The 56010-nt window shown below is 45.9% G+C and overlaps 1 protein-coding gene across 1 annotated transcript; it reads left to right on the top strand.

Moving 5' to 3' along the window:
* The first annotated feature begins 18916 nt into the window (after nt 1–18916).
* Nucleotides 18917–40692, top strand: LOC123182920 (uncharacterized). Its single transcript, XM_044595603.1, has 6 exons — nt 18917–19029; nt 28096–28270; nt 28390–28639; nt 29518–29740; nt 30307–30427; nt 38945–40692. Exons 2-6 carry the CDS (start codon nt 28121–28123, stop codon nt 40457–40459), a joined length of 2259 nt encoding a protein of 752 aa, XP_044451538.1. The 5' UTR covers nt 18917–19029; nt 28096–28120; the 3' UTR covers nt 40460–40692.
* Nucleotides 40693–56010: the final 15318 nt, after the last annotated feature.

Raw genomic sequence — 56010 nt, 5'->3', positions numbered from 1 at the left:
AGCTCATTAGAGCCAATAACCCTGATTTTATTTGTATATCTGAGACCAAGAAAGAAGAGTTTACTCTTCTTCGAATTGAAGCCTTTTACCCTAGATCTGCTTTCCAATGGAAATGGCTTCCTGCAACTAACACTGCGGGAGGGATCTTGGTTGGGTGCAAGGTGGATATATTTGAGTTAATTCAGTGTGATTTACTCAACTTCAGCGTCTCTTGTTTGGTTAAAAACAAACAAGATCACTCCATTTGGAGACTGGCTGTAGTATATGGCACTGCATATGATCAGTTCAAGATGAATTTCATTAATGAACTTCACTCCTTATTAACTAACTGGTCAGGGCCGACCCTAGTTGGAGGTGACTTCAATTTAATTAGAGAGGCTAGTGATAAAAATACTGGTGTTATCAATCAACACTGGGATGATCTGTTTAATGACTGGATCAATAGTTTTGGCTTGCTAGAGCTTAAGATCAATGGAAGGAAGTTCACTTGGGGTAATAACCAGGACAATTTAGTGCTGGCTACCTTAGATAGAGTTTTCATGACCACTGACTGGGCCTCTGCTTTCCCTGGTGTGAACCTCAAAGCACTGCCTAGGCTAGGGAGTGATCATACTCCTCAGATTATTAATACCTGTGCTTTCCATATCCCCAGAGACAAGCATTTCAGGTTTGAGAAGTGGTGCTTGGAAGTAGATGGTTTTAGAGATATTGTGATGAAAGCTTGGACTGCCAAATGCCCTTATAAAAAGGCCATAGATGTCTGGCAGTTCAAGATTAGAAACTCCAGGAAAGCCATTAAAGGTTGGATGGCCAATTATGAGGCAGAGCAAAACAGGAACAAGCAAACCTTGGTGGCTGAGTATAATTGCCTAGATATTTTTTCTGAATCCAACCCTCCTTCCCCTAATACTAACAGGAGAATGAAAAAAATGTTGGGGAACGTAGCAGAAATTCAAAAATTTCCTACGTGTCACCAAGATCAATCTATGGAGTCATCTAGCAACGAGGGAGGAGTTGATCTACATACCCTTGTAGATCGCGCGCGGAAGCGTTCAAGAGAACGGGGTTGATGGAGTCGTACTCGTCGTGATTCAAGTCACCGATGATCCTAGCGCCGAACGGACGGCACCTCCGCGTTCAACACACGTACGGAACGGAGACGTCTCCCATGCCTTGATCCAGCAAGGAGGAGGGAGAGGTTGATGGAGATCCAGCAGCACGACGGCGTGGTGGAAGTAGCGGGATTCCAACAGGGCTTCGCTAAGCGCTGCGGGAGGAGGAGATGTGTCACGGGAGGGAGAGGGAGGCGCCAGGCCTTAGATTGGTTTGCTCCTCCTTTTCCCCACTATATATAGGGCCAAGGGAGAGGGGGAGGCGCAGCCCTTGCCCCTTCCTCCAAGGAAGGGTGCGGCCAAGGGTGGGGAGGAGTCCATCCTCCCCAAGGCACCTCGGAGGTGCCTTCCCCTTTAGGACTCTCCCCTTTTTCTCTCTCTTGGCGCATGGGCCTCTTGGGGCTGGTGCCCTTGGCCCATATAGGCCAAGGCACACCCCTACAGCCCATGTGGCCCCCCGGGGCAGGTGGCCCCACCCGGTGGACCCCCGGGACCCTTCCGGTGGTCCCGGTACAATACCGATGACCCCGAAACTTGTCCCGATGGCCGAAATAGCACTTCCTATATATAATTCTTTACCTCCGGACCATTCCGGAACTCCTCGTGACGTCCGGGATCTCATCCGGGACTCCGAACAACATTCGGGTTACCGCATACTAATATCTCTATAACCCTAGCGTCACCGAACCTTAAGTGTGTAGACCCTACGGGTTCGGGAGACATGCAGACATGACCGAGACGTTCTCCGGTCAATAACCAACAGCGGGATCTGGATACCCATGATGGCTCCCACATGTTCCACGATGATCTCATCGGATGAACCACGATGTCAAGGACTTAATCAATCCCGTATACAATTCCCTTTGTCTATCGGTATGTTACTTGCCCGAGATTCGATCGTCGGTATCCAATACCTTGTTCAATCTCGTTACCGGCAAGTCTCTTTACTCGTTCCGTAACACATCATCCCGTGATCAACTCCTTGGTCACATTGCGCATATGATGATGTCCTACCGAGTGGGCCCAGAGATACCTCTCCGCTTACACGGAGTGACAAATCCCAGTCTCGATTCGTGCCAACCCAACAGACACTTTCGGAGATACCTGTAATGCACCTTTATAGTCACCCAGTTACGTTGTGACGTTTGATACACCCAAAGCATTCCTACGGTATCCGGGAGTTGCACAATCTCATGGTCTAAGGAAATGATACTTGACATTAGAAAAGCTTTAGCATACGAACTACACGATCTTGTGCTATGCTTAGGATTGGGTCTTGTCCATCACATCATTCTCCTAATGATGTGATCCCGTTATCAACGACATCCAATGTCCATGGTCAGGAAACCGTAACCATCTATTGATCAACGAGCTAGTCAACTAGAGGCTTACTAGGGACATGGTGTTGTCTATGTATCCACACATGTATCTGAGTTTCCTATCAATACAATTATAGCATGGATAATAAACGATTATCATGAACAAGGAAATATAATAATAATCAATTTATTATTGCCTCTAGGGCATATTTCCAACAGTCTCCCACTTGCACTAGAGTCAATAATCTAGTTCACATCGCCATGTGATTAACACTCACAGGTCACATCGCCATGTGACTAACACCCAAAGAGTTTACTAGAGTCAATAATCTAGTTCACATCACTATGTGATTAACACTCAATGAGTTTTAGGTTTGATCATGTTGCTTGTGAGAGAGGTTTTAGTCAACGGGTCTGAACCTTTCAGATCCGTGTGTGCTTTACAAATCTCTATGTCATCTCCTAGATGTAGCTACCACGTTCTATTTGGAGCTAATCCAAATAACTGTTCTGCTTGGAGCTATTCTAAATTGTTGCTCCATTATATGCATCCGGTATCTCTACTCAGAGCTATCCGGATAGGTGTTAAGCTTGCATCGACGTAACCCTTGACGACGAACTCTTTTACCACCTCCATAATCGAGAAAATTCCTTAGTCCACTAGTTACTAAGGATAACTTTGACCGCTGTCCTGTGATCCATTCTTGGATCACTCTTGTACCCCTTGACTGACTCATGGCAAGGCACACTTCAGGTGCGGTACACAGCATAGCATACTGTAGAGCCTACGTCTTAAGCATAGGGGACGACCTTCGTCCTTTCTCTCTATTCTGCCGTGGTCGAGCTTTAAGTCTTAACTTCATACCTTATAACTCAGGCAAGAACTCCTTCTTTGACTGATCCATCTTGAACACCTTCAAGATCATGTCAAGGTATGTGCTCATTTGAAAGTACCATTAAGCGTTTTGATCTATCCTTATAGATCTTGATGCTCAATGTTCAAGTAGCTTAATCCAGGCTTTCCATTGAAAAACACTTTCCAAATAACCCTATATGCTTTCCAGAAATTCTACGTCATTTCTGATCAACAATATGTCAACAACATATACTCATCAGAAATTCTATAGTGCTCCCACTCACTTCTTTGGAAATACAAGTTTCTCATAAACTTTGTATACACCCAAAATCTTTGATCATCTCATCAAAGCATACATTCCAACTCCGAGATGCTTACTCCAGTCCTCAGAAGGATTGCTGGAGCTTTGCATACTTATTAGCATCTTTCAGGATTGACAAAACCTTCCGGTTGTATCACATACAACCTTTCCTCAAGAAAATCGTCGAGGAAACAATGTTTTGACATCCTATCTGCAAGATTTCATAAATAATGCAGTAATCGCTAATATAATTCCAACAGACTCTTAGCATCGCTACGAGTGAGAAAGTCTCACCGTAGTCAACTCCTTGAACTTGTCGGAAAACATCTTAACGACAAGTCGAGCTTTCTTAATGGTGACATTTACCATCATTGTCCGTCTTCCTTTTAAAATCCATCTACACTCAACAGCCTTACGACCATCAAGTAGTTCTTCCAAAGTCTACACTTTGTTTTCATACATGGATCCTCTCTCGGATTATATGGCCTCGAGCCATTTATCGGAATCCAGGCCCACCATCGCTTCTCCATAGCTCGTAGGTTCATTGTTGTCTAGCAACATGACTTCCAAGACAGGATTACGTACCACTCTGAAGTAGTACGCATCCTTGTCATCCCACGAGGTTTGGGAGTGACTTGATCCGAAGTCTCATGATCAATATCATAAGCTTCCACTTCAATTGGTGTAGGTGCCACAGGAACAACTCTTTGTGCCCTGCTATACACTAGTTGAAGTGACGGTTCAATAACCTCATCAAGTCTCCACCATCCTCCCACTCAATTCTTTCGAGAGAAACTTTTCCTCGAGAAAGGACCCGATTCTAGAAACAATCCCTTATTGCTTTCGGATCTGAGACAGGAGGTATACCCAACTGTTTTGGGTGTCCTATGAAGATGCATTTATCCGCTTTGGGTTCGAGCTTATCAGCCTGAAACTTTTTCACATAAGCGTCGCAGCCCCAAACTTTTAAGAAATGACAGCTTAGGTTTCTCTAAACCATAGTTCATACGGTGTCATCTCATCGGAATTACGTGGTGCCCTATTTAAAGTGAATGTGGTTGTCTCTAATGCCTAACCCATAAACTATTGTGGTAATTCGATAAGAGACATCATGGTATGCATCATATCCAATAGGGTGCAGTTATGATGTTCGGACACACCATCACACTATGGTGTTCCAGGCTGTATTAGTTGTGAAACAATTTCCACAATGTCTTAATTCTGTGCCAAACTCGTAATTCAGATATTCATCTCTATGATCATATCATAGATATTTTATCCTCTTGTCACGACGATCTTTCAACTTCACCCTGAAATTACTTGAACCTTTCAATAATTCAGACTCGTGATTCATCAAGTAAATATACTCAACATCTACTCAAATCATCTGTGAAGTAAGAACATAACGATATCCACTACATGCCTCAGCACTCATTGGACTGCACACATCAAAATGTATTACTTCCAACAAGTTGCTTTCTAGTTCCATTTTACTGAAACCGAGGCTTTCAGTCATCTTGCCCATGTGGTATGATTTGCATGTCTCAAGTGATTCAAAATCAAGTGAGTCCAAACGGTCCATTTGCATGGAGTTCTTCATGCATATACACCAATAGACATGGTTCGCATGTCTCAAACTTTTCAAAAACGAGTGAGCCCAAAGATCCATCAACATGGAGCTTCTTCATGCGTTTTATACCGATATGACTTACGTGGCAGTGCCACAAGTAGGTGGTACTATCATTACTATCTTTTGGCATGAACATGTGTATCACTACGATCGAGATTCAATAAACCATTCATTTTAGGTGTAAGACCATTGAAGGTATTATTCAAATAAACAGAGTAACCATTATTCTCCTTAAATGAATAACCGTATTGCGATAGACATAATCCAATCATGTCTATGCTCAACGCAAACACCAATCTCGATGGTAGAAGGAGCGTACGATATTTGATCATATCAACATTGGAAACACTTCCAACACATATCGTCAGCTCACCTTTAGCTAGTCTCCGTTTATTCCGTAGCTTTTATTTCGAGTTACTAACACTTAGCAACCGAACCGGTATCTAATACCCTGGTGCTACTAGGAGTACTAGTAAAGTACACATCAACACAATGTATATCCAATATACTTCTATCGACCTTGCCAGCCTTCTAATCTACCAAGTATCTAGGGTAATTCTGCTCCAGTGGCTGTTCCCCTTATTACAGAAGCACTTAGTCTCGGGTTTGGGTTCAACCTTGGGTTTCTTCACTAGAGCAGCAGCTGAATTGCCGTTTCATGAAGTATCCCTTCGTGCCCTTGCCCTTCTTGAAACTAGTGGTTTCACAACCATCAACAATTGATGCTCCTTCTTGATTTCTACTTTTGTGGTGTCAAACATCACGAATATCTCAAGGATCATCATATATGTCCCTGATATATTATAGTTCATCACGAAGCTCTAGCAGCTTGGTGGTAATGACTTCGGAGAAACATCACTATTTCATCTGGAAGATCAACTCCCACTCGATTCAAATGATTGTTGTACTCAGACAATCTGAGCACAAGCTCAACAATTGAGCTTTTCTCCTTAGTTTGCAGGCTAAGAAAATCGTCGGAGGTCTTATACCTCTTGACGTGGGCACGAGCCTGAAATCCCAATTTCAGCCCTCAAAACATCTCATATGTTTCGCGACGTTTCAAAAACATCTTTGGTGCCTCAACTCTAAACCGTTTAACTGAACTATCACGTAGTTATCAAAACGTGTATGTCAGATGTTCGCAACATCCACAGACAACGTTCGAGGTTCAGCACACTGAGCGGTGCATTAAGGACATAAGCCTTCTAAGAAGCAATGAGGACAATCCTCAGTTTACGGACCTAGTCCGCATAATTGCTACTATCAACTTTCAACTAATTTTTCTCTAGGAACATATCTAAACAGTAGAACTAAAGCGTGAGCTACGACATAATTTGCAAAATCCTTTTGACTATGTTCAGGATAATTAAGTTCATCTTATGAACTCCCACTTAGATAGACATCCCTCTAGTCATCTAAGTGATTACATGATCCAAGTCGACCAAGCCGTGTCCGATTAACACGTGAGACGGACTAGTCATCGTCGGTGAACATCTCCATGTTGATCGTATCTTCCATACGACTCGTGTTCGACCTTTCGGTCTCTGTGTTTCGAGGCCATGTCTTCACATGCTAGGCTCGTCAAGTTAACCCTAAGTGTTTTTGCATGTGTAAATCTTGCTTACACCCGTTGTATGTGAACGAAAGGATCTATCACACCCGATTAACACGTGATGCTTCGAAGCGACGAACTATAGCAACGGTGCACAGTTAGGGGAGAACACTTCTTGAAATTGTTGTAAGGGATCATCTTATTTACTACCGTCGTTCTAAGCAAATAAGATGTATAAACATGATAAACATCATATGCAATCAAATAATAGTGACATGATATGGCCAATATCATATAGCTCCTTTGATCTCCATCTTGGGGCTCCATGATCATCTATTACAAGAACATGATCAATCTCATACATTACATATATCATTTACCACATCCTTTTGGCCATATCACATCACATAGCATACCCTGCAAAAACAAGTTAGACGTCCTCTAATTGTTGTTTGCATGTTTTACGTGGCTGCTATGGGTTTCTAGCAAGAACGGTTCTTACCTACGCAAAGACCACAACGTGATATGCCAATTGTTATTTACCCTTCATAAGGACCCTTTTCATTGAATCCGATCCGACTAAAGTGGGAGAGACAGACACCCGCTAGCCACCTTATGCAACTAGTGCATGTTTGTCGGTGGAACCGGTCTCACGTAAGAGTACGTGTAAGGTTGGTCTAGGCCGCTTCATCCCACGATGCCGCCGAATCAAGATAAGACTAGTAACGGCAAGCATATTGAACAAAATCAACGCCCACAACTACTTTGTGTTCTACTCGTGCATAGAATCTACGCAATAGACCTAGCTCATGATGCCACTGTTGGGGAACGTAGCAGAAATTCAAAATTTTCCTACGTGTCACCAAGATCAATCTATGGAGTCATCTAGCAACGAGGGAGGAGTTGATCTACATACCCTTGTAGATCGCGCGCGGAAGCGTTCAAGAGAACGGGGTTGATGGAGTCGTACTCGTCGTGATTCAAATCACCGATGATCCTAGCGCCGAACGGACGGCACCTCCGCGTTCAACACACGTACGAAACGGAGACGTCTCCCACGCCTTGATCCAGCAAGGAGGAGGGAGAGGTTGATGGAGATCCAGCAGCACGACGGCGTGGTGGAAGTAGCGGGATTCCAACAGGGCTTCGCTAAGCGCTGCGGGAGGAGGAAGATGTGTCACGGGAGGGAGAGGGAGGCGCCAGGCCTTAGATTGGTTTGCTCCTCCTTTTTACCCACTATATATAGGGCCAAGGGAGAGGGGGAGGCGCAGCCCTTGCCCCTTCCTCCAAGGAAGGGTGCAGCCAAGGGTGGGGAGGAGTCCATCCTCCCCAAGGCACCTCGGAGGTGCCTTCCCCTTGTAGGACTCTCCCCTTTTTTTCTCTCTTGGCGCATGGGCCTCTTGGGGCTGGTGCCCTTGGCCCATATAGGCCAAGGCACAACCCTTACAGCCCATGTGGCCCCCCGGGGCAGGTGGCCCCACCTGGTGGGCCCCCGGGACCCTTCCGGTGGTCCCGGTACAATACCGATGACCCCGAAACTTGTCCCGATGGCCGAAACAGCACTTCCTATATATAATTCTTTACCTCCGGACCATTCCGGAACTCCTCGTGACGTCCGGGATCTCATCCGGGACTCCGAACAACATTTGGGTTACTGCATACTAATATCTCCATAACCCTAGCGTCACCGAACCTTAAGTGTGTAGACCCTACGGGTTCGGGAGACATGCAGACATGACCGAGACGTTCTCCGGTCAATAACCAACAGCGGGATCTGGATACCCATGATGGCTCCCACATGTTCCACGATGATCTCATCGGATGAACCACGATGTCAAGGACTTAATCAATCCCGTATACAATTCCCTTTGTCTATCGGTATGTTACTTGCCCGAGATTCGATCGTCGGTATCCATATACCTTGTTCAATCTCGTTACCGGCAAGTCTCTTTACTCGTTCCGTAACACATCATCCCGTGATCAACTCTTTGGTCACATTGCGCATATGATGATGTCCTACCAAGTGGGCCCAGAGATACCTCTCCGCTTACACGGAGTGACAAATCCCAGTCTCGATTCGTGCCAACCCAACAGACACTTTCGGAGATACCTGTAATGCACCTTTATAGTCACCCAGTTACGTTGTGACGTTTGATACACCCAAAGCATTCCTACGGTATCCGGGAGTTGCACAATCTCATGGTCTAAGGAAATGATACTTGACATTAGAAAAGCTTTAGCATACGAACTACACGATCTAGTGCTATGCTTAGGATTGGGTCTTGTCCATCACGTCATTCTCCTAATGATGTGATCCCGTTATCAACGACATCCAATGTCCATGGTCAGGAAACCGTAACCATCTATTGATCAACGAGCTAGTCAACTAGAGGCTTACTAGGGACATGGTGTTGTCTATGTATCCACACATGTATCTGAGTTTCCTATCAATACAATTATAGCATGGATAATAAACGATTATCATGAACAAGGAAATATAATAATAATCAATTTATTATTGCCTCTAGGGCATATTTCCAACAAAAAATTGCAGGGGACCTAGAAGATATCTGGAGAAAAGAAGAAATTAAGGACAGACAGCGATCCAGGGAGAGAGACATTCTGGAAGGGGACTTAAATGCTGGATATTTCAAAGCTGTAGCTAATCAGAAAAGGAGAAAGAAGCAGATCATGGCGCTGGAAGGTAATGAAGGTATTGTAACTGATCCTGATGGTATTATGAATATTGCTGTGAACTTCTACAAAACTCTATTTGGTTTCCAAGATAAAATTAACATCAACCTGAAAAATGATTTTTGGGAAGATGGAGAGAGGGTGACTGATGCACATAATTGCATTTTGGATACTCCCTTCTCAGAAAAAGAGATAAAGGATGCTGTCTTTGGCTCATATGCTGAAGGAGCCCCTGGGCCAGATGGCTTTCCTTTTTTGTTTTATCAACAATTTTGGGACCTTATTAAAGGTGACTTATTTGCTTTATTTAATGATTGTGAGAAAGGTGAGCTAGACTTATATAGACTCAATTTCTCCCTACTTACTTTAGTTCCTAAAGAGGCTGATGCCACTAAGATGGAGAAATTTAGGCCTCTTGCTATGATAAATTGCAGTTTTAAGATCTTTGCTAAGTGTGCCACCAATAAATTTGGCCCCATCTGCAAAGACTTAATTTCTATGAACCAAACATCCTTTATAAAAGGCAGATATATAGCTGAGAGCATTATTGCAGCCCATGAAATTATTCATTCTGTTCACTCCAGCAAGCAGTCTGGTTTTGTGTTTAAATTAGACTACGAGAAAGCATATGACATGATCAACAGAGAATTCCTGGTAGACATGATGTATAAGAGGGGTTTTAGTACTAATTGGATGAGGAAAGTTAAATCCCTCTTATACAAAGGTTCTGTTGGGGTTACTATTAATAATAAAAATAGTTATTTCTTTATTGCTGGCAAAGGAGTGAGGCAAGGGGACCCATATTCCCCTCTGCTTTTCAACCTAGTAGCCGATGTTTTTACTAGAATTCTTGTAAAAGCCTCCAGAAATGATATCCTGGAAGGTCTTTTCCCTAGTTCCAATCCTGCTGGCGTCATTAGTATGCAATACGCGGATGACACCTTACTTTTCCTCAGCAATAATAAATCCCATGTGAGAATTCTTAAGTGGTTACTTTCCTGCTTTGAACATCTATTTGGTATGCGGATCAATTTTCACAAATGTGACCTAGTTCCCATTAATATTAATGAGGATGATGCCAATATATTTGCGCAAATACTTGGTTGCAAATTGAGTGAGTTCCCTATTAAATATTTAGGTGCCCCTCTTCATCACAGAAAGCTTAAGAAAAGTGAGCTTCAGCCTACTATTGATAAGATTATCAAGAGAGGAGTTGGATGGAGGGGGAGACTTCTGTCTTCTGGAAAGAGACTCACTTTAGTGAAGACTTGCCTATCCACTATCCCTAGCTATCTTATGAGGATTATCAAATTCCCAAAATGGGCCATTAATCTAATAAATTCTCAACTAGCTCACTGCTTTTGGGACGATTATGAGGGTCATTTTAAATACCATCTTGCTGCCTGGGGGAATGTAACTCTATAAAAGCAGCATGGGGGTCTGGGCATCCCTAATATTGCCGATATGAATTTATGTCTTTTAGCCTCTTGGATCATGAGATATTTCCTGGACGAGGGCAAAATTTGGAAACAAATTATTGATGCTAAGTATAGGACTCACATCCCTAATATTTTTACTTGTCCTGAAAATGGTGCTTCCCCATTTTGGAAAGGGATCCTGCGGGCTGCTAAAGCTGCCAATGTAGGTTATTCCTGGATAGTGGGGAATGGCAAGAGTACTAGATTTTGGGAAGATCAGTGGATGGGGCATACTACCCTAGCTACCCAGTATTGGGATCTATACTCTATTGCCAATGACCATAATGTTTCTATTAGCGAGGTCTGGGATGGCACCAATCTAAAAATTACTTTTAGAAGGTGTTTCACCCATAAGCTCCTAGCAGATTGGGATGATTTGTTCAGCCGCGTAGCTCATATCAACTTAAACGACGTTGAAGATACCGTTCGCTGGAATTTTGAAGCCAAAGGTGTCTACACTGTTAAATCTTTCTACAACCTTATTAATTTTAGGGGAATTGATCCGGGTAACCTTACAGTTATTTGGAAAATTAATATTCGCCTTAGGATCCAGATTTTTCTATGGCTTGTGCCCAAAAACAAGCTTTTAACGAGAGACAACCTGCAAAAGAGACAACATGTAGATGATGCTACCTGTCTTTTTTGTGGAGAATCTGAATCTATCGAACATTTATTCTTTGGCTGCTTTGTTGCGATAGAGGATTTTTGACATATCTAATAAGCAAGCTGGAATGTCCATTGAGAGCATGCTAGCTTGGTGGTTTAATCACAAAAATCTCTCAGTGGACTGTTTATTACATTTTGCTGCCCTTTGGGCTATGTGGAAACATCCGCAATGACATTTGTTTCAAACGTGTTCCCTGACTTGGGATGCAGGTGTTGTGGAGGAAAACTGCTGCTATACTAAGCAGTTGGATGGTCCGGTGCTCTGGCACTGTAAAAGAAAGAGGGATGCACTTGGTGAGAAATCTGGAGCGGGAAGCGCGTGCACCCCCCCTCCTGATGTGGCCAAACCCTGGCTAGGACTCCTGAAGTGCTCGGAGCTGCTGTTCGATTGCAACAATGTCTAAGATCTGGGGCGCGTCCCCCCAGTTTTTCTCCCTCTCCCTTCGAGATGTTAGTTCTTTTATGTTTGCTGGAGCTTAGCTCTCTATTCTGGTAGTTGTTTTCTGGCACTTTATCTGTGGAGGCTGGAACTTCTATCTTGCCGGGGCAGCGTGTGTTGCTGATTATCCCCCCCCCCCCGCGTGCTTGTAACAGAATGCCTGAATGCTGTGGTTTCATTTGGTAATACAAGTGGAGCCGGGGCCGAGAGCCCTTTTTCTCTAAAAAAACAAATATGAGCACAGCTAGAGTATCCCGCTCTTCGATTTCACCGACCCCTTGAATCCGAACCTATCTGGGATGCAGGGTTCGGTTCTGTTTGCGAGTTGGGACTGTAGGTGATGAAACAATGAACATGTACATATGTTGCCAATATTCAGTAGTGAACGGCACCCACATACATGTAGTTGAAATTTCTGAACTATGCTAGTATGCTTTACAGAAAAAAAAGGAAAATCTGAATCTGGATTTAAGACATCGAATCCTCAATCTGGTTTTTGCTTGCAATTGCAGGTGAGGAAAAACATATAAAAAAAGAACAGTGAAAAAAGTAAATATGAACACACTTTGCAAATCGATGAAGTTATTTCTTTACAGCCAAATTGAATTGCGGAATTCAAAGTAAAAGCAATAGTATTGGAGATTTCAGTCCAAAGTCCAAGCCCTCCCACAATGGAATTACTCACTCCACAAATTAAATCACGATGTGCTGATCGCTAAATATATAAGCAAAAACAAACAAGACACAAATCACAAATCATAAATGTTTCCCTTTTCATCAATCTTTCTCTTCATCAGTAGCCAGGCGGATGCTCTTCTAGAACTTCGTTGTCCTTTGGTTGTTCGACTCTTTCGTAGAAAAGAATGTAGGCCTGGCGAAGTAGTCTCGCGTTCTGAAAAACACGCCCTCGCGTCGCCCTCCTCTGGCGACACGGGGGGCGATCTCTCCAGCGCCGCCGCCGGGTCTCCTCCCTCCCCTTTCCCGTCTCGCCGCCGCCGACGAAGCCCCGGCGTGCACCAGTGAGGGCGGCGGCGGGGCGTCTCCCTAGGCAACCTCCACCTTCTCTTCCCCTCCTCGTTGGGGCACGGTGGCGCGCACCAGATCTGCGAGGCCTGGCGGCGGGGAACGGCAGTGGTCCACGGTGGGCGACGGGCTGGGCTCGGCGGCAGCATGGATGCCCAGGCGTGCGATGGGGAGGAGGCGGTGTCGGCCAGGGCTAGCGTGCCAGATCTGGGCGCCGCGAGCCTGCGAGCTGCTATCGTGCTCGTCCTCGTTGAGGGTGGTGCAGCACCCGCTGCTTGTGACGGGTGTGGCAGTGGTGGATGGGGCTCCCAGTGGTCTCCCGGTGGTGGCGTCGATCCATGTGGTGGCGGGGTTGGCGGGCGGAGGTGTGGCCGGTGGTTGCGTGTTCCAGCGGACCTACGGCTTGGTCCCCGCGAGCGGCACGGGTTTGGGCAGCTGCCCGGCATGGTGGCTGCTCTAGTCGTGGGCTATGGCGGCGGCGGGAGGTATGGTGGCCTCCCTGCTGCTTGGTGTCTACATGGCAGCTCGGCGGTTCCGGCTGTGGCAGCGGTTGGCTTCTCCGCTGGGGTCGGCTCGTATGCAGGTGGACTGTTTCGGTCTTTGACCCCTCTCCTCGGCGTCCGGGCGCTACTTTTGTCGAAGGATGGGCTCTCCCTCAGTTGCGGTTCATCACTTGTCCCGCACCCAGCAGCAGGACCAGCCCGTCTCGCGTCCGGCAGCAGGACCGAGCTCGTCTCGCGCCCAACAGCAGGACCATGCTCGTCTCACGACCGGTTCCGCGGACAGGTTGATGGAGCCCAGTTTTGGCCGGCCTTTTGGGTCTCGGCACTAGAGGCCACCCAGGGGTGTGAAATAGCACACTCTCCTTTAAAATAGAATTTGATAAGTTTACAATTGAAACTGGTTTATATCGGATAAAGGTGGATAGGGAAAACCAAATAGAAAACGTTTGAAAACATCCGACTGATTTAACGAGGCATCAGCCACGCGCTGCGCCGTCTGATGACCCCATCACAATTTCCTTTGGTCGGGCGGTGTGATGCGTAGCATTCACACGGGATGCTTGTCTCTTTGCGTTCACATCAGCATGTGCTGAGAATTTTCAGCCCCTCAAGTGACAGGACCCCTAGCTAGCTAGTACTCCTTCCTTAAATTAATATAAGAGCATTTAGATTACTACTTTAATGATCTAAATGCTCTTACATTAATTTACAGAGGGAGTAGCTATTACCACTAAAAAGAAAGAAGTTAGTAGCTACTCGGTCTGATTGCAAGTGGCATCATTGTTACTATGCCATCTTTTTTCAGCTAATTTGTCTTACCCCCATTTGATTCATATCAATTTGTTGCTGAAATGGATGTTTCTAGCTGGATCGAAGGGAGTACGTTATTGTTGCGTCCACATCGTATAGCTAGCCGGTTTTGTGAGGGGGCGCCGTATGAAGGGCTGCTGTCATGATGTGAGGCGTACCACAAGCCGGTGTTATGGAAACATCACTAGGCGGATGTAGGGAGCCCCAACATGATGCGATGTTTGCTGCAATTCGATGCTACTGGGGTGTTACCATGCTGCGATGCGTTGTCGGTGCGCGACAATGCTGCGAATAACACCCCCAAAAAATTGGAAACTACGAATGAGGTTGTAGGATCTCTAATTGATCCTATAATCGGTCAAAGGAGTAAAAATTCACGTTTTCTTGTGCACCTTACCAAACCCTTATAATGGTTAGAGGAGGATAATTTTTACTCCACGATGGCCGCGACCCTTAAATATACCCGACTGTGCAGTAGTAGAGTAAAAATCCCCCACTCTCATTGGTCCACTTTATCCATTCCGTGGCCGCCCAAGCCCCATGGACTTGACCATTTTATTAATTTAATCCATGCCTGCATTTCCAATTCAATATTCTCTGTCATTATCAATGGCAGATCATATGCGAGATTCTGTAGCAACAGAGGAATCAAACCACGTTGTCCCCTCTCGCCTTATCTTTTTATCCTTGCCACTAATGAGCTTTCTTTCTCTATGCAGGTGGCCATGCATGATATCCAATCATTTGACCGGTATTTCTCTCGGACCAAAATGCCCTTCTCTCTCATGTTCGTTAATGACTTGTTAGTTTGTGGCCAGGCCACCTTCCAAGAAGCCACCACAATGAATCGAATCATTCAACATTTCTGCACTCAATTTGGTGAAACTCCACATTGGAGCAAATATGCTATTCTTTTAAGCAAATGAGTTGACATCAACACTCAAAATGCCATCAAGGACATCTTTCTTGTTCCTACTATAGATAAAAAATCCATTCACTTGGGTTGTCCTCTCATTGTTCAAGCCAAAACTAGGGCCTCTGCCTACAACTTTGTCACTGACAAATTCAAGGCAAAACTTGCTTGCTACAAAGCGAATAAACTCTCACACGCAGGAAGTTTCACCCTAATTAATTCTGTTTTTGCTTCAGTCCCCATTTATTATATCTCTAACATTCCTTTTTCCTAAAAGAATATTGTCAAAGCTCACTGCTATCATTATGAATTTTTGGTGGACAGGGATTAGACAAGAAACCAGTGCTAAATATCTTTGCCTTAGAGCCTGGAAGGACATATGCTCCCCTAAAAATGAAGGTGGACTAAGTATCAAGAACATGCAAGCCACTAAAAGAGCTATAATTAATCCTTTCTACTGCTTGTAGAATAATGGATGAACCCAACAGTCACATTTCCAAAGGCCTTCAATCTAAATATTTTCCTAATACTTCCTTTTGGAGAGCCAACCACAACGTTCCTAAATCTTCATTTTGGACAAGCATCCTCAAAGTTAGCCCTATTCTCATCAACAATTCTTTCTACCAACTTACCGAAGGGAAGATATCTCTTTGGAGGTCTCCTTGGTATAATGGCGGGGGCACAATCTAGATCATCTGATTATCCAAGATAACCATTTTCCTTATCCTGTAGCAATCAAAGACCTTTGGCCGCCAAATCAGAAACTTTGGAATACTAATCTTATTTGCAATCTTTTCGATCATGATACTGCCAGAGAGATAATCTGAACGCCCATTATCCAATTCGATGGAGAAGATGTTTTGTGTTGGAAACTAACTCAAACAGGAAAATTCAACTCCAAAAGTACTTATAAATTATGCCTACCAGTGATGCAACACAAAGGACAACCGCAACCAAGAGTCATTCCAGACAATACAAAAGCCCTTTTAAAGCAGATATGGAAGGCCAAAGACATTGCATCGAGGATCCAAACGTTTGCATGGAGGCTAATTAGGAAAGCGCTTCCAACACGTAAAAGAGGAGGTAAATATTCGAAGCATATAGATAAAGAATGCTCAAGATGCAATGCCGAAGAAGATGAACTGCATATCTTTTTTACTTATCCTTATGCTAGAGCAACTTGGTTTGCAAAACCATGGTACATTAGAATGGATGAATTTATTTTTAATTCCACTTCAATCATTACCATTACTTTAAACCTACTCAATTCAGACCATCCTCATGCAAGTTTAAGCAACATTTTCACGTTCATGTGGTGTCTTTGGAAAGCTAGAAATGAAAAGCTTTTCGAAAGGAAAGAAGGCTCTCCTGTACAAGTCTCTTTTGCAGCACAAGAAATTACAAATTCTTTTAAATTGGAAACATGTCATAACAATCTATGCAGGAATAAAATACGTATCTAGAACATAAAGGAGGAACTCAAGCAGGGAAACACAATTGATGCATCCAAGCTTTCAACACAATACACAATCTTCATAGATGCATCATGGAATCTACAGGAGATCCAAAATGGAAATTAAGGAGCACAGCAGGAATATGTGTCTACATTCAACTCAAGCAAGGTTACTTGAATCTTCAAGCAACCATTTCAGCTACAGGGATGACAGCTAATTCAGCCGTTCAAGCAAAAGCACAAGTTCTCAAGTTGGCAGCAAATCTCTTGGAATCACCGCACATTCACGAAGCCGCAGTGCTAACAGACAACCTCATCGTTGCAAAAGCTGCAGCAAAAATATCACCATTGAAGGAACCAGGGAATTGGCAGATAAAAAGCTATTTAGTAGACTTTTGTGCAATGACAGAGTGCAAGAACATTCAGGTCTACCATGTCAACAGAAATCGAAACAATATAGCGCATGGTGCTACGAGGTTAGCAATCACACAAAACATGTAGCTTCTCCTATCCATAGGTTTAGTTGCACTAATTCTGATCATGCTAGAGGGCATTGCCCCTGCTTCAGAGATTAATGCAGGGATTTGTAATTCTACATGTAAATTATTTCTCGGGATTAATGCAATAGTCTGGGCGCTTGGACCGCCGTTTCATTGTACAAAAAAAAAGATTGAAGTTTGTTGTTGATGCAAACAAGGCAAGGCTGCAGTTTTACTACTGGGTCCATAACAAAGTGTCGGTGGAACGCACGCACGAAGCAACCCGAGCTAACACATGGACCTGCCAATTAGTGCTTAGCCTAGCAGACCATTTTCGGTGTTTGAGTCATTTATTTGTTGTAGGAAGATTCTTGTCTTGCTTTTTCTTTTTCTCCTTTTATGTTGTATCTCTCCTTGTATTTGTACCGGTTCTCTTTTGAAAATATTCTCTTTCATGAAAAAAGTGCATGTTGTTTTTTTTTTTGAAAAAATGTTGAAAGTCTCATATTTAAAAAAATTGTTCACAGAAGTTTTAAAAATGTTTTGTATTTTGTAAAAAATGGTCTCAAATATTGTTTGGAAATTCACTTTTTTTTGTTTTAAGGGTTTTAAACTTCCCTACTGATTTCATTCTCGTTTGGAGAAAACCAGCTAGAAAACCACTACAATACGAATAAAATCAGTTGACTCACTACAGTACTAGCACCAACATGGGCCAGGGTTGTGCATGTCCTGTGCGTTTGGGCCACATTCTGTCGCAACGATGTGGACACGGAACCTGTCTACTCTCAAAGAAAAAAGAAAGATATGCTACTCAACGTACTCCCTCTGTAAAGATATATAAGAGCGTTTAGATCACTACGTAATAAATAAATAAATGTGGTACTCTATATCGCGGAATTTGACTACTATTGGCTACTTTTCACTCGCGCAATAAGTGTGCATTTCTTCCATTAAGCAGCTATACATACATGTTCCTGATATTCGGTTCTCTTGTGGTTCCTTGTGGCTGTTTCAAGACCCGATCGTACACCATAGCCAGATGTTTGGTTAATCTGACGAAACAGCGATGGAGTGCCAGCTTCAATGGCCTACATGCATGAGAGAGTATATATAGCGTTCTGTAAATTTCGGCAGGTGTTCATTCCTCTGTAGCACAAGCGGAGACGTCGCCCTGCTTCTCCTTTTTTCTCCTTTTCAGAGTAAGCTCAATTGTGTAATCTATTATGTATATATATATATTACTCCCTCTGTGTAGTGTCAAAAACGCTTTTATATTATGGGACCAAGGGAGTATGTAGGAGTATAATATAACTTGGATTCGTTGAGAGTTATATATTGGTGCCCACTGAGGCCGGGGCTGTCCTTTTCTTAAAAAACTGAGGCCACGATATAAAGTATGTGAAAGCACTAGCAGCGAAAGAAAGCTTCCATCCGAGGCGTGCTTTAGTTCAAGTGCTGTCTCGGTTTTCATGCTGATCTATGCAACTAAGTGCAGTGCACAAGGAGGAGACAGAATATGTGCATCTTTGTGGTGGACGTAGCTGTTGTTTCCAAAAGTGCGCCAACAAAAAACATACTACTTTTGATCTGGCCGGAAGACACCAACCACCTACGCACCGTTAGAGCTCAGGCCACGGTGATCCAGATCTCATCTCTCTCTCTCTCTCTCTCTCTCTCTCTCTCTCTCTCTCTCTCTCTCTCTCTCTCTCTCTCTCTCTCTCTCTCTCTCTCTCTCTCTTCATCGGTCTGCGATTCAGCTCTGAACGATTAGTTTTCACCGATCCAATCCATTGTCGCGGTACGTATAAATCTGTCTTTTCTGCTCTCCTAATTTCTTCATATGCATACATATTAATTCTTGGTTCCATTTTAATTAACTCGGACCGTGCTGCCTCCATCCTTCCTTCCTCTTTTGAGGTTCCTAGTAAAGTGGTGATCTTGTTCACGTGGTAATCTTCCCTCTTCCTGTCTTTCCGAGAGGCGAGAGTAGTACCATGTATGAGAGCTAGTCGTTCTTGAACTTGTAGGATGGAACTCTTCATCTGTCCCTAATCCTTTGTCTTCTGTCACGACTCACCGATCAGCCCCCCAATCCACCCTACCCACCCCAGTGCGTTTACGGCTTTGACTCAAAGACCAAGGCAAACCTGAGTCCTCGTTTGGTAATAAGGGATCCGAGGCGTGTGTTTATATTGTCCAGTTATCTAGGGATTTGGTGTCTCTTAGGGCTATCTCACCATATAGTATCATTCAACCATGTAATTTTGGTGTTATTATTTTATACATAAAGCGGGCGAGAGCCTGTTTCGAGGCGATCGCCGTCATTTCCCTGGGCATGGAAACCACGAATAAATTGCGCACCGGTTTTTCCTAAGTAGGAAATCACGGCCTCCTTGTGAGCTCAAACCCTTGCCTATGAGGCACAACACGTTGGGCAGGTAGTTTCGTTGGCTTGTAAAGACTAAGTAGTTTCCTTGGCGTTGTAACGAAGTTGTACATGGTAGTACGTACTATAGTTTCCTAGTACTAGATAGGAATGTGTGTTGTGCATGTTCATGGTAGTAACCATGATAGTGTCATTCCCAGGTCCTTTTTTTAAAGAAAAAACTTTCCATTAACCAACGGGTGCATCAAAGTCGCTAGCAGCCAAGTCTAAAACAAAACCTGGCATGTGATCCAACCAAACAGTGGATGACACAGCCGCATGATAACCATACTGCGCTAAAGAATGCACTACGGAATTACATACCCGTCGGGCAAAAAACAAATTCATAAGAATCAAAGTGAAGAATACAACTACTGGCTTCACGGAACAGGACTCCAAGCTCAGCACTATCGTAGTCACCAGAGTTGAGAGTTTGTACCAAGGACAGAGAATCAGATACTCCAGCACGATACGATGAACACCATCACTGCTCGCCTGCTCGCCCCCTCGATTGCAGCTAGACACGCCTCTGCTTCAGCCTGTAGAGCATTTTTGTCATTCCCAGGTCCTAAAAGGACATGTATCCTCCATTGTAAATCAAGCCAATACGAACCAGCAAGCAATCTTCAAACACTACTAGCACTAGCCGAGCAGCATCTCCAACGCATGTGTGTGCGTGAGTGTACACCTCTCTGTTGGTCCATCCTAGTGGAAAATATTTTTCTGATCCACTTCGTTCGATCCCGAGAGAGTTAGCTACTTGATAGTTGAGGCTGACAATTGGCACCAGAGCGTCATTTCAGCGGTCATATCCGACGAAGGGAGGGAGCGGCAACAACACCATGACGGCTCTGTCGACTTCAAGTCGCGGGTCGTGGCGAACGGTTCCAACTCGCCACCTCCGCTCGCTCAGCGACGATGCTCGGTGAGCCACGATCACAACCTAGTGCGGCGTCGCGGTGGTGGCGGAAATGAGGTTGTGCTAACGGATTGTACGCGAGGTCGTTTGAGGTGGCAAACCTGTGGTACCCAATGGAGGACGACACCATCTCCGGGAGGGAGGATAGGAATGCTGTGGCGTCGCTTGTCAACTCTACCCCGCTGGAGATGCATGGCATGCTCGCGGCGAAGGTGAGCACCACGGAGGCATGGGTGTCCATCAGGACCCATTACCTCGGCAGCAACTGCGGGTAGACTCCGAAAACATCACCTTCAAGGACGGCAAGCTTGTCCACGACTTCGCCATGAGTATCGACGGACTCACCAAGCAGCTCACATGATCGGTGACACAGTCAATACGAGTGGATCGTGTAGAAGACCCCGCGCGTCATCCCCACCCATTTTACACATGTAGTAATGTCTATCGAGACTCTGCTTGACCTATGTGCGCTCTCCATAGAGGAGCTCAGGGGCCGGTTGCGGGTGCTCGAGGACCGCCTCAATGGCAACCGCGAAAGCTCTGGCGGCGGACAACTTCTTCTCACGGAGGAGTGAGGCGAAAAAGTTCAGTTTCGTTGTGGCGGCGCCTCAAGCAGTGGCAACAACCCCGACAGATGCGGAGGCGCCGCGCAGCGTGGCAGCGGCAACCGCGGGCAGAAACCTGGACGGCCCCAACAGCAGGGCAGGCCAGCACGCAATCCTGCCAACAATGAAGACTGGGACAAGTGCCTGTAGTGCGGCATAAAGGGCCACTAGGCCCGTGATTGCCGCAAGAGAGTGCCTAATGAGGCGGCTGCAGCAGAGGCGAACCTCGTCGAGGCTGACAGAGACAATGGATCGGGAATGATGTAGGCATATGTCGAATCAATGCAATAGGTCTAGCGCCTCCGGTGACCACGGGGGCGGCAACTGTCGAGTCCATGTAGGAGGTACGGATCCCGTTAGCAAATCCATCCCTACTGTGGTAGGCGGCTCCCCGACAAAGTTGTTCTCGGGGTCTATCGATTAGGAGGCGATGAAGGCACAGGCGTGGGGAAGCCACGCCCCGGCAACCGCGGCCCCGACACGTCTGGTGGGCCATGTCCCGACCATGATGCTGGCGACCATCCAGTCTGTGCATGATTGCACGGTGACTCAGTTCGGCCACACCCTGTCAACAAAGTGTTTTGGGTCCATCGAATTTGCGGGAGATGGCTCCCCGATAACGTGAGTGTGTGTGATTACGTCTTTCTCGGTGAGGAGAGAGCCGTGGCCACACCTAAGCTTGGGTGACTACCGTAACGAGGGTTGGTTCCTTAACACCGGCGCCACGAACCACATATGGGTTCGGTCATCGCGTTGGCAGAGCTGAACCGTTTGATCATCGGGAAGGTACGGTTCACAGATGGCTCGACAGTTGACATCCACGGGCACGGGACCGTCCTCTTCCCCGACAACCGGGGTGACCACAGGGCGTTCAGGGACGTCTTCTTTATCCCGACACTCAAGAGCAACGTGGTGAGCCTCGGCTAACTCAACAAGTGCTGGTTCTGACATCAACATCCACCGCGGGGTACTTATCAAGGTAACCCGAGGACTAAATTGTCTCCACAAGTTATTATTTGGCCCTGTGCATGCTGTGTGCCTCACCGTGGACCATGTTTTCGACACTTAACATTGACATGCTCGACTTGGACACCAGCACTTCGACGGGCTGCGAAGCATGGCTCGTGGCGACCTCGTGTGCAAGCTACCGCACATCATACATGCCGATGAGCTGTGCGATGCATGTCTTGCCGAGAAGCAGTGGCGTCTGCCCTTCCCAAAGAAGGCAAGGTACCAGGCGAAGAAGCCCTTGGAGCTGGTTGATGTGTACCTCTAATGTCCGTCGACCTCGCAATCCTCCATAGCTCTCGCCTTGGTGCTCGCCTCCATGACAAGCTCTGGCTTTTGGTCAAGCATCTGGTGTGCACATGCCACGCCGCCACGGTGAGCCGGAGCTCGCCTTTGATGGGAGCTCCTATTCGGCGTCTTAGATGCCAGGAAAGCTCCCTGGTGCCCCCGCGCCGCCGCCGGTGGGCTGGCCCATGTACTCGATCGCATTTGAGACAAAAAGTGAAAAAAAAAACTTTATGATGGATTCAGAAAAGTTCATGGATTTTGACAAAAAATTCGTGAGTTTGAAAAAAACATCATCGAATTCAAAAAAGTTCATGAAATTTGAAAAAAGTTCATCGAATTTGAAAATTTCATCAGTTTCTTAAAAAGATGATTGAACTAAAAAAGTTCATCCATTTTATAAAAAGTTCACGAAATTTAAAAAATTGATGGAATTTGAAAACAAAGATCATCAATTTTGAAAAAAAGGTCCATCCATTTTGAAAAAAGCTCATCGATTTTGAAAAAAGTTCACAAATTTTAACGAAAAATTCATTGATACTAAAAAGAAGTTCACGAATTTGAAAATAAAAGTTCATCAATATTGAAAAAAAATTCATCAATTTTTGAAAAAGTCCACGAATTTGAATAAATTTTTTTATTTTTTAAACCAAATTGCAAAAATTGAAAAATTTCACGCATTTGCAAAAAAAAAAAAAAAGAAACTAGAAAAAGAAAAGAAAAAACAGAACAAACCATTCCAAAAAAATGAAACCAGTTTGGGAAGGTCCCCAAAACCGGGGGCTTCGCGAACTAGAGAAATAATAAGAGGAGACAAACGAAGTTAGTAGTCACATGTAGTGCGGTGTCCTATTGGTTGGCGTGCTCCCTGTGAAGCTTGAGGTCCCACGTTAGATTCCGTCACCGCCCACTCTCCTTTGCTCTTTTAACAGAGAAAATGGCCGGTTCACAAAACACATATTAACGGGCGCTTGAAGCGCCAAATAGGGAATGCCGCCTTCGACCCCCTGCACACGAAGACGCGACACATTGATGAGGGCCTAACTTCCGCTCTTGCGCCCACGAGCAAGACCTGACAACTCCCTGCACACGAAGACGCGACACATCGATGAGGGCCTATCTTCCGCTCTTGGTGTAGCGCGCCCACGGCAAAGACCTGACATGGATGATGGCGATGCACAACAACACGCCAGAGTCGCAGCCGCACCAAGACGGGTCATCGACAAGCTCACCATCGCGTGGTCGCCCATTAGCTCCCCGTTCTCCTCTCCTGCTGGATGGAGCTCGCCATTGCATATTCACACGCATGACATATGCGACGGCGACGAGCACCCATCCATCCATGGCACTTCATTTCTTCTTGCGTGCAAAGACAATTACTAGTCATCGGCTGCAAAGAACCAGCTTACTACGATCTTCAAATGTTTGCTCCATTTGATCAGTGGTGGAGATGGTCCTAGCAGCTACCGCTATAACCCTAGGCCTAGTACCACCACCCCTTGCAATTTCTTCCTACAAAGTACTCCCTCTGTAAACTAATATAAAAGTGTTTAGATTACTACTTTAGTATTCTAAACGCTCTTATATTAGTTTACAGAAGTAGTACTGATCAAGCTAGTTGAGCCCCAGGCATAACCAGCCGCTAGCTCTGCGACGGCACTTGACCATGTTTCCTAGAGTTCCAGCTTCTGCCACGGCACCCACGATCTTTAGGAAATGTAGGCACATTTGCGAAAATCTGTGACCTTTGCTCCCAATCTATGTCATATAGCCAATGACCAGGCATATGTGTGACCTCTAATGTTTTTTTTTAATTTTCTTCGAAAGGGAGGTTAAACCCCCGGCGCCTCCTAATGGGTTTGGAATGTTGGAAGCATATAATAAGTAATGTAATATCCCGACACCGCAAAGAGCAGCATGGCAATCAAAACCTAGTGTTGATTTTTTTTTGGAGGGGGGAAAGAAATCCACCTCACCTGAATTGTATTCATTTGTTATCTATAGACTTTGCAGCCTAATACAAGATAGGGTTCAAGTGAACCAGAAGTACAGGGGGCACAGGAAGGAGAAATAAAGCAAAAAAAAAAACACATAGACAACACATGGCGAGGGGGGACACAACACAACTAGGGGCACCACGGGCGCTCGAACTGCAGCAGCGAGCTGAGACTAAACCATGACACTGTACCATCGACGCAATCGAAAAGCACCGCGCAACCAAGACTGCACAACGCCGCGACACCACCTATTCATGGGGTACATTCGAACGGTCACGCCGGGCCGAGACGACGCCACGACACCTGTGTGCCACCGACGTAGTCAAAGGGCATCACCAGGCATAGAAATCCACAGAGCACACCCAAAACAACACAACAAAGGGCCACCACAGGCGCTCGAACTGTATCAGCGAGCCGAGACTAAACCACGACGACACTGCACCATCGATGCAATCGAAAAGCGCCGGGCAACCAAGACTACACAACGTCGCGACACCACTTGTGTCATGGGGTACATTCGAACGGTCACGCCTGGCCGAGACGAAACCACGGCACCTGTGTGCCACTGGCGTAGCGAAGGGCATCACCAAGCATAGAACACCACAGAGCACAACCAAAACAACACAAGACCGGGGATGAAGACCTCAAGATGGGAACGACGAGAAGCGTCGCCGCTGTCTCGGCCAGCACCAGTCGGCCGACCATGGATTTCTCCCAAAGCCCTGTCACATCCTCCACGCGATGAAATGCAGAGCAGCCGCCAAATAGCGCGGGGCCGCGCTAAAAATGGACGGCCCCAGATCCAGGTGAATCCGATCGGCAGAGACACCGGCAGGCACCGTTGACGCCGAGAGCTACCGGTGAGGACCACCGGTGCGGCGCCCCCAGCAGGGAAGGCTATGAGACAGCGGCAGCCTACTAGGGGAATTGGGAGATGGAGGGCTCCAAGGAGCAGGAGCCACGACGCCATCTTCGTTTGGCAAGCATACAAAGGATCACGACGACAACGGATAGGGTGGGGACGGTGGAGGCGAAAGACGCGGCAGTTGGATCTGCGGGTGGCGGTCAACGGCGCAAGCTTGAGGGCGGGAGGCGGCGGAGGCCGACGCAAGAGCGTGGGGGCAGGGGCGCTGCGCCCAGCCCACCAGACAACGGCGGGTGGAACCGCCGCCAAGGCAGCCACGAGGCCAGGCCGCTGCAGCCGCGGCGCGCCGGCCAGATCGAAAGGAGGGAGTCGGCCAGAAGGAAGCACCGGCCAGATCTGGCGGACTCGATGCGGATGAGGGCAGGGGACGACAGGACCAGAGCACGCGTGCGGGACGGATCCCTCCGCCGCTAGCCGTCGAGGGGCTTCACCCGACGTGTTTTGCCAGCGGCGGCGAGGGGCGGTGGCTGGTGGAGATGCACCCCGCTGGCCTCCTCACAGAGACGACGCGGGGAATGGGGGGAGGGGGCACTTATTTAGTAGTGAGTTCAATAAACACCTAGGCAGATAGACACATTGGAGACTGGGGATGCCAAGCTGTAGAGCACCTAGTGTTGAATTGTTTTATCTTGCTCACAAAAACTACAAGATTTGTTACGTTGTTAGTTTCACTTTATCAGGTTGACTTTGCCCAAGTACCAAACAAATATTCCTGCTTCCACAAATGTTTTTTAGAAAAGAAGGATGACCCTCGGTCTCTGCATCTGGGCGATGCATGCAGCCACTTTATTAATTATTCTCACAGGACCTTACAAATTCATACAACAGTAACACTAAAGCCATCGTCTAAGCAACAACTGCCGCTACACCTATCCAATTGATGAAGGGGCGCTGATAGCCTGGGCCTAATACCAAACAGACATCGCAGCCAGACCTAACATCTATGACCTGAGATCCCAACCAGGACGCCTGCCAGGTATGGGCACCCACCAGTTCGGCGTGCTCCTCAACCAGAACGCCTGCCGGGTATGAGGCCGCCGCAGCCACTTGCCACCAATCCATCTTCAGAGTTGTACTGCTGCATCTACCTTGCATGGTCTAGCTACCGTCGATGCCACCACGACGCCAGACAGCTTCCTCCTCCTGCGCGAGTCCATCTCCGCGCATCGGATGCCGAGTCTCCACTGCGCCATGCCGCCGAGACCCACCGTCGATGATATTGTTGATGCCACACCGCTCCACGTACATGCCATCTCGCGTCGACTCCGAACTACCAGCAACTCCACCACCCCGAGCAGTCCTCGGCCGACGCCTTCAGGAAGGAACACGACACCAAAGTGCCATCGTCGCCCAAACAGAGGAACAGAGGCTTTCGCCTGCGCTCGTGGCAGAGGTGGGGGGCGTATGATCCACACTGAAGCCTCCAGGAAGGTAATCGGCGCCGAGAGCGTTGACTTTGGTGCGGCCGCCACGCCGGCTTGGAGTTTCCCCCGGATCCATGCCCACCCGCCAGATCCATCCAGGCAGTATTGGCGTCGACCGTAGTCGCTACCGTAGCCAGTACCAACCGGAGTAGATCGAGTTGGAGACTACGCCTTCCATGGAACTTCGGTCGGCCATCGAGGAGCCGCTGTAGCGCCGCCACCACCACGCCGCCCACGCAGTCATGAAAGGCCCCCCATCTGCACCCGTGGGTGCCGCCCGCCAGGCAGGCCGCACCGCGTGCCACCGATCGAGGCGGCCGCCCCGAGATCCCCGCGCCGCCCGAGGCACCAGCGGTCAGATCTGAAACAGATCGACCACGACCACCATTGGAGCGCCCCGAACGGCCCCCCACGCGACCACCAGGGGAAGCAGCTCCTGCCGTCGCCCCCTGAGTCCTCGCCAGCGCGCCCCATCGCCAATGCGCCTCCAACCGTCGCCGAACACCACCGGCGCCAGGTCCGGCCGCTGTGGGGAGGAGAGATCCCGCCGCCGCCGCCGCCAACCAGGCTTTGCCCGGCGGCGCGCCCCGGCGGCGGCGGACAGGAGAGGTGGGAGAGGGAGCCGAGGGCTTGGCGGCGCTAGGGTTCCCCCCTCGTCGCCGCGCGGGGGCGACCCAGGGGAGAGGAGAGTAAATCTATCCTTTCAGCTTCTTCTTCCACAAATGTGTGTGCTGAAAATGTTTGGGTGGGCTAGCGGTTACTTAGATACCGAACTAATCTGTTCTGATGCAAAGTCCATGTGACGAATCATGTTCATTGGCTACATGTAGCACTAAATTCTCATTTGAAGCAACTAAATTTGTTTCTAGCCATGAATCGGACCTACTAATTATTAAGGCTTGTCATCCTAAGCACTTGAGCCATAGTAGTATGTATTCTCCGCATAGTGAGAGGCAAATAATTTTGCTGTCAACAAATGTACAAAAAACCAAATGTAAAAATAAGCATTGTGTGGAAAGATGTTCTTCTCATCTAAACTGAATGATTTCCTTAACGCGAGCATTAGCAAAACCGTTGTCTCTTCCATGATTATACCTACCTAAATAACTAGGGAGTCGGATGCACACGATCTTTATTCTATAATTCTATACCATTCATGATTGCTCGTGTAATCTTTTTTTAGCGAGAAGCATATGAATGTCTCCCTACTGCATTAAAGTTTCTAGCATAAACTTTTGAGTGGACTCATACATCATTTCGTTGCTCTTATTTCAAGGGTACTGCACTGTGATACATTGCAAATGGACAATGAAGTTAATGCTCTAGAGCATATTCTGCTTGATGAAAGCGCAAAGCCAATGCAGCTTTCATTTTCACTTTTACAAGACATCACAAATTGTTTCTCCGATGATCGGCAAATTGGCAGGGGTGGATTCGCTGTTGTTTACAAGGTACGACCAAATTTAATGAGTTTTCTCGAACCTGGTCACAGCTAGTCATGCACACTAGAATCGCGTCAATACAACATCACCTCCACTATTGATGCTCATAATACATGTTGAGGCTGCAGGGGATGGTCAGACATGCCATAGTTGCCGTGAAGAAGTTGACCTTCAACATGGAAGAGAAGAAATTCGACAAGGAGGTTGAATGCTTGGTAAAGGCCAAGCACAAGAATGTAGTACGCATTCTGGGATATTGTGCCGAAACACAAAAAACAATTGGAGACCATGAGGGGAAGTTTGTCATGGCAGACATACGAAACTGGTTGCTCTGTTTTGAGTATGTACCAAACGGGAGTCTTCATAAGTACATTACAGGTACAGCCATGATCATAATAGTTATTTCCATCTTTGTGTTCTTTATGAAATGCTACTCACACACAAAAACACAACTATTTTAAATGCTTTACATTACATAGGGTTCATACAAAAACGCCTTTTGGTGCTCGGCCTCCATGGAGCCCTTTTAAAAAAAAAATCATAAAAAATGTTTCAAAGTGCTAAACAAATTCTGAAAAAACTTTGTCGCACTGATGTGTACTGCATGTGTAAAAAATTTCATGACAAAGTAATTGACAAGTTTGTGATTTTGAATATAATTAGCTATATACACCTACGATTTTCACTTTGTTTTCTGCATAACTCACAAATCAGTGTATATTCTCATTACAATTTACACACGTGTAGTATACATTCATAAATAAGTGTACATTATCATGAAAATTTTGCCGTAGGTTGCCGAAATATTGCTTTGGCGGCAAGCTTTTTGCTCGCTACTGGTGCATGACAAACCAGTGGCGGGCACGAGTTTGTTACCGGTCACTTCTTCTTTTATACCACACGGGTAAATCTGTAAAAAAAAATACAAGTGGCGGATGGTCATTTTTGCCTGCCACTACTGTCCACATAGCAGTGGTCCACGGCATTTTTTACCTGCCACAGCTACTTTTCCAAAATAGCAATGGCGGGTACCTGTCCATGCTCGCTACTAAACTGAGCCCACTTATAAGTCTTTTCAAAGTAGTGTATGTCAATGTGGAAATATTTTCAGAAATTTTTGAAATGCAATTTTTTGAATGTTTCAAAAAAAAAAAAGGTTCGATGGAGCGCGAGCACCAAAAGGCTGCACTTAGAGTTCATAGTTTTTTTAGTACATTGTACCATATAAAGTACAAAAATATGCTCTTCCTCTATAGATGCATCTCAGGGACTTGAATGGAGAAAGCGCTATGAGATAATAAAGGGAATATGTGAGGGCTTGTGTTATCTTCACGACAAGCGTATTCTTCATTTGGATCTTAAGCCTGATAACATACTGATGGACGATCACATGGTACCTAAAATTACCGATTTTGGTCTCTCGAGGTGCCTTGATGAAGATCAGACCCAGGTTACTACTACAATCATATATGGATCAATGTAAGTGAGTCTCCAGAAAACCATCCTCTTTCATTTTCTTTGGCATGGATCTTAAACCTGTCGTGGTCACTCTTGTTATTAAATACCGAAAGATACCGTCAGGGTTCCTAAAGTATGTTTGGTGCTTCATTTTGGTCCAAAACATGATTAGTTGGAAAATCTTGCGGATGGACAAGGAGAATGGTGTAGGTAAACATGATCATTCCTCGGGTAAAAACGGATTTCGGCCGGGCTTGACAAAGCCCGAACTCAAAATACCAAGCCCGAGCTCAACCCATACTAAATCACATGAATAGTGGCATTTATCAGTAAAATAATCATTTCCAGGGTATAAAAATGATATATTATACTTATTTTTCAAATATAATACATTATTGATTCATTACATGCATTTTCTGGGCTTTTAGGACTGGGTCGACGGGTCGGGCTGCCCATGCTCAGGTCTAGGTTTATGAACCAAAATAGTTAGTTATGAAGTTCAAGAACCAATATGACCACACTAGAGGAATGGGGATGCATTTTAATCCTTGCAAATTCATTGATCTGTATTAATAATCTTCTTGTAGAGGATATTTGGCACCGGAATTCTTCAAGGGAAAATTCACATTCATGTCAGACATATTTAGTCTTGGCGTTACAATTGTTGAGATACTCACAGGAGAGAGGGGGTATCCAGAAGACGAGAATGTGAGAACAATTTAAGCATTTTAATTTCTCCTAGTAAAAGTACAATTTAATTATTTCATACTTTATAATGAACATTCCTTCCTTTAAGCCTTTGCACATGTACACCTTTAGGAGTATCTTTTTTTTTTTGCATCGAACCTTTAGGAGTATCTAATACCACCTTACAAATTAAATGAATCTATTGTATCATTTTTATTACCATCAGTATACTTCAATAATAATTTCTAGCATACGCCCATAATGAACTGTATTAATGAGCTTCACATTTGTTTTCATATCGCATATAGATGTTTTTTAATATTGATCTCCTTAAACTTTGGTAAGTATATAAAATACCGACATAATGGCATACAAATGATCCCTTGGTCCCTAAAGAAATGGAGGAGGGGGGGGGGTCTCAATCAATTCTGAAAGCATAGTCATGGGTAAATATATAGACAAAACATGTGCCCGTCCGGTAAGCAACTAATCTAGAAGGATGGAAATGATATAACAACTCACACACAAAATAAGTTTAGCATCTATTTCATCTGCTTGTTCTTGGCTTGTTCAACGTCTTATTTGTCTTGGTTGTCGAGGGGGCCATAGTCATCTCCTTATTAGCAGCTGGCTGCACCGAGTCTTCTTGTTTGCTAGGACAGGGTGTTGTAGGAATGGACATTGTATGGGTACTTGGTCTCCTTTCTTAACGGAACCTTGGCATCATTGTCGTCGAATTGCTTGTGATAGAAAAGCAATTGTTCAGTTGTTCTTAGATTACACCATGAAATTAGTAGTGCTATTTCACAATTAATTTGCATCTAGGTTCTTGGTACTTAACTTTTCAAAAGATATGTATTATTTAATTTCAGAAAATATATGTATTATACCATATCAAAACATAACTATATCTACTTAGAAAAAAATGGAGTTTCACCCTATCATGATAAACAACGGAATCCACGGCTAGTGAGTCTCAGGTTTTCATGGGTGAAATATTTCCTTCTTCAAAATTCTAACAGAAATGCAATTCTCATAGTAGGTAGTTGTGTATTGAGATACTAAGACTACCACTCAGTTTACCGCCTAGTCTCCTAACCAATTTCAACCAAGGGTTCGCTCCGACAGGTCTATCAGTTCATCATGTATACGCTGGCATCAACTTGATTCGCAGTTAACAGGTCCCAAACTTCGGTATCTTGATCGGTCATCTAGACAAGTACCTTCCCATACATATTCTACTTCATGGTACGTGAAGCCTTGTCCTTCTTGGGACATTAATTCGGCCTCAAGCAGAAATGTCCATGTGTTCCCCTCTGGTAGCCAGCACTGTGGAGTGGCTACATAGAGCAAACATATAAATTTATGAACCATGCTAAATATCACGTAGTTGTTATTGTCGGTACAAGATCGAATGGTCTAAAGAGTTTATAGTATTGCCTATATCATCAATGGTGTTGAGCATTCGTGTTGCACAACCATCAACATTTGCAACAAAACTGAGAATGTACTGAACTATCTTGGTGAAGCCTGTATATAAACTGAACACATAAAGTGCAAAAAGGAAGTATAAGTTCAATGCAAATAAATAATGCATACCTCCAAGCACAAACACCATTTTTTTAGAAAAGAAGGATTGCCCCGGCCTATGCATCAGAGTGATGCATGCAGCCCCAAAAGGAATTATCCATCTTCGCACTCTAAGCTTGTTGCGTGTTTCTCTTCCCAGAAAGAACTATGTGGCACTTTGGCTCATCGTATGATGCATTCACTTCCTTATCTTTTCTTTTTCTCGGCTTGGTAGACATGTCCTTCACATAGAAAACCTGTGCCACATCATTAGCTAGGACGAATGGTTCGTCTGCATACGCAAGATTGTTGAGATCCACTGTTGTCATTCCATACTGTGGGTCTTCCGTTACCCTGCCTCGTGTCATATTGACCCATTTGCACCGAAACAAAGGGACCTTCAAACCACGTCCATAGTCAAGTTCCCATATCTCCTCTATGTAACCATAATATGTTTCCTTTCCCGTCTTGGTTGTTTCATCAAAGCGGACACCACTGTTTTGGTTCGTGCTCTTCTTATGTTGGGCGATCGTGTAAAATGTATTACCATTTATCTCGTACCCTTTGAAAGTCATTATATTTGAAGATGGTAACTGGGACAGCAAGTACATGTCATCTTCAATCGAGGCGCCATGCATGGTACGTGTCTGCAACCAGTCGGCGAAACTCCTGGTTTGTTCACGTGTAATCCAGTCATCAGACCACTCCGGGTGTTTGGAGCGTAGAAAATTCTTGTGTTCGTCCATATACGGAGCCACCAAGGCAGAATTCTGTAGAACTGTGTAGTGTGCTTCAGTGAGAGAATGTCCGTCCATACATATTATTTGTTCCCCTTCTAGCGTGCCTTTTCCATCCAGTCTGCCCTTATGCCGCGATTCAGAAACACCAATCGGCTTAAGGTCAGGAATAAAGTCAATACAAAACTCAATGACCTCCTCATTTTCATGGCCCTTGGAGATGCTTCCTTCTGGCCTAGCACAGTTATGAACATATTTCTTTAAGACTCCCATGAACCTCTCAAAGGGGAACATACTGTGTAGAAATACAGGACCCAAAACGTTAATCTCTTCACATAGGTGAACTAGGACGTGCGTCATGATGTTGAAGAAGGATGGTGGGAACACCAACTCGAAACTGACAAGACATTGCAGCAAATCATTCTCTAACCTTGGTATGATTTCTGGATCAATTACCTTCTGAGAGATTGCATTGAGTGTTGGGGAACGTAGTAATTTCAAAAAAATTCCTACGCACACGCAAGATCATGGTGATGCATAGCAACGAGGGGAGAGTATGATCTACGTACCCTTGTAGATCGCAATGGAAGCGTTGACACAATGTGGAGGAAGTACTCGTACGTCTTCTTCCCGATACGACCGATCCAAGCACCGTTACTCCGGCACCTCCGAGTTCTTAGCACACGTTCAGCTCGATGACGATCCTCGGGCTCCGATCCAGCAAAGCGTCGAGGAAGAGTTCCGTCAGCACGACGGCGTGATGACGATCTTGATGTTCTACCGACGCAGGGCTTCGCCTAAGCACTACAACGATATGACCGAGGTGGAATATGGTGGCAGGGGGCACCGCACACGGCTAAGGAACGATCTCAATGATCAATTGTGTGTCTATGGGGTGCCCCCTGCCCCTGTATATAAAGGATGGAGGAGGAGGAGGCCGGCCAAGGCTATTGGTGCGGCCAGGATGGGAGTCCTACTAGGACTGGAGTCCTAGTAGGAGTCCATCAAGAGGGGAGGAAGGGAGAAGGAAGTGGAGGAGAAGGAGAGGTGGCCGGCCCCCTTTTCCCTAAACCAATTCGGACCAAAGGGGAGGGGGGGCGCAGCAGCCTTTTTTCTCTTCCCACTAAAGCCCATCAAGGCCCATTACTTCTCCCGTAACTACCCGGTACTCCGAAAAATACCCGAATCACTCGGAACCTTTCCGATGTCCGAATATAGTCGTCCAATATATCGATCTTTACGTCTCGACCATTTCGAGACTCCTCGTCATGTCCCCGATCTCATCCGGAACTCCGAACTCCTTCGGTACATCAAAACTCATAAACTCATAATATAACTGTCATCGAAACCTTAAGCGTGCGGACCCTACGGTTCGAGAACAATGTAGACATGACCGAGACACGTCTCCGTTCAATAACCAATAGCGGGACCTGGATGCCCATATTGGCTCCTACATATTCTACGAAGATCTTTATCGGTCAGACCGCATAACAACATACGTTGTTCCCTTGGTCATCGGTATGTTACTTGCCCGAGATTCGATCGTCGGTATCCAATACCTAGTTCAATCTCGTTACTGGCAAGTCTCTTTACTCGTTCCGTAATACATCATCCCGCAACTAACTCATTAGTTGCAATGCTTGCAAGGCTTATGTGATGTGCATTACCGAGAGGGCCCAGAGATACCTCTTCGACAATCGGAGTGACAAATCCTAATCTTGAAATACGCCAACCCAACATGTACCTTTGGAGACACCTGTAGAGCTCCTTTATAATCACCCAGTTACGTTGTGACGTTTGGTAGCACACAAAGTGTTCTTCCGGCAAACGGGAGTTGCATAATCTCATAGTCATAGGAACATGTATAAGTCATGAAGAAAGCAATGGCAGAATACTAAACGATCGTGTGCTAAGCTAACGGAATGGGTCATGTCAATCACATCATTCTCCTAATGATGTGACCTCGTTAATCAAATGATCGGGTGCTAAGCTAATGGAATGGGTGATGTCAATCAGATCATTCAACTAATGATGTGACCTCGTTAATCAAATAACAACTCTTTGTTCATGGTTAGGAAACATAACCATCTTTGATTAACGAGCTAGTCTAGTAGAGGCATACTAGTGACACTCTGTTTGTCTATGTATTCACACCTGTATTATGTTTCCGGTTAATACAATTCTAGCATGAATAATAAACATTTATCATGATATAAGGAAATAAATAATAACTTTATTATTGCCTCTAGGACATATTTCCTTCATTGAGGAATGCACATAGCTTCACAATGGCTAATCGAACATTTTCCGGTAGAAGCCCCCTCAATGCAACCGGAAGCAGTTGCGTCATAATCACGTGGCAGTCATGAGACTTTAGGTTCTGGAACTTTGTCTCTGCCATGTTTATTATTCCCTTTATATTCGACGAGAAGCCAGATGGTACGTTAATACTGAGCAGGCATTCAAAGAAGATTTCCTTCTCTTCTTTGGTAAGAGCGTAGCTTGCATGACCCTGATGTATGCTGTCTTTTCCGTGCATACGTTGCTGGTCCTCCCGTGCCTCAGGTGTATCTTTTGTCTTCCCATACACGCCCAAGAAGCCAAGCAGGGTCAGACAAAGATTCTTCGTCACATGCATCACGTCGATTGCGGAGCGGACCTCTAGGTCTTTCCAATAGGGCAGGTCCCAACATATAGATTTCTTCTTCCACATGGGTGCGCGTCCGTCAGCGTTATTCGGAACAGGTTGTCCACCAGGACCCTTTCCAAAGACCACCTTCAAATCCTTGACCATATCATGTACATCAGCACCAGTACGGTGGCGAGGCTTCGTCCGGTGATCCGCCTCACCTTTGAAATGCTTGCCTTTCTTTCTTACGGGATGCCTTCTCGGAAGAAATCGACGATGTCCCAGGTACAAATTCTTCTTACAATTAGCCAAATATATACTATCGGCATCGTCCTAACAGTGCGTGCATATGCGGTATCCCTTGTTTGTCTGTCCTGAAAGGTTACTGAGAGCAGGCCAATCATTGATGGTCACGAACAGCAAGGCCTTTAGGTCAAATTCTTCCCCCATGTGCTCATCCCACGCACGTACACTTGTTCCATTCCATAGCTGTAAGAGTTCATCAACTAATGGCCTTAGGTACACATCAATGTCTTTGCCGGGTTGCTTAGGGCCTTGGATGAGCACTGGCATCATAATGAACTTCCGCTTCATGCACAACCAAGGAGGAAGGTTATACAAACATAGAGTCACAGGCCAGGTGCTATGGTTGCTGCTCTGCTCCCCAAAAGGATTAATGCCATCTGCGCTTAGACCAAACCATACGTTCCTTGCATCATCTGCAAACTCCTTCCTGTACTTTCTCTTGATTTTTCTCCACTGCGACCCGTCAGCGGGTACTCTCAACTTTCCGTCTTTCTTACGGTCTTCTCTGTGCCATCGCATCGCCTTGGCATGCTCTTTGTTTTGGAACAAACGTTTCAACCGTGGTATTATAGGAGCATACCACATCACCTTGGCAGGAATCTTCTTCCTGGGGCGCTCGCCCTCGACATCACCAGGGTCATCGCGCCTGATCTTATAGCGCAATGCACCGCATACCGGGCAAGCGTTCAGATCCTCGTACTCACCACGGTAGAGGATGCAGTCATTAGGGCATGCATGTATCTTCTGCACCTCTAAACCTAGAGGGCAGACAACCTTCTTTGCTTCGTACGTACTCTCGGGCAATTCATTGTCCTTTGAAAGCATATTCTTTATCATTACCAGCAACTTTCCAAATCCCTTGTCAGATACACCATTCTCTGCCTTCCATTGCAGCAATTCTAGTGTGGTGCCCAACTTTTTCTTGTTAGCTTCGCAATTCGGGTACAACAATTTCTTGTGATCCTCTAACATGCGCTGCAACTTCTTCTTCTCTAAATCACTTGCGCAGTTTCTCTTTGCATCGGCAATGGCCCGACCTAGATCATCAGCGGGCTCATCTGATGCCTCTTCTTCAGCTTCTTCCCGCATTGCCGACTCAGCTTCTTCCCCCATTGTTGTATCATCGTATTCAGGGAACACATGGCCAGGATAGCTGTCGTCGTCCTCTTCTTCTTCATTGTCTTCCACCATAATCCCTCTTTTTCCGTGCTTGGTCCAAACATTATAATGGGGCATGAAACCGGACTTAAACAGGTGGACGTGAATGGTTCTTGACGTAGAGTAATTGTGATTATTCTTACAGACAAAACATGGACAAGGCATAAAACCATCCACCCGCTTGTTTGCCTCAGCCGCAAGCAGAAAAGTTTGCACACCATTAATGAACTCGGGAGAGCATCGGTCATCGTACATCCATTGTTGGCTCATCTTCATTACACAACACCAAAAAGACCAAATTAATACAAGTTCATACATAAAGTTCATACATAAAGTTCATACAAGACTTAAATGCAACAAACAAATAATTCTCTAGCTAAAGCATTTAAATGCAACAACAAATGCGATCAAGATCGCAACTAAGGTAACAATTGATCCAACAGCATAAAGATACCAAGCCTCACTATCAATGTCATATTTTCTAATCTTTCTAATCTTCAAGCACATTTTCTTCATCTTGATCTTGTGATCATCGACGACATCGGCAACATGCAACTCCAATTCCATCTTCTCCCCCTCAATTCTTTTCAATTTTTCTTTCAAATACTCGTTTTCTCTTTCAACTAAATTTAACCTCTCGACAATAGGGTCGGTTGGAATTTCCGGTTCACAAACCTCCTAGACAAAAATATCTATGTCAACTTGATGGGCATAATTTGTCATAAACACAAAATGCAACAACTAGTTTTAAAAGAGAATATACCATATCCGAATCATAACAAGGACGAGGGCCGACGGGGACGGATATCAAAACCATGGCACTATGTATAACAAACAACGTACGGGTAAGATAATTATACGAGTAACTATATATCCAAATCACACAAACATCAATTTGGTAATGTAAAACATTCATGAACAAGAGGCTCACCACAAGGTGGTGCCGGTGACGGAACGGTGCGGGCGATCGACTGTGGTTACGACGAAGATTTAGAAGGTACTAAGTAAACCACACCTACATATGCAAACTAAGTGTTATTTTTGACCTCAAATTGCATATAAATCAAATACTAGCACATATATTTCCTCCCAAATTACTAAACTCATAAATTAATCACTATACAAAGCATTGCAAGAGCTAATCTAGCAATGAGAGATGAAAGGACAAAGTTGCTAACCTTTGTGATCATTTGAATGGATGGGGGCCTTCAAATCTTGACAAAATTTGGGCAAAATGTGTGATGAGCTCGACAGGAAGAGGGAAAGAACAGAGAGGAGAGGGGAAAGGGGAAGAACAGAGCGAGCTCGGGTGGACGAAGGGTTTATGTAGGACGACCTTTAGTATCGGTTCGTGCCACGAACCGGTACTAAAGATGCTGGAGGGGCCCCAGACTGACAACATCCTGCCACCAATCACTTTAGTACCGGTTCGTGGCTTGAACCGGTGCTAAAGGTCGGCCACGAACCGGTACTAATGAAAGCGGCGGGCTAGCTGTTGGAACCGGCACTAATGCACACATTAGTGCCGGCTCAAAAGCAAACCGGCACTAATGTGCTTGATATTTGACTCTTTTTCTACTAGTGATTGTGTGGATACGGCTATTCAGATTGGTAGTGTTGAATTTTCGTATTGTCCCACAGAAGCAAATATTGTGGCCCATGAGCTAGCTAAGTTTAGATTTCATAATACTCTATCCTGTAGTTAGGACGATGATCCCCTTAGTTGCTTACTCGTATATCTTACAAACGATGTACGTGTTGATTTGAATCAATAAAGCTAGCCACAATGGCCTTTTCAAAAAAAAAACTTGGTTATGGCGAAACAAACTTTTATTTATGTGCCTTCTAAAAAAAGACAAGGGTCTAGATGTCAAATATGCCAGCTATGGTTAACTGTTTGCTAAAAAAAACTATGGCTGACTGTAGATATTTTGGTAGCTCATGCAACTATATATTTAAGTTGCAGCTACACATTTAAGTTTTGAAACTTAAGAACTAAACTAGAAGTGTGTATCTTTGAATCCAGGATCAAATACACCTTTGGACTCTGTGTATGTGTGCGCGCGTCTCAAATGTTGTAGATCACGTATAATTAGATTTCACCATATATATTCCTAACCCCTCATTGTGTCTTGATAGGTAACTGAAAGTTGGATAAACCGGCTAGAGGGAGACACACAGTTGGATCAAGTAAGATTATGCACCAAGATAGGGATAGAGTGCATGAGGTTCGACCCAAAGAAAAGACCGTCCATAAGTCATATAGTCGATAGGCTTGATAAAACAGAAAGTATTGTTGAACCGGTCATCAGTGGCTCATCATCTGAGCAGCAAGTAAGTTCCGAAAGACATTGCCAAGAGAGAATCAGAAATACTTCTGCAGATGAAATACAAGATGTTGCGCAATGTCTTCAGACGCTTCAAAATGACCAATGCCAAGAGAAGGAAGACCAAAGGCCAGTATGTGGATCGCATGATATGAAACAGGATCGAAAAGATGCAAGCATTTCTAGCTATGACTCTAGTGCGTTTCAAAAATTGAGCATTTTGGACATCATCAATAGAAAATCACACAGGAATTTCGTGAGGAATGGAGGGCCTACAATACAACAGTCAAAGAGTGTAAAGATCTTCCGAGAGGAGGAGCTCAAGACAATATTAAACATTAGCAATTTAGTTGGAAGAGGTGCATATGGTGAAGTTTACGGGGGTCTTCTTGGCAACAAACAAGTCAAAGTAAGGAAGCCGATTGCTGGCAGTCTGCCAGACAGTGAAGATTTTGCAAACGAAGTCATCAAACGATCTCAAGTCACCCACACGAACATCCTTAAGCTCATAGGTTGTTGCCTTGAAGTCGATATCCCATTGCTAGTCTATGAGTTTTTCTCCAAAGACAGCCTCTATGACATTCTTCACCGCAATAAAAAGGTGCCTCTCAACTTGGGTGTGCGATTACGCATTGCCGCACAAGCAGCTGATGGTGTAGCTTATATGAATTCAGAAATGAATGGCAAAATCCTATTTTGTGGTAATCTGGAAGCATCAAATGTACTCTTGGATGATAACTTTGTGCCAAAGATCTCGGATTTTGGCTTACCATGGTCGGTGGTTGGGCGCGATTATTATTCCCCTTATTTTCGACCTCGACAACCTGCACCACCTTCACGACGACCTGCACCATTGATTCCAAGAATCATGGATTATTTCATTGGCCGGCCTGCACCGTCCAACGGGGGATATTTCATTGGCCGACCCGCAGATTTTGGCATATCGGGTTCTGCGAGTGGCCAGCAACCAGGCGATTATTTCGTTGGCCGACCTGCAGATCAAGAATTCATGGAAGACAACCAATTGATCCAACAAAGTGATGTTTACAATTTTGGGGTCATCATCTTGGAGCTTATCAGTAGGAAGAAAGCCACCCATGATGAAACTAATAGCTTAGTGAAGAATTTCCTTAAATCTCACGTACAAGGGGAGAAAGCAACATCATTGTTTGACAAGGAAATTGCAGAAAGAAGAAACTTGGCCATTCTTTACAGCCTAACAGAGATCGCTGTGGAATGTCTTAGCATTGATGTGGACTCAAGACCAAAGATGACAGAGATAGCAGAGCGCCTTCTCAGATTATCTCGTAAGTACATGGTAAGGTAATACATACATATTTCTAGTCTGAACCACATTTGATTTGTTCCACCGCAGTTGTGAACAAGATCCTTCAAATATATACAACCAGAGGCTCCGTTTGTTTGGAGATCTCTATATGGTTGGTCGAGCCGCACTATCCCTCTTTAGAATCTTAGAAACATCTATGTACCATTCACTCATTTCTGTTCTTTCGATTACAGACTTACGGTGCAGCGTACTCTTCGGATTCAATCAGTTATTCAAAATATGCGTAGTACGTGCTATACATGTCTTTCGCTACAGAAGTTTTTTGTGTGTAACTTCTGCCGCTTTTGTGGATTGATGCATTTGAATTACGTGTGTGCCTTATCAAAGTTATCGCTGAAAAAGGAAAAGGAAAGACAAAAGCATTACACGGTGTCGTTTTTCCTCAGAGTTGAATATGTCAATTGATCACCCATCCAACGTGACACAAGATACATCAATCTCTGAATTCTCACGAGCAAACCAAATGCCCCTGAACAATCAATTACAAAAATACTAGATACAATTGTACTCCAAGTTAGTGATCACAAGCAACAGATGGTCTAGTTTATATGCATGAAGCCAGTTCCAGAAGAAGGTTGACCGCTGATGAGGTTAAAGATGGACATGGTGAGTAATGGATTAATGAGAAGGGAAGACATTTGTGTGCTGTTTTGCTTCTCCATTCAGCAATCAGCACAAATTAAATTATTGTGTGGAATGCTCTCACTGCGGAAAAGCATGGAGTTTGGATTAAAATCTTACATGAATCTGTTTTGAATTTGATTCTCGGTACTCAATTTGGTTGTAGCGAAATAAATTTATATATGTGCAAACGGAAAGGTGTGGCCACTCTCGGGTGTACTACACCCTAAACCCTAAACTTAAAAAAACAGTATCAAACAAGGTTCAAAAAATCTAAAATTTTGTGACATCAAACCTTATCATATGTTTAAGGTTCTTGCAAAATTTCATCCAAAACTAAGTTTTCACATTTGTTGTTTTCAGGTTATTAATCTACATTCTTCCTCACCTTCAGTTGCATACAAGACCAAACTATCTACGGTTACTAATTGAGGGTAAATCAGTTGCACTCGAGAGTACTTCCTCCTAAACTCAATGTAGTCACGTGAGGTTGGTAGAAGTCAAGATTCAGATTCATTGATGTCTTGTTTGACAAGCACAATTCATAGTTTGTAGCTTACCTGGATGCGTATGGTTGCTTTCGTGAGATGAGCGCCGTTCACAAATAACACTGGCAGACTGTTCATATCTACTGTTCTCCACACCTGCAATTGCAAGTAAAACCAAGCCATCCACGGTTACTAATTGGGGGGTAAAATCAGTTGCAACTGAGGTCGCTGAAACCGAAGAGCGAAATACCCAAATGGGAGATAAACTGAAGCATTGGTGCATACCAAACAGATCATATTTACAAAAATAAGATAGGTCAAGTTCATATAAGTTTTTCCTCATCTCAATCATTTCATCATATATCGTCATTATTGCCTTTCACTTGCACGACCGAATGGTGTGGATAAATAAAAATAGTGCGCGTGTATTGGACTAAACTAAAATTTGCAAACATTATTTAAAGAAGAAGACAACATAATATGGGCTCTCTTGTTAGATCAACAATAATGCATGAGAGCCACTCAACATTTTCATCGTGATCTTCTCCTCTCAACCCCCAAAGAAAAAAAAATTCAAAAAACACACTGAAATATTTTTTGGAGTTTTTATTTTTCTGAACAAACTAAAACAAGAACGAGAAAAACTATTTACACGGGAAAGCTCCCAACAAGTAAAAGAAGAACGAAAAATCTTTTTGGGTTTTCTTTTAATAATACTAATAAGCATGCATAAAAAGTAAACTAACTACAACAATTTTTTTGGGTTTCTTTTAAGGTTTATCAAAACACATAAGAAGAAAGCGGAAAAAGAAAGTACTCTAACATTGATATTACAATGAAAGAGTATGAGTACTGTCGGGGATATACCCCGCGGTGTCACATCCTAGCTAGTCATGCATTAGAGTGTTGCATCATGTTTACTCTTTCATCAGAAACTTGAAATGGGGATCTGTGAAACCCTCAGAACCATTCTGAAAATGACCCAAATAAAAATTTCTCCAAAAGGGTCCAAGAAAATGCTCATGTTGCTCTCTGAAAATATTGGACAGAGATAAAAATCAAACCAATATTTTAGTGGCTCATGGACATTTATTTTGGGCATTTGGAATTAAAGCATAAATATTTGCATTGGAAATATATTAATTATATATATTAATATATGCCCAAATATTATGCCAATTATAAAAGAGCTCTGGAATAATATAAATAGCTCCTGCAAAAATTGGCATAAGTTAAATAAATGATTTAATATATTATTTAAATCAAAACAAATGTCAGAAATTTAAAAAACAGAAAAGGAAATGACAGGAGGAGCTTACCTGGGCCCCTCCACTGTGCGGCCCAGCCAGCTGGCTGGCCCAGCCAGCAGCCAGCCCAGCCACCTCCCTCCTCTGTCGTCTTCGTCCAGACAGAGGGAGGGGAGTGTGGCCGGCGCGCGCGCACGGCCGGAGCGCCACGCCACCAGCCCGTCTGCCTGCCTCCCTCGCCAGCGCGACGCCGCGGCGCTTCTTCTCGGTGCCGCCCCGATCCCCTGGCCTTATCCCTCTCTCTCTCCCGTGCTGCTCCCTCTCTCTCTCTCACGGCCGAACACCACCGTCGCCGCCGTTCGCCATAGCCGCCGTCTCCGACCACCCCTCGCTCCCCCGACTAGCTCAGGAGCTCCGCCTCGACTCCCTCTTCCTCCCCACCGCTCCACAGCTCCCCGGAAGCCCTGCATCGCCGCCACCTCGCCGTTCCCCTCTTCGGGCTCCGACCACCGTCGCCGTCAAATTCGTCGTCCCCGGCGGGTCCCCGAGCCCGCTTCGACGCCCACTGCAACCGCGGTGAGCCCCCGAGTCGTTTCCCCCTTCTTCCCTGGCCTCTCCCGACCTCTAGGCCCTAGCCCCACCTCGGCCGAGAGCTCCACGCCGCCGACGATGTCGCCGTCGTGGCCACGGTCGCCGTAGCGCCCAACCGAGCACACCATCGTGCTCCACACCTCACTAGGAGCACGTAGCACGCACCAACACCTCCCCTAACGCCCTGCAACGCCGTTTCCGACCGCACCCGAACTCCGGCCGCCGCAGCCGAGCTCGCCGCCGTCAACTCCGGCCACCCCGAGCCCAACCACCACCACCAATAGTCGCGGCTCAACCTCAGCAACACGTAGATGCCTTCCGCCGTCCATTTGGTTGCCGGAATGGCAAAAAGCACTCTCGCCGCCGTCTCGGACCTCGCCGGCGTCATGTCGCCGGTGGGGTTTGACTTGTCCGACCTGGGGTTTGACCCCCCAGGGTCACTGACGCGTGGGCCCTGTCGGCCAGGTGGTTAGGTTAGCGCTAACTACTGTTAGTCAACCCCCCCTGACACTGACAGTGGGCCCCAGCGCCACTAATTAGTAATTAGGATTAATTTAAACCTGTTTAACCCCCCCTGTCACTGACGTGTGGCCCCCACACGTCAGGTTTGACTTCAGCCAGCCACAGTTGACCACTGACGTCATGCTGACGTCATGCTGGCGCAATAATTATATTTCTGGATTTAAATTAAATCAGGAAATTCCAGAATATTATTTAAACTTCAAAAATTCATAACTTTTATTCTGTAACTCCAAATTGGACAAATTATATATGAAAAATGATCAGAAAAATCCAATCTATCCATCTGTACTATTTTCATGCATGATCAAACAAGTTAAATTGATGTTTCAAGCAGAACAAGGAAAAGCACTTTTAAAGGCCATATTTGAATTTGAAATTTGAATCCTTGATTCAAATTTGTTCAAACCCTTCTGGATTTTAGTTGCATTAGCCCAACACACACATATTGCCATGTTTCATGCATGCATCATATTGTTGCACATTGTTTGGTGATGCTTGTGTATCGATGTCCTTTGCGACAGGTTCTGTCCCCGAGGAATACCGTGATTACCCTAACGAAGAACCATATCAGTGCATCGAACCATCAGGCAAGCAACCAACCATTTGATCATATCGATACAATCCCATGTTCTCGCTCCTGCTCTCTTTTACTGCATTAAGACAACGCGATTCAAACTGCTGTGTGCTACGGTAGTTGAACCCATTTCCTCTGCATGACCTGTCATTGCCACAGTAACTAGATGAAACCCACTAGCATGTGTAGGAGTTGATTGAGCCATATGTATGTGTTGTTCCTACCTTGCTATGCCTGCTATTCTTAGAGTCGTGTCAGGTCTGGTTCATCTGGGAGATGGCTAGAGTGAAATGATTATGTCGGTAATGGGAGTGGTGTGGTGAACACGATTTGGTAAAGGTATCGATGAGAGGCCATGTAGGAGTACATGGTGGGTTGTTTCATTGAAGCCGACCTTAAGCACTGAGATCTGTATGTGTGATTTAAGAATCAGCTACTACCATGCATTGGGCCCGAAACCAATGGACCCTCTCGGCTTCTTATTCACCCTAGTTCTCCGTCCAGGAGTTGCAAGTAGTTTCTGGTGTTTGTAGCCTACTGGAGGCCGTGGACAGCGCTGACCGTAGGGGTTGGCTGTGATGCGGTAGGTACGTGGCCGGGTGTACCGAATACCCGTTAGGTATCTCGGGAACCCTGTTCACATCGTTCGGGGCCGTATGGGAAACCTCGGCCGGACTCCCTGCGGATGGAACCTGAATAGGCGATAAACCTGGACTGGAGGCTTAGGTGATTAGGTAGGTCGTGGCCGACACCCACGTTGGGCTTCCGCTTGAAGGTTGCTGAGTACATGTCGTGTAAACGACGGTAAGGGGTGAGAGCGTGTATGAAGAAGTACACCCCTGCAGGGTTATCATGATCTATTCGAATAGCCGCGTCCGCGGTAAAGGACTACTTGGTTGCCTATACAGTTCATAGACAAGTAAATGGAAACTACTAAAAGCCTCAGGATAAGAGTGAGTGCCGAGGATGGCTCTTCCGTAGGAAGACGGAGGTGGATCCTCGGTGGTGTATTGAAGTGGTGAGTAGTGGACTCGTGTGCGCAAAACCATTTCAAGTTGGAGTATCGTAGGATAGTCTAGCCAAGAGTCAAAGCTGGCTTGCTGCAATAACTCCACCAGCCCTTCTTGATACTATGCATGTATGTAGGATCTGATGTAAGTCTTGCTGAGTACCTTTGTACTCATGTTGCTATAATCTACATTTTTACAGAAGACGCTGCAACCCCTTCTGATGGGTTCTATGTAGACGTTGACATCAACGAGTAGGCTAAAGACCCAGGTGGTGACCCTGAGCTTGTGATGGACCACGTAGTATAGCTAGGCTTTCCAAGCCTCTTTTATTTTACTAGTTGTCTGTACCCAGACAATGTACTTCCGCTGCTGGCTTGTATGACTGTATGACTTGTATGTTGGGTCGTGAGACCCGTACCTTTGTGAATGTTATGTATGGCTCCCTGAGCCTTAAATAAAGTACTTGTGTCATAGAGTCATGTTGTGATGCTTCGTTGTATTAGCACATATCGAGCATATTGTGTGTATGATTGAAATGCTTGGTATGTGTGGGATCTGACCATCTAGTTGTTTATCTTTAGTAGCCTCTCTTACCGGGAAATGTCTCCTAGTGTTACCGCTGAGCCATGGTAGCTTGCTACTGCTCTGGAACACTTAGGCTGGCCGGCATGTGTCCTTCTTCGTTCCTGTGTCTGTCCCTTCGGGGAAATGTCACGCTTTGAGTACCGGAGTCCTGTTAGCCCGCTACAGCCCGGTTTACCGGAGTCCTGCTAGCCCAGTGCTACAGCCCGGACCCACTTGCTGATGACCGACACGTTCGAAGCTGGGTCATGGATGCCTGTCCCTGTAAGTCTGTGCCACTTTGGGTTTACGACTAGTCATGTCAGCCCGGGCTCCTTATCATATGGATGCTAGCGACACTATCATATACGTGAGCCAAAAGGCGCAAACGGTCCCGGGAAAAAGGTAAGACGACACCCGTGGGAATACCGTGCGTGAGGCTGCAAAGTGATATGAGGTGTTACCAGCTAGATCGATGTGACATCGAGTCGGGGTCCTGACAGCGTTGGTATCAGAGCCGGACTGCCTGTAGGTTCTCCAAGCCAAACTGGTCGATGTTGAGTCTAGAAATTCTTTAGTTATATGTAGGGGAATTGTTTGTGGGATGGAACGTAAGGCTCTTTTTACTCCTCTATCTTATGACATTCTGATCTGAGTCAGTCCATTCTTCCACCGGGGGTTAAGGAATTAGGATCTATTCTCTCTATCAGGATCACGTGTTACTAATCAGTAGTACCTTATAAGTTTGATGGATACAAGCCTAGTTCAGTTCTACTACCACATTATGTTGTTAGAATGGTTTCAGAACTTCGATATGGTGATGTTGAGTGTGTACGAAATCCTTTGTCAAATGTCTCAAAATCCTTTTTGAGCATTTATAGCTGTTATGCTGCCGAAATTTTGCTAGAAATTCTAATGCCTTTGCATTATGATTGTGCTTTCAGATGGCCACTCGCGACCTCAATCAAGTGGTTCGCCTGACTCGATGCCTAGATGTACCCGGCCATACTGCTAAGTTGGTCAGGGTAATGACTGAGGCTGGATACCGCTGGTATCCTGAGTACACGGTCGAAGAGCAATTTCGGGACTTCAATCAAAGCCAGTATCTCTGCACTGTTCGGATATTTCCATCTTACCCTGGATCCACCGAGCCTCTTCACTGTTCCTATGGACTCGGGGTTACCATTGAGATGGCTGTGCAGGACGCCACCTACTCTATGATGACCATTATGCGAGTCAGATCTGGTTTATTTCGGGACTCTGATTTCCGGTATATGCCAGGATCACTTCCGGGGGCACAAGGGTATCTCCAGGCTATCTATGCTGACTCCACTCAGGAGGATTCACGGACTCGCACCACTGCTGAGATGCTCGAGGATAAGGACCGTGAAAATCGGGCCTTAAGGTTAGAGCTCTTCAATACCCGTGCTGACCACTGGGCCACTTTGACTCGGTTCGCACCGGCGGTGCAAGCTGGATATTCAGATATGCGCGATCTCTATCCTGTGAGATCTGCTCTGCCAGACGTGATGGTTTGGCGTGATGTAGGAGGCATCACCCCACCTCGCGGTCCCCGCAGGCCACCGTTTGTTGGTCCAAGGCCTCATCCTAGCCCCTATGGTCCACAAGCTCCGCGAGACCGTCTGTTTCCGGATGATCATGTTGAGCTTCCAGGCTATGGAGGTGACTTCTACGAGGACTAGTACGGATCGGTCTGAGTTAGTGATAGTATCACTAGTTCGCACTAGCTGTGTCATCTTTCGTCCCGCGTGACTCGTGGGATATGACCTAGTTTGTACTCCTTCCGGAGGTGTAGAAAAATAATGTATAGGAGCTTGGAATGCCTCCGATGAGATGTAATCCTTTTCTCACCGTAATAGTACTTTGTTTGGTCTTGTACTAAACCCTGTATGGTGTGTATGACGATGGAATAAAGAAGCAGTTTCTGTATCTACCATGTCATACGGATGATCATCCTGCATTCCGAGTTATTCCTTACATTATGTATCCTATGTCGGAATTACATTCTGACCAAATCATTGTCTTGTTTACCTAGGATGGTCAACACGCGCGCTAACCCTGCTTCCCAAGAGCAGGCCGAAGGCAGTGAGGGCAGGAATGAAAATCTGCCTCATCCTCCTTCACTAGCCGAGGTTATGATGGAAGCTGAGAGAAACAAGCGGGAGACAAACCGTTTGTTGGAACGTATTGAACAGAATACAACACACCATCAGAGGGCTAACGTGGTGTCACTCAGTGATTTTATCAAATTGCATCCACCCACGTTCCACCACTCCGTCGAGCCTCTCGACGCTGATGACTGGCTTTGCAGTATCTCTCACAAGCTGCGTTCCGCGCTAGTAGCTGAGGCTGACAAGGTCACCTTTGCTGCATATCATCTTGAAGGCCCCGCCAACCTATGGTGGGAGAATTATGGAGCTATGCGCCCAGCGGGCCATGTCACAACTTGGGCTGAGTTCAGCGAGGCTTTCCGTGAACATCACATTCCGGAGGGTCTCATGGACCGTAAACGTGAGGAATTCTGCAATTTCACCCAAGGCCGACTTTTTGTGGATGTCTATAGCAGGGAGTTTGGTAATCTCGCGCGATATGCAACTGAGGAAGTGTCTACTGACGCCAAGAAGCAAGCAAGGTTCCGTAAGGGCCTTAGTCCTGAGCTTCGCCGCGACCTCCGTCTGCATGAGTGCACATCTTTTTCGAAACTTGTCAACAAAGCCATCAGTGCTGAAACTGGTCAGACTGACTATGACGCAACACGCAAGCATGGACGTGACATGGGTTCCTCATCCGGTGCTGGTCCTCAAAAGCGCCGCGTGTGGGTACCCAACACCGCCCTGCCACCCAGGTTCACACCGAGGCCATCCTTCCAGGCACCTCGCCCTGTTCAACAGTCTGCACCGGCCAAGCCCTATGGGGGTCCAACCAATAATGCTCCTCCACGTACTAGTTCCGTGACTTGTTTCAAGTGTGGGGAATCTGGTCACTATATGCGTGAGTGTCCCCAGACAAACCCCAATCAATCTGCTAAAGCTGTTGGCCATGGCAAGCCGACAGGGAAGGTGTTTCATGCTAAACCGGTCACCGTTTCACGTGGCCATGTCAACTGTATCTCTGCCGAAGAAGCTCAAGAGGACCCCAACGTCGTTCTCGGTACGCTTCTTGTTAATTGCCACCCGACATCTGTTCGTTTCGATACCGGAGCCTCTCATTCTTTTATATCCGAAAATTATGCTCGTTTGCATAACGTTGCATTCTGTGACTTGCCGTCCACTATGGAAATTTCTACCCCTGGTTCTAGATGGCAGACCTCTAGGGTAAGTTATGGAAATGAAATCCAAGTCGATAGACTTGTTTTCCTTGCATCTTTGATAGCCCTTAAATCTTCAGATATTAATATCATTTTGGGTATGGACTGGATGTCAGCTCATCATGCCCAAATTGATTGCTTCTCTAGGACTGTTCAACTCACCCATCCTTCGGGGAAGATAGTCAATGTCCTGACCCGAATAGCCAAGCGACAATTATATTCTCTTAACGCCAGCCCTTTGCCAGACCTTGAGGACGTGCCGGTAGTCCGTGACTTCCCGGATGTCTTTCCAGAGGAATTGCCAGGTGTTCCACCTGACAGGGATGTTGAGTTCGTAATCGACCTCATCCCCGGAACCGTTCCGATTGCTAGAAGACCTTATAAGATGGCACCTCTAGAACTAGCCGAGCTTAAGAAGCAACTCGATGAATCCTTGAAAAAGGGTTTCATCCGCCCTAGTTCATCTCCGTGGGCTTGCCCCGTCCTGTTCGTCAAGAAGAAGGATGGTACGGACCGGATGGTTGTAGATTACCGACCTGTCAATTTGGTCACAATCAAGAACAAATATCCACTTCCCAGGATCAACGACCTGTATGATCAGCTCGCTGGATCCTCAGTCTTCTCCAAGATGGATTTGAGGTTGGGCTACCATCAAATCAAAATCAGAAACGGGGACATTCCTAAAACGGCCTTTGTTACTCGTTATGGCCAATACGAGTACACCGTCATGTCCTTCGGATTAACCAACGCTCCATCCACCTTTTCTCGGTTAATGAACTCAATCTTCATGGAGTATTTGGATAAATTCGTCGTAGTTTACCTCGATGATATACTCATCTACTCCAAGAACGAGGAAGAACATACCGAACATCTAAGGCTAGTGTTGAAGAAACTTCGAGAGCATCGCCTTTATGCCAAATTTTCAAAATGTGAATTCTGGTTGCCAGAAGTGACCTATCTGGGTCATGTAATATCTGGTAAAGGTATTGCTGTTAACCCTGAGCGAGTTCAAGCCGTCCTTGATTGGACTCCACCTGAATCGGTCAAGCAAGTTCGGAGTTTTCTAGGCTTAGCGAGCTATTGCCGTCGCTTTGTCGAGAACTTCTCCAAAGTTGCTAAACCTCTAACCGAACTCCTCAAGAAAGATAAGAAGTTCGAATGGACTCCACAATGTGAGCACAGCTTTCAGGAACTGAAAAGACGCCTGACCTCTGCTCCCGTGCTGGTACCGCCAGACTTCTCCAAGGACTTTGTTATCTACTGCGACGCCTCGCGACAAGGACTAGGTTGAATTCTCATGCAAGATCGACACGTAATTGCTTACGCTTCACGGCAATTGCACCCACATGAGGAGAATTATCCTACTCATGATCTAGAGCTTGCAGCCGTAGTCTATGCACTTAAGACCTGGCGACATTACCTCCTCGGTAATCGTTGCGAAATATTCACTGATCACCAAAGCCTGAAGTATATTTTCACCCAACCGGATTTGAATCTCAGGCAGAGACGTTGGGTTGAATTGATCACAGACTTCGACTTAGGAATAACCTACACCCCAGGGAAAGCCAACGTCATGGCTGATGCGCTAAGTCGTAAATCTTATTGTAACAACCTGATGTTACAACAAAGTCAACCGCTTCTCCATGAGGAATTTCGTAAGCTTAACCTTCGCATTGTACCTCAAGGTTTTCTTTCCACCTTGGTAGCAAAACCTACCCTTACGGATCAAATTATCAAAGAACAGAAGGTAGATCCGGGAATCTCCCGCATCAAGAGAAACATTCAGAAAGGAATTGCGAATTGCTTCTCCATTAATGATCAAGGGGTCGTATACTTCGGGGATCGACTAGTGGTTCCCAAAGTACGCAACCTGAGGCGATTGATCCTTAAGGAAGCTTATGAATCTCCTCTCACCATTCATTCCGGTAGTACTAAGATGTATCAGGACCTACGTCAGAGGTTCTGGTGGACTAGGATGAAAAGAGAAATTGCTCAGTATATTGCTAATTGCGACGTCTGTCGTCGTGTAAAAGCAGAGCATCAACGGCCTGCTGGCACCCTTCAACCCTTAGCTATTCCTGAATGGAAATGGGATAAAATTGGTATGGATTTCATTACCGGTTTTCCCAGGACCAAGAGAGGGAATAATGCTATTTTCGTCGTGGTCGATCGTCTTTCCAAAGTAGCTCATTTCTTACCTGTTCGTGAGAGTATAACCGCTAGTCAGCTGGCAGATTTGTACATCTCCCGAATAGTGTCTCTCCATGGTGTTCCTTTGGAAATTAACTCGGATCGAGGAAGTCTTTTCACCTCTCGATTTTGGGAAAGTTTCCAAAATGCTATGGGAACTCGTCTCTCCTTCAGCACCGCTTTCCACCCTCAGTCAAGTGGTCAAGTGGAACGCGTCAACCAAATTCTAGAAGACATGCTTCGAGCCTCTGTTATCTCTTTCGGAATGGACTGGGAGAAGTGCCTTCCATTTGCCGAATTCGCTTACAACAACAGCTATCAATCTAGCTTGGGTAAAGCCCCTTTTGAAGTTCTCTATGGACGACGATGTCGAACACCCCTTAACTGGTCAGAGACCGGGGAAAGACAATTCTTTGGCCCGGATATGATTCAAGAAGCAGAAGAACAAGTTCGTATCGTTCGTGAAAAGTTGAAAACAGCCCAATCTCGTCAAAAGAGTCAATATGACCGAAAACATAAGGCTATAACTTTCGAGGTTGACGAGAAGGCTTATCTTCGGGTCACCCCTCTGAAGGGAACCCATCGTTTCGGTATCAAAGGCAAATTGGCTCCTCGTTACATTGGACCTTTTCGCATTCTTGCCAAACGAGGAGAAGTTGCCTACCAGTTGGAACTACCTCCGCACCTCTACAGAGTTCACGATGTCTTCCACGTTTCTCAACTCAGGCGTTGCTTCTCGGATCCTATCCGTGAAGTGGACCACGAAACGCTTGATCTCCAAGATGATCTTACATATCGAGAGTACCCCATTCGTATCCTCGATCAAGCCGAACGTACCACGCGACGTCATAATATCAAGTCTCTCAAGGTTCAATGGTCGCACCATTCTGAGGATGAAGCAACTTGGGAAAGGGAGGATCGTCTTCGACTCGAGTATCCCGCCCTCTTCCCGGAGGAACCCAAATCTCGGGACGAGATTCTTTTGAGTGGGGGTGAGTTGTCACATCCTAGCTAGTCATGCATTAGAGTGTTGCATCATGTTTACTCTTTCATCAGAAACTTGAAATGGGGATCTGTGAAACCCTCAGAACCATTCTGAAAATGACCCAAATAAAAATTTCTCCAAAAGGGTCCAAGAAAATGCTCATGTTGCTCTCTGAAAATATTGGACAGAGATAAAAATCAAACCAATATTTTAGTGGCTCATGGACATTTATTTTGGGCATTTGGAATTAAAGCATAAATATTTGCATTGGAAATATATTAATTATATATATTAATATATGCCCAAATATTATGCCAATTATAAAAGAGCTCTGGAATAATATAAATAGCTCCTGCAAAAATTGGCATAAGTTAAATAAATGATTTAATATATTATTTAAATCAAAACAAATGTCAGAAATTTAAAAAACAGAAAAGGAAATGACAGGAGGAGCTTACCTGGGCCCCTCCACTGTGCGGCCCAGCCAGCTGGCTGGCCCAGCCAGCAGCCAGCCCAGCCACCTCCCTCCTCTGTCGTCTTCGTCCAGACAGAGGGAGGGGAGTGTGGCCGGCGCGCGCGCACGGCCGGAGCGCCACGCCACCAGCCCGTCTGCCTGCCTCCCTCGCCAGCGCGACGCCGCGGCGCTTCTTCTCGGTGCCGCCCCGATCCCCTGGCCTTATCCCTCTCTCTCTCCCGTGCTGCTCCCTCTCTCTCTCTCACGGCCGAACACCACCGTCGCCGCCGTTCGCCATAGCCGCCGTCTCCGACCACCCCTCGCTCCCCCGACTAGCTCAGGCGCTCCGCCTCGACTCCCTCTTCCTCCCCACCGCTCCACAGCTCCCCGGAAGCCCTGCATCGCCGCCACCTCGCCGTTCCCCTCTTCGGGCTCCGACCACCGTCGCCGTCAAATTCGTCGTCCCCGGCGCGTCCCCGAGCCCGCTTCGACGCCCACTGCAACCGCGGTGAGCCCCCGAGTCGTTTCCCCCTTCTTCCCTGGCCTCTCCCGACCTCTAGGCCCTAGCCCCACCTCGGCCGAGAGCTCCACGCCGCCGACGATGTCGCCGTCGTGGCCACGGTCGCCGTAGCGCCCAACCGAGCACACCATCGTGCTCCACACCTCACTAGGAGCACGTAGCACGCACCAACACCTCCCCTAACGCCCTGCAACGCCGTTTCCGACCGCACCCGAACTCCGGCCGCCGCAGCCGAGCTCGCCGCCGTCAACTCCGGCCACCCCGAGCCCAACCACCACCACCAATAGTCGCGGCTCAACCTCAGCAACACGTAGATGCCTTCCGCCGTCCATTTGGTTGCCGGAATGGCAAAAAGCACTCTCGCCGCCGTCTCGGACCTCGCCGGCGTCATGTCGCCGGTGGGGTTTGACTTGTCCGACCTGGGGTTTGACCCCCCAGGGTCACTGACGCGTGGGCCCTGTCGGCCAGGTGGTTAGGTTAGCGCTAACTACTGTTAGTCAACCCCCCCTGACACTGACAGTGGGCCCCAGCGCCACTAATTAGTAATTAGGATTAATTTAAACCTGTTTAACCCCCCCTGTCACTGACGTGTGGCCCCCACACGTCAGGTTTGACTTCAGCCAGCCACAGTTGACCACTGACGTCATGCTGACGTCATGCTGGCGCAATAATTATATTTCTGGATTTAAATTAAATCAGGAAATTCCAGAATATTATTTAAACTTCAAAAATTCATAACTTTTATTCTGTAACTCCAAATTGGACAAATTATATATGAAAAATGATCAGAAAAATCCAATCTATCCATCTGTACTATTTTCATGCATGATCAAACAAGTTAAATTGATGTTTCAAGCAGAACAAGGAAAAGCACTTTTAAAGGCCATATTTGAATTTGAAATTTGAATCCTTGATTCAAATTTGTTCAAACCCTTCTGGATTTTAGTTGCATTAGCCCAACACACTCATATTGCCATGTTTCATGCATGCATCATATTGTTGCACATTGTTTGGTGATGCTTGTGTATCGATGTCCTTTGCGACAGGTTCTGTCCCCGAGGAATACCGTGATTACCCTAACGAAGAACCATATCAGTGCATCGAACCATCAGGCAAGCAACCAACCATTTGATCATATCGATACAATCCCATGTTCTCGCTCCTGCTCTCTTTTACTGCATTAAGACAACGCGATTCAAACTGCTGTGTGCTACGGTAGTTGAACCCATTTCCTCTGCATGACCTGTCATTGCCACAGTAACTAGATGAAACCCACTAGCATCTGTAGGAGTTGATTGAGCCATATGTATGTGTTGTTCCTACCTTGCTATGCCTACTATGCTTAGAGTCGTGTTAGGTCTGGTTCATCTGGGAGATGGCTAGAGTGAAATGATTATGTCGGTAATGGGAGTGGTGTGGTGAACACGATTTGGTAAAGGTATCGATGAGAGGCCATGTAGGAGTACATGGTGGGTTGTTTCATTGAAGCCGACCTTAAGCACTGAGATCTGTATGTGTGATTTAAGAATCAGCTACTACCATGCATTGGGCCCGAAACCAATGGACCCTCTCGGCTTCTTATTCACCCTAGTTCTCCGTCCAGGAGTTGCAAGTAGTTTCTGGTGTTTGTAGCCTACTGGAGGCCGTGGACAGCGCTGACCGTAGGGGTGGGCTGTGATGCGGTAGGTACGTGGCCGGGTGTACCGAATACCCGTTAGGTATCTCGGGAACCCTGTTCACATCGTTCGGGGCCGTATGGGAAACCTCGGCCGGACTCCCTGCGGATGGAACCTGAATAGGCGATAAACCTGGACTGGAGGCTTAGGTGATTAGGTAGGTCGTGGCCGACACCCACGTTGGGCTTCCGCTTGAAGGTTGCCGAGTACATGTCGTGTAAACGACGGTAAGGGGTGAGAGCGTGTATGAAGAAGTACACCCCTGCAGGGTTATCATGATCTATTCGAATAGCCGCGTCCGCGGTAAAGGACTACTTGGTTGCCTATACAGTTCATAGACAAGTAAATGGAAACTACTAAAAGCCTCAGGATAAGAGTGAGTGCCGAGGATGGCTCTTCCGTAGGAAGACGGAGGTGGATCCTCGGTGGTGTATTGAAGTGGTGAGTAGTGGACTCGTGTGCGCAAAACCATTTCAAGTTGGAGTATCGTAGGATAGTCTAGCCAAGAGTCAAAGCTGGCTTGCTGCAATAACTCCACCAGCCCTTCTTGATACTATGCATGTATGTAGGATCTGATGTAAGTCTTGCTGAGTACCTTTGTACTCATGTTGCTATAATCTACATTTTTACAGAAGACGCTGCAACCCCTTCTGATGGGTTCTATGTAGACGTTGACATCAACGAGTAGGCTAAAGACCCAGGTGGTGACCCTGAGCTTGTGATGGACCACGTAGTATAGCTAGGCTTTCCAAGCCTCTTTTAT

This window comes from Triticum aestivum, chromosome 1A, assembly GCF_018294505.1.
Source record: "Triticum aestivum cultivar Chinese Spring chromosome 1A, IWGSC CS RefSeq v2.1, whole genome shotgun sequence".
NCBI lineage: Eukaryota > Viridiplantae > Streptophyta > Magnoliopsida > Poales > Poaceae > Triticum > Triticum aestivum.
The sequence above is the reverse complement of the archived record's forward strand: the minus strand, read 5'-3'. Positions and strand labels throughout refer to the sequence as shown.

Excerpts from the sequence above, each read along its gene's own strand:
- LOC123182920 (XM_044595603.1), top strand. The coding sequence starts at position 28,121 with ATGGACAATGAAGTTAATGCTCTAGAGCATATTCTGCTTGATGAAAGC. Across the intron at positions 28,640-29,517 it reads TCTTCATAAGTACATTACAG|ATGCATCTCAGGGACTTGAA; the intron begins GTACAGCCATGA and ends CTTCCTCTATAG. Across the intron at positions 30,428-38,944 it reads GGTATCCAGAAGACGAGAAT|GTAACTGAAAGTTGGATAAA; the intron begins GTGAGAACAATT and ends GTGTCTTGATAG.